Source organism: Diadema antillarum, unplaced genomic scaffold, assembly GCF_040938485.1.
Source record: "Diadema antillarum isolate AM-2024a unplaced genomic scaffold, OU_Dant_1.0 seq00000142_RagTag, whole genome shotgun sequence".
NCBI classification, from domain to species: Eukaryota; Metazoa; Echinodermata; class Echinoidea; order Diadematoida; family Diadematidae; genus Diadema; species Diadema antillarum.
Window position 1 is genome coordinate 425,236 of NW_027271218.1, and position 72,089 is coordinate 497,324.

The window sequence follows — 72,089 nt, forward strand, 5'->3', positions numbered from 1 at the left end:
AGATGCTAGCTTAGGTACTTATATTGTACTTGATTGCAACCAGGATTACTAACTGTGGGGGGGGGGGGGGGGGGGGAGGGCTGTTTTAAAGTTGTTTGGAGGGTATTGTAGAAAATACTACACATTTTGAATGAGGGACTGATTCTGGCAACGGCATTTACTACCAAGACAGCAAGTAATTGTGGATAAGTAGAGCCAAACTTGTAAGGCCAAGCATTAGAATTATAATGCTGTAATAATCATCATGCTATTCTACAAAACAGCAATCAGAGTTACCATGAACTTGGATGAAAGAAAGTTGAATGGTGTTGACAGCCAGTGCCTTAATAAGAATAATCTTGCTCTACTGTTAAGTGCTTAACAAAAACTATTGCAATATGAATGACATTTGGGCTTTTGCAGGAGGTTCATGTCATATTCTGGCATTGCATAAAGCAAGATCAGTTGATATAGATTAGCAAGAGCAAGGGATGTTCAAGGTCCAGTGATTTTTATTCCAAGTAGTAGGAAAAAGAATGCAAAAACTTCAATAGTTCATAAAAGACTTCTCTGTTAATGTTATCCTATAATGACAAAAGCTTGATTATCATGTGAGTTGATCAGGCAGTGGAGAAGAAAAGGGGAATGTCGAATCGGCAACAAAACCAAATATGGGAACATGACATGCAAGTTGAATGATGGACAAAGCAGAGTCATCAAGAGCCCGGATGATCTCTTTGATAATGGCTTTGAAATTACAGATCCACTTCAGTTTTTGCAGGTTTTTGCGAAAGTCTTAGAAATTAATTAACAAGCATTGAATGAATTTTTCGATCGAACAATTCTTTTTTATATAGTCATGTACATACTGTAAGTATTTTGTTAATGTTGTTAATAAATTCACCTCAACTCAAATGCAAAAAAGGAAAGGGTGGTACTGGGGCTGTAAATGATCTCTACACAGAGCAATACTATTTAAAATGTACCTTGGGAAAGGCCATCGGTGTCACCCGTGTGACGAATAAGCAGCATTTGCTACGATGGACATCTTGATTCCCCATACTAGAGTACTTTGTCAGCATACATGGCCATGCTGCAAACATCCTGTCTTCAGCCATGATCTCCTGGCTGAAGTCTTGCTTGATCTGTACAAATTAGCCAACAAGATTGCATTTGTAATCATATTAAGGGTGGCCCTGAAAGAATGCTATAAACCAAATGGAAAAAAAATATAATACTAAAGTTAATAACAAAAACATAAATGATGGAGTGAATTATGCATGATCATTAGCTTCTGCAAAAATGTTCATTCTATAAACATTTTTCTCACCAGTTTGTGTGAATTTGCACAATGTGCTTCGTTTGGCATGGAAATCTGGACAGACTGAGAAGAAAGCTCCTAATCTTTGCATAGAAACTTATTCAAAAGTGACAAAAGTGCCAAAAATTGGTTCCAAACCACCTACCTACACGAAACAAATAGAACTCTACTAAGGTGGTACGTGTGGTGCATAGACTATATTGTGCGTTAAAAACACCACAATCTGTTTTCTGTCTTTATCTTCATTTTCTAGTAGGGGTTCTAGGCCTTTTTTTCTACTGGAAGCTTACGTAGACCTTAATTTCATCGAGCATCATTGATGGCAATGATGCTCAGTACAGAATGAATTGCTCCAGCAAAAGTACCAGAACTTAACTTGCACTTTAGTATTGGATTTTAGGGGGTTCGTTATGTTTACAGTAGATTTTGGTTATACGGTTGGACCTACTACCCATCGACCGCCTAATGTTTATTTGCTTGATAAGAATATTTAACACTGAAATTCATGCAAAAAACCTGACCTACGTGATTGAGAAAATCCAGAGCTAGGCTATCAGTAAATGCCTTTGTTCCCTTTTTGATTCGAAGTTTCAGTGCAAAAATATCGCCGTCGAACTTGCGGGGCCTCGTTTCAGCTCCCCGCGGTAACGCTCCTTATTGAGATCGACCGCTGTTTTTGCATTGACAATGCACGCAAACCGAGTTGTATTGAGCACCGTGTTGTACGAAGCTTTTTAGAAACTTCCATACTATAGACATTACATTACGATTCGGTAAAAATATTCATTCGAAATTTTGTCCTTGATTAAAACCATTATTAGCATTAACTTTGTTAATGAACGGTGAATTTTCGCGTTTTCCCACACCATCCTCATCAACAGTCAAAGCTAATCCATGTTTATGTGCTTTGCGTGCAGTGAAGTGCGTACTACTAAAGCATTCAGTGCGCCAATTAACACACGGTCAGTTTATTACAAAAGGGTGGTCGATGTAGGGCTATCATACAGCCGACCATAAGTTCTAAATTATGAGGTATAGGAAATGATCGAGACAGGTCATTGTGTAATTATGAACTTAGTTAGCACTAACCAGTTAGCAGTCTAAAATATAGGCCCTAGCCCTTGACTAGGCCCTAGCATTGCCTATAGCTAGGCCCTAACCGTCACGTTAGACCCTGGCTATGACTAATACTAACTTGTTAGATTTCTACATCATTGAACTCGGACACTGCGCCTATTATTGTGCATGATGTGATACGGTGCCTGTTACAATACAACTTAGAATACTGTAACAAAGGTTACAACGAATAGGCTACGTACTGTACCGTGTCAACAATGGGAATATTCCGTACGCTGATTTAGATGATTAGTTTTTGTAAAAGAAATTCGTATTTTATGTGAAGTTTTGAAAATGTATGTAAGGATTGAATTATGCAAGTGTTTATACAAGCACCAACTACGAGTTGGTTGAAAACAGTACATAATGTACGTACCGGTACAGACGACCTAACTTAGCAAACGTTAACGTTAACATTAACAGTTTGTTAGATCTAACGTTACATGCATGATGGCGAGGCGTAGCGCAGCCCGGCCAAGAATCCAAACTTTAAGCGTGAGCCGTGACTGGCTTCATACATCATGCAAATTACAGATGGGCATGAAGAGATGTAACTATATCAGTTAAATAAATAAATACCTTGGAATGACTGGCAAAGTTCTTCTCTAGCTAGACCTCATTTGCTGAGAATGTTCGTGACTCCATATAGCTGCATTGCAGTCATCGTCACCGCCGTCCATCATGATGAATAGCCGCGCTACTGTATAGCTAGCTATAATACATACATAAACGTGTGATGTACGTGTGTGTGTGAGGCGCGGTGGCCGCCCGGCGGCGATCGATTGGATTGCGACGAAGGCCAAGGATACATGCAGGCCCGCTGATTGGTTCATGACTATCACATGACTTTTGCCCATCCATTTCTAAACAACGATGTTTAATTGTTTGGACAATCATTCCGAATTGTTTTTAAACAACCGCTGTTTAAGGCAATCAAGCTCCAATTTTCTATATTTAAACAACATTGTTTAGAATTTTAAACAACAATATTTTAAACAACGAAATTTTACACAGCGTTCTAACAGTGTACATGTATTGCCTTTAATTTACGGGTGTATTGCTCACAGCAGGGGATGATGGGATATAAGGGATATTGATATTTTCTGAGATAAAAAAGAAACCCAACCTGTTATTCTCTTGCGTTTTATTCAGTCAGGATTATTGTCTTCTTATTGTCTTCTTACTTCCACGTCATACAGACATGGTGCTATGGCTCTGGTAGTCCTCCTACCAATCATTGATCTAACCTGGATGTTCGGCTTCATGACCTTGCTCCGTCGCTCCACCCTCATCTTTCAGTACATCTTTATCACCCTCAACTTTTTGCAGGGGGTCGCCATTTTTGTCATGTTCTTTTTGAGAAACTCAGAGGTAACGCAATGTCACTATCGATCACCCCCGTATCAGGACGGTGATCTATCACTTGGTCTACTCTCACTTCCTCTAACATGTCTAACAGCCATGTAGTCTCAACCCACATGGTCTAATCCCGTTTCGTCTACAACCAGTTCGTCTAATGACCATTCTGCCAATTGCCACTTAGCTTAAATACCAGTTTGTCTACTCCCAGATTGGCTATGCCAACTTCGTCTACCCACAGTTCATTAGACACAGTGGGAAATATCCCAGGAGATAAAATTGCAATTAGACCATCTGGTCATTAGATGATACCATTATTGGACAAACTGGGCATTAGACCAAAATATAATGGGCATTAGATGAAATAGATAGTAAACCAAGTGAGTTTAGCCAAATTGGTGTTAGACGAACCGGGAAGTAGACCATCTGATAGTAGACCAAGTGGCAATAAACCATCAGCACACCCCTCGAGGGCCCCACTCACCCACCCCCCGCTAAATCCCGATTAGTGATGCGTTTAGAGTAAAGACTAGGAGTAATGGTCATGGCTAGTGTTAGAATTTGGGTTAAGGTCAAGATTAGTTTCAGGATTAAGATTAGAGTTAGGATCAGGGGGGGGGGGGGTTCAGGTGTAATTGTCCAGGGGGCAATTGTCCTACAACCAATTTTCCAATCGTTTGGTCGAAGCGTGGTCTTGAATCATCGACTTTGTCATTTGCAATAGCAGAAAAGGCTTTTCATCCCGAACACTTTCTCTCGTTTGTCAGTTAGAACGACGTTGTGACTGCTTTGATATCTCTTTATGATAATTCGTAAAGCATGACTTGCTCGCACTTTTCCATCGTTGTACCGTATGCTGTACGAGAACAACATCAACACTAAACTAATACCGCTTGAGATACGAACAAAATTTTACATTAATATAGTTTGTAAATGCGTTTCGCAACACAATGTTATTTTTTGAACCCGTGAGTACAGAACGAATATTCAGAAATCATACAGAGTATGACATGATTTATCTGACTTACCCATTATCCACGGTTGTGGGATTTTTTTTTTTTTTTTTTTGTGCCACATAATCTTTTAACCGGAGTATTTGAACGGCATAGACACCGTCTGTATACGTATATCATGTTTTTATTTTTGTTGAAAAAAATGTCAACAGCATAGGCAATTGAAAGAATTAGAAATAAAGTCTAAAATCATTAGGTTACACGAATCCCAGAATATTATGACATTTCAGATATTCTGTACGGAACTGTTACAAAAACAGTCACATCTTAAACTGGAGATTTAAGTCTAGATCGCAAATCAAATTTTGCTTTCCAACGCAGGTGAGATACGGGATGGGATGCCCCGCCATTGGAGACGGGTGGATGACGCGGATCGGCAAGCCGCCGGAGCACCGGGAGGAGATGCAAGAGAAGCCGTCTCAGTCTGGACAGACCCCGGCCAGCAGGGCTCTACTAGAGAGACCAGATCAGACTGTGGCAGAAACAAATCTCTCCAAGCAAACTTCCTAAAAATGGCCGGAAAAGGCTCATAATGTCAGCAGCAGTCAGGACCGCGTATAGAAATTGAATACATTAATTTGCCCTGATGCCTATACGTGAAGACAAAGCACGCTGCAACAAATCAGATTATTTAATTTAATTTTCATTTCATTTATCACTGAATTCTCACTAAGAACATAGAACAAGGTATAAGGAGAATAATATTACATTGAAATGCAGTTTACATGTACAAAAAATACAAGACATTGCGAGAGAAAAAAAAGATAAAAAACCCCGACATTCATTGAGAGAAAATGGCGGAGCCATACTGTAGCAAAGGCCTTTCTACGGCTGACTTCCACTTTAGGTTTTATGTACATTATAAGACACGCTTAAAAAGAGGGAAAAAGTGAAAACAGTATAGAACATGCAAATTAATGCCTGGAAGATGAAAAATACTGCAGATACATGTATTATTTAATGAAATTTCAGTGAAGATTTCAGTTGTAATTATTCAACACAAACTATATATTTACGCATATAGGCAAGGGATGGACATATTTTAAGCACGGAATTCCAGACATGTACTCCTTGGTATGTAACATATTATATGCGTTGTAAAATATCTAAGAAGATGTAAATATAAATGCCATCAGTTTGTCAAGTGTTATATAAAATGTACATCTGTTGTATATTTGAAAATAGTCGTTATCAGCAAAGATAGAGAGGTTCTTTATGACATCTGGTTAGCTGCGTAGAAGCAATGCACATAGTACAGTCATGTAGGCCTACCTGGATATTATAGTATTTACTGGTCTGCCGCAAATTGAATATTCGTTATTGTTGCATTTGGATGGGAAAATGTATCTGTTGCCTGCTTAAAATATGTAAGAAAGAAATAATTATTACTCAACGGATATTGACCGTATACATGTAATTTTCATTTTCATTCATAATTTGAATACTGAGGTGGCATTGAGGGCGCTGTGGCATAGCGGAAAAGCCCAAGACCAGTAGTGAAAATTCGACATGTCAAAATCTCTATACGATTGGCATTAAGACCTTGTCGCACCACTGGAAAGAGACAAGACTTGTGTGACGTCAATTAAGATCTTACGACCGGTATGATCGTAGCATGAAGTCGGGCAGTGTGCGGTGGCCTTAAGGGCCAGTGGCGCTCCGTGGGGAGCGGAGAAAGTGGAAACTTGTATTGAAAAGTGTATTGTCATGTCTTCTTACTTGTAGCTCTTTGCAAACTAGAATATAAAAAAGTGTTCCGTATTTGTTGATAGATAGTGTTTTGCCGCCACATTATGAATCATGTACCATTAACGTCTGCGTGGCTTGTAACTTTCATTTGTATCTATCTGCATGAAGTGCTATTATGACACTTATGACCACTTAATACAGTGAAGGTTTTACTTTAGTTAAGGTCGGTACTATAATTGTACAAAATGATATCATTATCTATAACTGTATAGCAGCTGTACATCCATTAGCGCGAAGATCCTGTTTGCATTTTGTATCCGTATCTGTTCTGTATTTTATTATAGTGCGTATAAGAAAAGGTATCCCAACTTTGGAGGACTACAATTTTGCAATTGTCAGCTACGTAGAGGGCAATGTTGGTTGTGAGGAAAGGGGAACTCCTCCCCCCCCCCTCCCGTTGATATCTAACTATGTTAAAAAATGGCATGCATGACTGAGCACATGAACTTTAAAGACAACGATGACAATTTGCACTTTTTCCCATTAACGGCTTGCGTGGCGTCGTGAAGGAACAATGAATGTCTCACTGCATGGATGAGATATCTGTCCGTGAAAGTGGTCGAATCATCAGGGAACCATCCATGACTGCAGGTTCGTGTTTAGGGTGTCTTCTAACTGTTTATGTTTCATAACCTTCAACATGACCATGTTTTCACTAGTTTGGTCCTTCTCATGAAGTGTAAATCTTTATCCATATTTTTATCTTCATTATTCAAGTCATGGTTTGTCGGTGCGAGTTATGTGTTGAATATGAACAAAGAAAGTGGACTGTGTGTGTTGGCCTCTGTGGGTGCAACCAAGTTATACAGTTGGCCATGAGAAAGGTTATGGACAATAAAATGCTAGGAGAAACCCCAATCACAAACCCCAAACACCGGGCCTCGCATTCGTGCAGGCTGGCCTATTTGGCCACTTTCATTGGCAGATCTCATCCATGCTGCTGCTGCAATGAAACATGCATTGTTCCTTCACAATAACACGTAAACGTAAAAAGCACAATTTGTCATTGTTGTCTTTAGATTTTATGTGCTCAGTCATGCATAACATTTGTCAGCATAATTAGGTTTCAGTGCAAAGAGGAAGAGTTCCCCTTTCCTTACAACCAAAATGTCGTCTATAGCAACAATAATAAAATTGTACCCCTCGAAAGCTGAATTACCTTTTTTTATACGCACTGTATAGGCGACGCCATTAGTTTGTATTGTGATGATAGAAACGGGAACATGTCATCTTTATAGACAAAAAATTAACGGCAACAAATTTCCGATGTGCTTACACAGAAGAAAACGCGACATCGGTCAAGCGAGACAGTACATGAAATTTTCTATATGAGGACAGAAATTAAGTAATGTCAATTACATGAAAGGGGTTAATTTAGTAATGATTGGAAAATCTCTTTTACACCTCCCTGATTAGAGCTAGGGAAGTAGATTCATTGGATGCAATGTCACCTTGCATTTGTTATTTAGTAATCTTTAGAAAAGCGAATACATAGTTAACTTAGCATCAATGATACCCGAGCATCAATGTACCCGCGCAATACAAATGCGCCATTGTTCTTCCATGCTTTGATGGCGGATATGACGTCTTTTTACGTTTTCCAAAGAATTTTTACATTACTAAAATATGCGTACGTATCTTTTTTTCTTAAATATATATAATGCTTTCCTTCATTGTCCAGAAAACTTACAAGGAAATCCAAAACAAGTGCTCATTCAGGATTTTTAGGCTTGTGAATGTCCTTAAACCTATAGATCACATACACAAAAGACAAAAACCACTAAAGAATGAAACCCCGTCTTTACTGAATTAACGAGCTTTGTACTTGAAAAGATCAGACAAGCCGTATACTTCGCCGGTTTACATTTTGCGGTGATTGCAGTTGCGGTGAAAAATATCTTTGTGATGAGTCGGAATGCCTTTCTGCGTGCGCAGCGTTATTATTTTTTTTTTTCCAATACAACTAATACGTTTGTGACGTCAGCGTGACGGAAAAAAGAAAAAATGAGACAAAAGCATAATCAATTTTTTTCGTGGTTTTGCTGCATGGTCGCTTTTCACTGTGAATAATCACTCGCCGCCTTTGTTCTCTTGTTCTCAAAGATTTTTTTTTCAATGACTGAAGACAGACCTTCGAGATTAAAACTATATAAATTCATTTCTGCAACAAAAGAAGCTGTGTTTATAGTTGTCTATCTCTTTTACCTCCATTAACACATTGTGGATGGGTATAGCCCATCCCCATCGTTGATGATAATGCGTTCTTCGGCAAATTCACTGGGGCACAATCAGAGGCGATTTTCTCATAAAAGAAGGCATGATAATAACCACAAGAACGCCTATTTGGAAAGAGTTATTACATAGTTTGTGTGTGTGTGTGTGTGTGTGTATGTGTGTATGTGTGTGTGCGCGCGCGCGCGCGCGTGTGTGTGTAGGTATGATATACTGTTGCAGGACAACCAACAAAGAAATTCCTGAGAATAATGGTCCCACAACTGCAAACAATAGATTTTGGCTTTACTTAGTATACGTTTGTGGGACAAACTTACTGTGGGTGTCCAACAAGCGTATGATGTTACAAGAATGTGTGTGTGTGTGTGTGTGTGTGTGTGTGTGTGCGTTTGTGTGTGGGTGTGTTTGTGTGTACATGAAGTTACATACACTTACGGTACTTCTCACAAGATGCATTCGATGCAATTGCGCATTGCTATGTACAAGTTGTATTCCAGCATCTGTGATAGGAAGATTGCTAGCGCTGGGAAAAGATTCTAAGCTTTTACCATAATAGTCCGGGAGCCAGCGGGGGTCAGCCTAGCTGAAAAGGTTAAGAATTTTTATGTATATAACAATTTAGTACATATGCCCCTGAGTATGGAAATGCACGTCTGGCTTGTCATCGGTGGTGGGTGTGGCCAGGAGGGCCATAAAAAGGACCCCCCCCCCCCCCCCCCCAAAAAAAAAAAAAAAAAAAAAAAAATTAGGCTAGCCTAGCTGAAAAAGTAACCTCTTGAAACCTGCGGGACATTGTCAGGCATAACCCAAGATTCAATAAAACACTATTGCAAGACATTTTGGGTGGTGGGGCGTAGCCGCCAGACGCAAAATATTGGCATGCCTGAATTAGGCTAGCCTAGCTGAAAAAGTAACCCCATGAAAACCACTGGAACTTGTTCGTTACACTTACAGGATAAATGCATGACCATTGCCAGACGTTTTAAGTGGTGGGGGGTAGCCGTAAGACGCCCTCAAAGACCCAATTTTACCAGCTAGACTAGCCTAGCTGGAAAAGTTACCTCCTGAATCCCACTGGAACTTGTTCTTTACACTCAAAGGATAATTGAACGATTGTTGCCAGACATTTTAAGTGGTGGGGGTAGCCGCCAGACGCCCCAAAGACCCAACTCTTACCAGCTAGGCTAGCCTAGCTGAAAAATAAAGTAACCCCATGAAAACCACTGGATCTTGCTCTTTACACTTACAGAATAAATGCATGACCGTTGCCAGACGCTTTAAGTGGTGGGGCGTAGCCCCCAGACGCTCTCAAAGGCCCAATTTTACCACCGAGGCCTAGCTAGAGAAATAACCTCCAGACACCCATTTGAACTTGTTCTTTGCACTAAAAGGATGAATGAATGATTGTTGCCAAACGTTTTACGTGTTGGGGCTCAGCCGCCAGACGCCCTCAAAGACCCAAAGATTTTTCCAGCTAGGGTAGCCTATGAAGAGTATAATAACCCATAGTGAAACCCACATGAACTTGTTTTTTAACTCAACAGTTGCATGAATGACCTTTGTTAGACTTTTCGAGTAGTGGGGTGAATTTAGCTGTCAGACAGCCCGGAGACACCATCTCCATGCGCGTGCACGCAAGCACACACACACACACACACACACACGCACACACACACACGCACACACACGCACACACACACACGCACACACACGCACACACACACACACATACAAAGACACCAATACCACAACCACAACCACAACCACCACAATCACCAATAATGGTATGCAACGACGATGGACCCTTCCATCGCCAAGTAAAGTGGTTATGTCATCTTCCTTAGGGATATTGCCACTCTCTATTATTGAAGGGACATTCCAGACGATTTTCATAATTACACATCATGTACTACATAAATCGACAACTCCCTGTAGGCTCTATAGATTTTTGGAATTTATTGTGGTTCTTGAGCAGAGAAACACTCATTTGAAAAACCTTAAACAAATTACACTGAACAAGGATGATGACATAGAAGGTTCTCATATTTCAGAAATGATAGCAGTGTAATTCCATAACAATACCGCTTGCTTGCGAGTTCACCTGTCTATATAATCTATATACATGCCTTCTTCTTTTGTTCTGCTTCCTTTGAGCTCCAACTCATGCATTCTTATGGTGACTCTGCCATGTCATCATCCTTGTTCATTGCAATTTGTTATATTTTTTGAAAATATTCTTATTCTTCTCCCAATTATCTCAAATTCTGAAACTCTGTCCTCAGTATAACTAATCTATAGTTGCACAAATGTTAAAATCTGAGAATCACCCGGAGGTCTCCTTTAATGGGGGAGTTTCTTGAGCGCACAGGGAAACATGCTTTGAAATATCAATAGGGCAAGTGTTGAGACAAAATACTGTAGAAATATGAGAATATACAGTGCCGTTGTTTTGGTAAAAGAAATAGGGTATCTGTATTTGTCTCCAGTGATAACCAAAAAAAAAAAAACTTATTTGGAAAGAATAATAGACAGCAAAAAAAGAATTGCCCAATCAAACATGTGGAGATTTTTCTCAAACATGTTCTCATCTGATATGCAGTGTAAAACAAACAAACAAACAAACAAACAAAAAAGACAGGGCCGGGTACAGGATCCGGATGGAAATTGGTGCCATGGGATGGGCGTAAACCCGCGGGTATTATAACATACTGGCGTGAAAAAACAACAACAACAAGACAAAAAAACTACTTTCTTTCTGTGCACTGGGGAGAAATATTCATCAATTGCAGTTTGGAAATGTTTGAAAATCACAACTTTGATGAAATCGTGTCCTACAGTATCTCCTTTTATAATAATGAAGGGTTTTTTAAATAATTTAGTTTCTTTCCTCTATATGACCATCATAAAACAAACCCCTGATGATTCAAACAAAAGACAATCAAAACTTGGCAAATGAACTGTTTGGACATAAGCAAAATGGAATGCATTAACAGTTTTTGCAAACACTTGATACATTTGTCTAATACTCCATGAAGATCATAAAAAACAAAATTCTACTGCAACAAGAAATCCATTCAGTAAGTATTCGGTGTACATAGCTTAAAATGCCAACTTTTTAAAGAAAATGCTCCAGCTCTTAAATCTACTTTAAAATGGGAAGTAAAGCTCAACACCTTTGGCCTATAACTTTATAGGTACCGTATTACCTTGCAGTTGAGAAGATGGATAAAGACAAACTATTAACGAAATAAAACTTCTAGGAACATGCTTCGCATGAACTCACCGTTTTCTTCTCTTAAGAAAGAAACGAAATCTGAAAATTGTTCAAGAGTGTTTTTGAACATAATACATTGCCAAAGCAGAAAAATTCAGTGTTTGTAAGAAACATAACTCACAACAACACGACATTCATGTCGTGTCTAGTATTGTACGTTTTTTGTTTGGAGGGTTTTGGATGCTGATATTTCAAGACAAGTTTATGCTCCAGCACTTAAATGAACTTAAATGTAAAGTAATGATCAACCTCTCTTGCCAATAAGCTCATCATTTGCTCTTCTTCACTAAAACATATATGACAGAAACACATGAGAAACATGTCTAAGAATTCGTCACGTTCATATGAATAAGCTCACAGCAACAACACAAATGTTATGTTATCTATAAACTAATATTGCATGTACCTAGTTTCGAGGGATTAAGATGCAAAAATATTATAAGAAAAAAGCCCTACGTGGCAACCAGCAATTAAACATCCTTCAATTTCTTTAGCAAATGAGCTCATGTGTATCACCTTGTTGTTGAGAAGACGAAGATGAGTAATGATAAAATAATCAAACTATCAACTTTCCTTAACATGCTTTACATGAAATCATTATTGCCTCCTCGTAACGAAATTGAAAAAAAAGAACATCTGAAATTGTTCAAAATCGCTTCTGATAACTATGAAAGCAAAGGAAATTTAGTGTTTGCAACCACTATGACACGTGTCTACAGATCTGTCATGCTCATAAGAAACGTAACTCACTGAAATATAATTTTATACCGTAAGTACTTGGTTTGGAGGACATTAAGATGCCAACTTTTCAAGAATAATGCTCCAGCACTGACATTAATTGACGAAAAAAGGAAGGAATGCTCAGCTTCTTTGTCAAATTAGCTCATAGGTAATTCCTTGTAGTTGAAGAAACGAGTACACATAAAAATGTAGACTTCCCGTAACATGTATCACATGATCTCCACATTTGCTCCTCTTGACTTTAAAAAAGAATATTTAAATTTGTTTTAAATGACCTTTGAATAATATGAAAAAAAAAAATAAATTCTGTGTTTGCAAAGGCTTGACACGTGTCTAATACTCGGTTACGCTCATATGAAACGTAGCTCACAGGAACAAGGAATTCACGTGTGTCTAAAATAATACTGCAAGTACTTGGCTGGAGGGATTAAAATGCTGTTTTAAAGCAAATGCTTCAGTAACTAAATGTTCAACTTCTTTAGCCAATAAACTCATATATGGACGTACTATAGGACCTAGTATTACCTTGTAGCTGAAAAGACGGTGACGAGTAAAGATAAAATAGCAAAATAAAAACTCCCAATGGGTTTAATTTCGCACCCTCAAGAAATGGGTGCAAAAGTTGCACCCTGCGCAAGGGTATAATCTTGCACCCTGTGGGTGCACCATTGCACCTCCAGAGAGGGTGCAAAGTTGAATCCTTTATTGAGGGTGCGAAGTTGTTCCTTTGGGTGCATCTTTCCACCCACACTAAGTGGTGCTAAGTTGCACCTTTCTTGAGGGTGCGATCTTGCACCCATTACCTTTCGGCGCAACTTTGCACTCCTTGTAGCCTTTACATTTTGGTGCAAAGAAGCACCCAAAGTTCCAAGATTGTGCCTTGTCTTGAGGGTGCAATCTTGGAACTTTGGGTGCTGCTTTGTACCCGCAAGAAAGGGTGAAAGTTGCACCCTCGGGAGCAACTTTGCCCCCTTGAAAAAGGCGCAACTTCGTACCTTTAGGTGCAACTTTATACCCGAAGGATGCAAGAATGTACCCTCTCTTGAGGGTGCAATCTAGTGCCTTATAGGTATAATGTTGCACCTATGTGGTGCTTATTTGCTCCATAACTGCTGCAAAATTGCTCCTTTAAAGGAGCAAGTCAGTGTCACTGCCTGCTCCTTAAAAGAGGCAATATTGCCCAGTCATCTCAAGGTGCAACTTAGCATCACATAACCGGGTACGATTTAGTTACTTAACTACTTTAAACCTTGAATAGTGCGAACTGATGTAAGCCTATTTGCTCAGTATATCAAACTTATGTTGTTGTTGCACTCTGCAAAGTAAATAGGATTAGTGTAATTTGGATCTTGTGAATCATGAAATGTGTGTGTGTGTGTGTGTGTGTGTGTGGAATTTGTGAGTTTTGAAAATGTTAATGTAAAAGTTAACTTAGTTGTGTTTGAATAATATACTGAAACCAAAAATTTACCCAATTACCTTTCCAATAAGGTGAGCACTATCACTATCTATCAAACAAACCTTCTAGGCAAGAGTATACATCTGCGTGAAGGAAGAGCTAAAAATTATGATAAGCAGTTGTCTGGATACGTTTTATTCACAACGTTCTTGAATGCGTACTTATTCACACAATCTATAAGAATAAGATATACTTCTTACCAGTACTCAAAGCCTCTAAAGCAAGAGCATGCTTCTTACATTTCTAAAGTATACACCATATCTTAAAAACAAAATGTGATAGGATTTAAGAAGTTGTTTGTATGCATTTAAACGAATCCATAGTATGCGTACAATATTCATGTAACAATGACGTCTTTATGAGTCATCAAAAAGATATGTTTCTAGCATAGACATTAATTTATCTAAAATCTAAAGCCTGTCTTATAATATAGGGGAATTTGTTTTACAATGACGATGCCAATTGTCCTAAAGTCCTTATCACGACATGTCTTGGAGATCACACTTATTTAAAAAATGAGATTCTTTGCACGTAGATTACAACTTTGGTTTAAAGAGTTAACTGAGATGCTCATACCGTATACGGGCATTTCGATGAAAACATTTAAATACCACGTTTATAATATGAAAATCGAACTTGATACCAGCCCTTATCGGCAACCAATAGAGACTCTGGAGGATTGCAGTTATGTGTTCAGATATTGTTTTGGGTGATACACGCATTCCGACTGATTTGGGATAAAATCGAGTCCCTCGAGCTGAGATTCCGGAACTGCAATGAGCAAACCATCATTATGACTATTAACAAAGTGACTGAGAATGATGCATGCACCAGTTTCTGTTTCGTTGTTCTAAACACAGAAAGTTGTTTCGTTTTCCAATCCTGTGCAGGCACACAGGGATTTACAGATCATCTTTGGCTATAACGCCATGGTCGCGTGCAAAATTAATGCAGCTTATCTAACTTGTAGTTACTGAATAGGGGACTACTGTATATTCAATTTATACATATCAATCGGATGATAGAACCTGTCAAAGAGTAAATTTCGGATATCATATACCATTGTCAAATCCACTTTCTGTTCTATACATAGTATCAATAGAATGTTACGAACCACTTAAGCATTTACCAAATCATGAAGTATAAGAATATCATATTTCCCTGAAACGGCTGCATTTGTATGAGCGGGAAGAGTTTGGCATCATACATAGCAAGTGTCGTGACTACAAAAATAAACACATGTATTATACAAGGTTTTAGGACACTTTGAATCATGTTCCCCCCCCCCAAAAAAAAAAAAAACCACACACAAAAAAACAACAACAAACAAACAAACAAATAAACAAACTAACTAACAACTAGTGGAATGTTGTATACCCTAGGTCCAGGAATCGTACAGTTTTGGTTGAGACCTAATTTCAGGTTTCTAACATTTCTTGGTGAAATAATGAGAAACCTCTTATGAAATATGAAAGAGCATGTAATTCTATGAGGAATTCAACGTTTATTTGATGAAAATTGGTTTTGAAATGGCTGAGATATCCAAAAAAGAGCAATTTTAATAAAGTGTGGGACCCACACTTCATAACAATTGCTTTGTTTCACTTTGTTTTTGGATATTTCAGTCATTCCAAACCCGATTTTCATCAAATAAACTTTCAATTCCTCTTAAAATGGTATGCTCTGTACTATATCATAAGTGTTTGCTTGGTATCTCGCAAAAAGTTAAAAGCCCAATTCTCATCTCCACCAATACTGTACTATCCCTTTAACCTATGATCTTTGACCTTTGAATACATGGCCCGCATTTTTGCAACAAATAGGCATTTTGATGCAACGTAGGTATATAAAAGAAAAAATGTTTTAGGAAAATACATTTAACCACTTGAGAAATAATTACGGAACAAAAAGCAAATTATTGACACGATCACTTCTTCCTTAATGACATTACAGAAGACTTTCCTCACCGAATCGTTCTGCCGTAATTCATGTGCAAGTCATGGATATATACCTAGTTCGATTAAAAGTATACATTGAGTCATTGCAAAAGTATCTCATGAAAAGTATGCTTCAGAACTACATCATTGTCATTTATTCTATAAAACTAATAATATAGAGTTATTGTTCCGCCATATTGCCTAACAGGTTGTTGTCCTCCTACGACGTTCGTTCAGCAAATAAGGCACAAAATTTAATTTTGCACGTTGTTGCCAAAGTCTCTAATCTTCTTTAAAACTCTTCGCAGACATGTATGCTGATGCTGTATGAATTAGAAACGGAAGCTTCACAAATATTCACCATCTAACAAGGCAAAAGCGAAATGATGTCTCGTCCACATATCGACTTTGTGATTACAGTGATTTTCAAAATCAATGGTATAATTCATTGACTTTTTGACTGTTGACGTAGTCGGACTTCACCAATATTAACACTTGACAGCCATCATTAGATGATCTGAGGAGTGAATTTGGTGGTCGTATAGCTCAAAAGTGTGGAAAGTTATTGAAAGAACACCACAATACTATGTCGACAGTGTTTACCATCAGGTGAGATACAAACATAGAACAAGTTCCAGTGGGTTTCAGGAGGTAACTTTTCCAGCTAGGCTAGTCTAGCTGGTGAAATTGGGTCTTTGAGGGCGTCTGGCGGCTACCCCCCACCACTTAAAACGTCTAGCAACGGTCATGCATATATCCTGTAAGTGTGTAGAGAACAAGTTCCAGTGGGTTTCATTAGGTTACTTTTTCAGCTAGGCTAGCCTAGCTCGAAAAAGTTGGGTCTTTAAGGGCGTCTGGCGGCTACCCCCACCACTTAAAACGTCTGGCAATGGTCATGCATTTATCCCGTAAATGTAACGAACAAGTTCCAGTGGGTTTCATTAGGTTACTTTTTCAGCTAGGCTAGCCTAGCTGGAAAAAAGTTGGGTGTTTGAGGGCGTCTGGCGGCTACACCCCCCCCCCCCCTACCAGTACCTACTCCTTAAAACGTCTGGCAATGGTCATGCATTTAGCCTGTAAATGTAACGAACAAGTTCCAGTGGGTTTCATTAGGTTACTTTTTCAGCTAGGCTAGCCTAGCTGGAAAAAAGTTGGGTCTTTGAGGGCGTCTGGCGGCTCCCCCCCCCCCCACTCCTTAAAACGTCTGGCAATGGTCATGCATTTATCCTGTAAGTGTAACGAACAAGTTCCAGTGGTTTTCATGGGGTTACTTTTTCAGCTAGGCTAGCCTAATTCTGGCATGCCAATATTTTGAGTCTGCGGCTACATTGTACGCCCCACCACCCAAAATGTCTGGCAATGGTGTTTTATTGAATCTTGGGTTATGTCTGACAATGTGCCGCAGGTTTCAAGAGGTTACTTTTTCAGCTATCCTATAGGCTAGCCTAATTTGGGGGGGGGGGGGGGGTCGTTTTTATGGCCCTCCTGGCCACACCCACCACCGATGACCAGCCAGACGTGCATTTCCATACTCAGGGGCATATGTACTAAATTGCTATATACATAAAAATTGGTAACCTTTTCAGCTAGGCTGACCCCCGCTGGCTCCCGGACTAATATTCCTCCCCAAAGACGATATCCCACCTGTCGTATTACTCCGCAAATATGTGATACTTTACCAGCAAGAGGTACTCTTGACACCCTTCACTACGCTCTGTGGAGAATCCAACTGCCATTTCTGCTGTTTTCAGGTATGTGTGCTTATCAATTAGCGCTTTGTAAAGTTTTTGACTGATGAACTGCTTGCATTCATCATTCATCCCACATTTTCGAGCTGAACTCTTAATATAATTATACATTGTCCAATTAGGATAATGTTAGAGCACTGCACTCCCATTTTTAACCTTTCAAGTTGTGTATCATTTTCATTTGATGGTTGATAAAAAACACAAAACAAAGAAAAAGACAAACTTAATGGTGAAAAAATTATAAACACATTTAATATTCCCTCCACATGAGGGGGAAGATGGGGGCGTGAAAGGCAAAAGTTTCGTTACTAAAAGTAAGTACAATTAAATGTTGAAACCTCGTTAAGTTTGTCCATCTCTCTGACATAAATCCTCTGTCTTTGACATCTTAATAATTCAAAGTCTTTTCTGAATATTTTCTTTTTTTATTTTCTATTTGTATACCGTGATTGTAATCCTAAATCCATCGGCACGAAAACAGGAAAATTCTCCTTATTCCTTCGATTTCGATTGTTTGTTTGTCTGTATGTTTGAAGTTTTTTTTGTTAGTTGGTTTGTTTTTTTGAAATAGAAGCTATCAAGGCATGTTGAAATATATCTTGCGCCATTAAATGAGAAAATAACCAGAGACTTGAGATGCTTACAGCGGTGAGGTTTTTATTACCAAGCTGAAGTCGGCTGTATAACCCCTGCCGATAGATGGCGTTAACATCAACCAACATAACAATAAAAAAATATAGTTACACTTACAAATATGCTACAAACAGTATCATGAGCGCTGTATAGGCAGTCTCATTCATACGAATAATTAACTCACCACTGGGCCAAAAACTAACCGTCATGGACCGTGTAGTGACCGTCATATACATGTTATAGTTTGAATTGAATTGAACTGAATTGAATTGAATTGAATTGAATTGAACTGAACTAAATTGAATAGACCATACAATAATATACAAATATACTTGGCCTTGAGAGTTTCTTGTTAAAACTATGGGCAGAGGCGACTAAAAAAAAAAAAAAAAAAATCACTGTTGTATCTGCAATAGAAGCGAGCCCTTGATTGTTGCTTGAGTTAACGAATTTCTCTCCCTGACTCAGGTAGCGATAACAACAGTGAATCAGCAGAGCTATGTTCGAAGCAGTTTGTGTATAGTACATATCGTAACTGTCAGTGACAAAGGGAAGAGGCTTTGAACAAGGCAGTTTCTATATCACCGATGCCATTGTGCAGGAACGTGGAGAGTGCAATAAACGATCTGCGAAAAGATGGCTAACCGTCTTTGGTACCTCACTCTCTGTGCGTGCTTGCTGACGATCATGATCCTGAGCGTCATATCAACAAATAATACGAGAATCACCAACTTTAGAATGGCAGTAAAACAACACTCAAGAACCATCGACTTCAAGAGATTAGCGAAGTATGACTCCAGCCATGGTAAGTCGGTGATCTGAGTGTGAGCTACGCATGTAATTCTTCCTCGAGTAAAATTGATTTTCGTATTTGAAATGGCACGTACGTCTTTCCAAAGGACGACTGCAATGAAGCCTTCTGACATATACTCTGCTTCAAATGCACGTAGCATCTGTTTGGTTTTTGCGTCTTTAACTTAAAAGATTAGGTTCCCCTATTTAAAAACAATATCGCTGTAATTTCTAAATCTGGAACATTTGAGGAAATCTGAAGACAGATGCATGTAGCTGTATTTCTTAGCTACATGTACCTCTTATGTGCATTCCGTAGATATCAGTCAGTCACGCTTCAGTGAGCATACTCTAATGGCAAAATGGTCACTTTTTGAAGTTCACAAGCTCAATTTTGTTTCTTCGATAATGATATCGGAACAAATTTCGAATTTCCAAATTAGGCAGCATACATCATATGTGCTTCCTATTGTACCATAACTTTTTGACAAAATAGCACAATTTAGTGACCACGGGGTGAAAATTACCTAAATGGCAGTTTACACATGTTTCCCGTGATAAATTTTACCCTGTGATTCCAAATCCATGTTTTGGGAAGCTTATTAGGATGTTTGCACACAATATGTGGCAATTCACAGTTGAATGAGCAGATTGTAAAACAAAAGATTACCATATTAAAATTATACAGTATGTATTACTTTAATTCTGTGCACTGAAAAATCAACTGAATGAGATTTTATTGCAGTGTAAATTTATAGCAGATGTGAGTGTATCAGCATTCCAATGGCATAAAAAAAATACTCCTCAGTGAGCATGTGGGCTAGGAAAACCCGTTTAATGGATTAGAATTCAATATTTACCTGTTGTTAAGTTAAGTATTGAACTCTCCTTCAATTCTGATCTTATTCGGGTATAAATCTCACTGTGTTATGCTTCAGTGAGCACAGAGATGATCTTTATTATGCAAATTAAATTCTTAGGACCTTGCTAATGGATATTGATTTGGCATTAACATCTTGATTCTTGGTGACGTCCTCAAGCCTTATATTAGTTCATGGTAAAAACGAACATAATTACCTCCGCCAAGGGAGGAGGTTATGTTTTCGTTACCGTTGGTTTGTTGGTTTGTCCGTGTGCAAAATAACTCAAGAAGTAGTTAACGGATTTGGATGAACCTTACAGGAAAGATTGAGAATGATACAAGTAACAAACGATTAAATCATGGTAGTGATGTGAGATTTTTTTTTTTTTTTTTTTGGGGGGGGGGAATTCGTGAAGGATTTTCGACATTTTGGAAGGTAGGACCAATAAACTTGGGAGTTCAAGTTTCGCATTTGTGAGGTTTTCAAACAAGCACTGAAGTGCGCGCTCTGGTTTCTGCTATAGCGCGAGGCTCGCCGCGCAGATGAGGGTTTATGACGTAAAAAAGCCTTCTATATTGGGAAATCGGGTGGTTTTTCAGCATGTATAGCAGTGGGTGTGGAAATCACTGATCTCTATGGAAAAGCCCAAAGAGCTTTTCCCCAGTGGTGGAGAGGAGAAAATTCTCTTTGGGAAGAGCAAGATCATGGATGGAAAGTAGCTGCTTGGTCTGCGCTCTCAGCTAGATTGCTTTTCTATAGTTTTACCATGAAAAGGAGCCAAAGTTCATTTCTGTAAAATGTTAAGTCTTCCGTTGTTGAAAAAAAAAATGGTCTGACAGTGAGAAGGCAGATGCTTGATATAATGTCAACACTTGAATATATGAGTTACAAAAAGAATACATGCCTGGATCATGGAAAATACGATTACTTTACACATTCAACACACATGACGTGGACATAACCAGGGGCCCGTTACATAAAAGTTACAATTATGGTAACTTTGCCATCCAATGGTAACTTCCACGGAATTCTTGATATTGATTGGCTGTTGAGAATTGTTACCATGATGGTAGTTACCACTGGATGGCAAAGTTACCATAATTGTAACTTTTATGCAACGGGCCCCAGGTCTTTTCTGTATAAGCAGTATGTCTGAAATTTTGCAGACACTCTACGTGATTATAGTGCAGATTGGTCTATTACAGATTAATCTTCTTCATAAGCAAGAGGAATTTGTAAAACTTAAGAATATTAAATTCGTTTAAAATGTCATCAAGAATAATCTGCCTCTCAAGATATAATACACTTGCTTTCAATGATGCACATATAAGACCTTTTCCTTTTTGTTGCATTATATTATTTTGATTTCTGAATGAAAATGGGGTGGTTAACAAGGTAAAGAATAAAAAAAAATCACTGACTGAATTAAGGAAAACAGACAACAAAATAGCAATATGCATACACTGCTTGAAATTCCTTTTAAATTGAAATGTAAATTTAAATGAATTTTTCTGAGGTCATTCAATCATGAAAGTGCCGACGTAATATCAAACATCTGCTTCCCTATATGTACCGTAAGATCATATTCCGAATAATGATGAAAACTGACGTTGAAATTCAGCACTTCTCATTGTATTGACAGCTTGTGTTAATGCCACAGTGAGTTACTGGATAAGCCTTCTTGAAGTGAAGTCACCACGAAGCAAGGACACCTACTAACAGTGCGATTTTTGAAATTGTGATATTCTCTTTCCACCGTTTAGACTTGCGCGAAAACATGCGAAGTTTGAGCTTCACGAAACATCGCGATTTTTTGGTCGGTATTGCGCATGTGTAATTTTCCTCTCTTCAACACGGTAGACGAGTTGAAGCTCACGCTATTCGTATTCACTGCATTGCAGTCTATTTTGCTCACAGCTATCTACCCAGCAAACACATAACTTTTTCAGAACGTTTCCTAAACGTTTTTTTTTTTTTTGAGGTTCCGTACGTCTTCATATAAGGGGACGTTTTTAAAACATACATAGAACGTTAAAGTTGCGACTTAGCATTTACCGCAAAGCAAACATTTTTTTGGAAAACGTTTTTTAAAACGTCAATGGACGCCAATGTCAATGGATATCAAATTTCCGTATGTATTATCGTGCAAACACGCGACTTTGCAATCTAACTCCACACTACCATTAATTCACTTCAGGAGTCTCGCTCTCCACAGCCCCACAATGTCCTACTAATGATGTCTAATCTTACAATCATACATAATTCATATGTATTTGTATACATACATATTCATACTTCTCAGCTCATTCAAATTCATATGCTAGGCCATCTGGGAGCTCCGACTGCTCCACAATAGAATCCTACAATCGTTACTATCATAATTATACGCATTTAAATATTCGTATCAATTACTATCCGTATCATCGTGCAAAAGTATACTCCATCAGAACATGCACTCCACACTATATCCATGTAATTCATTTCAGCAACAACAGCGAAAAAAGTCTAAGTCTAATTCACTATCAAAAGTACTTAATCCCATACGTTACTGTCACGCCCATTCACACGCTAATCATCTCCTGCCATACATTATGTCATAGACACATGTGCATGTGCGCCGTGTACTGATATGAAATACCCTTGCATAATATTATACAACTTTTTTTTCTTCAGGTCACTACAATGCACAGTAACATTGCATACACTTCAGTGCACAGCCTTCCTTCATGTCCTGTTTCGCGGGCATGATGTCTGGCGAGATCTATAGTAGAGCGGTTAAGCCCTCAAAATCATGAGAATTGTGCAAAATTTGACTAAAGCATGAAACTTTCACCAGTGTTAGTACATACCATGAGATTCATTTTAAGATCGGGAGGTAAGTCTGATTTGACCTCTGATGACCTCCAGAGGTCAATGAACTTCAAATATCAGAATATTTATGTTTGAAGGCATTTGTGAAAGATAGGCCTAGACGTTGGTTACGCTGCACTAAATATGCATTTGTACTACAATTCTTCTGATTCCACAGGGCATTGACAGGTTTCTACCTTTGACCTCTGATGACCTTTAGAGGTCAATGACCTCAAAATACCATTATAGTGATCTGTGATGTTATTAGGTAATGATAAACATGATTAAGATGTGCAAAACAAGCTATCTGTTTTACAATGAAACTGTCTTCACATTCCAAAGAGCAAAGACAGGTTTCTACCTCTGACCTCTGGAGACCTTTAGAGGTCAATGACCTCAAAATATCATAATATTGATCTGTGGTGGCATTAATTAATGATAAACATGGTTAAGATGTACAAAACAAGCATATCCGTTTTACAAGAAATTGTCTTCATATTCCAAAGAGCACAGACAGGGCTCTACCTTTGACCTCTGGTGATCTTTAGAGGATGTACAAAACAAACACAATTGTAGCCCAGATGGCTACTAGCACATGTTTATAATAAAGGATAAAATAGAATAAAATAGAATAGAATAGAATAGAATAGGATAGAGAGTAAAAGAAAACAGATCACTGCAGTCGTTTTCCTAGACACCCTGTGACACCAATATGCTAAGTATTTTCCTCTTCTAGGAGTTTTTAAAACCGTTTACTAGTATCTTCCTTCCAGCTGTTCCCTTTTTTTCAAACCCCCCTCTTCCAAGAAAATTCTATGGTGAAAGGAATTTATGAGTTTGACATTGGCTACTTTCCCCGTTAGTGGTCAGCACTCTCCATCCCCAAAGCCCCGCGCCAAATTACGGGAAATAACGTGATGACGTGTTTTTGCCCTCTGATCCCCAAACATAAATGACCCTCTGAGCTGGAAGGTGGCCCTCCTGCCAGAATGTATTCCTCTATTCTAGCATTTATTGTTTAGTGGAGTGGGTCAAACAGGAACTCCAAAGACAAATTCAGGGACAACGACCCAGAACAACGATGACGTTGGTTGTCATAAGGACACTAATATCCATTTGGTTTGTCATTTTAATATACAAGAAACAATAAAGTCTTTACCAGTGGTTACAGAGAAGAAGTGAATGAAGAAACTAACAGACAGTGGGCGAATTAATCAGAAATTGACATGAATCATTACAAAATTGAATTCTCACAGAAACGAATAGGAGGAGCAAATTGAACATTTTGACCAATAAGGAATTAATTTCTAGTGAACACCACGCCCCAATATAAGATTGAGCCAATGACATGCTTTAGAGAAAGGAAGTTTGTTAGTAAATTAGTTATAAAAAAACATGTCTGAGCCGAGAAATCAGTTATAGTGGCAAGCACAATGGGAGCGGCTTCACACTATATAGTGAAGCAAAGGCTGCAGAGCATTTTGGAACTTTGAGGAACTTTGAGAATAGTTGGAGACCACAGAGATAAAGACAGGAGTTCCCCTTCCTTGGTACATCATGCCCTCTCCAAGTCAATCAACTAATCTTTATCGACGCTGTGAATGTGATGAGGATCTGACTGCCGTAACTGAATCCGCGAGCAGCAGCACATGAGGAGAAACTGTGCGTCACGATAAGACAAAACTTTGGTTTACGCCAATTTGGACTGCAATCACAAACTCCAAATAGTCAACTGGTGTCATCGGAGATGTTAAAGCGCCCTGTCAGACTGATACAAAGTGGACAGTGATGGTGACGAAGAGTCTAATGAGAGCGCGACAGCATACCACTCAACGGACGGCCCAGCCACACTGACGAGATCGACAATGACATGCAGACGAGGACCTCATTCGTCGACCGTACCGATGTCGAGATAAGTGACCACACCTATTAGCATCATTTCTCCCTACTAACTAAATCCCTCCATTTCCCATAGAATAAGACGGTATATGAAATGGTCTCAAAAGCCGTAAAGACGTTCCTAAGTGATGAGTGGAATGCTGAACTAAGTTGTGAGGAAAGAAACTTGTTTGTGAAGAAGTTTTTTGTTTCAGACCTACAGGAAGGCAGGTCGTTGGAATAAATATGCCGTTAGTAGCATTGGTGTTATATCCATGTAAATTTATCATTCTAACGCATTTTGCATTTGGTGTTGTGGAACAATATTTAGTTTCTTCTACTTTTGGAATTTTGGTGATGATTGGTGTCTATGTGAGTATTTAACCCCCGACCAGTACAGAGAGAAGGTGACAGACCAATCCAATATCTATCCGCCTCTGTACAATAATTGGTCGCCGGCTTGGAGAAAGTAGTAAGGAGTTTTAGGGAACTTACACAATAATGACGTTGTCTTCATATATTCCAAAGAGCACAGGCAGTTCCACCTTTGACCTCTGATGACCTCGACAGTTAAATGACCTCAAATTATCAGAATATTGATGTTTGACATCATGATTAATGGTAAACATGATGATGTTCTATAGAGAGCATTGGATGGTCCTATTTATTAATCTGGTCTGGTGCATACTGAAAACGGAAAAAGCATAATTAAAAAATCGACCATTGACCCTTGCCAAAAACGCTGCCCCGGAGCCCTAACCCACCCCCACACTTAAAACACACACACACACACACACACACACACACACACACAATTCCGCCGCCCCACTTAAGGTGTACTCTTTAGGAAAATTGAACATGAAATTGTAAAGTGCACATCACCATGTCCCCGGTGAAGAAATATTAATTGCACTGTATAATGCTCTCGCAGATCTGTCAAACCTGTACCGCCCCACCCTGGCAAAAGGCAGCAAGTGACAAATGCGATTTTTTTCTTATAAATGAACAAAATAATATTGCGCTGGCGATTCCAATGACATATCTCACAGGATTGATTTCTAAGCCATATTTTTTTTCCAGGAAAATATCACTAAATCGGATTTGAGCAATTTGTGGAACCCTCCCCCCCCCCACTAAAGTAGGACAGTATGTGTATATATGTATATATATATATATATATATATATATATATATATAGATAGATAGATAGATAAGAGAGTAATCATTTAAGAGGAATTACTTTAATTTACGTTTGAAGACATTTCAAGAGATGTAGTCTGATTTGTTAAGGGGCAAATCATTCTAATGTTTGCAGTCTTGTAAACATACTTGTATCTTTAGCGAAAACTGTTCGAGTACGTGGACGGTGATAAGTAGGCCCCTATGAATCACTCCGTAGAGTAAATTATATATGAACCAAATGGTTTCTTTTGAACATGTGTTGTGTTGGAAAGTTCTTGGTAATTCTTTTCCAGGCAAAATGTGTAAATTACATGAAAATTCCGATTTAAAAGCATGTGATGGGAAATGCAAACAGTATGTGCGAATGCTTCTATGTTTCCTGCTAAACTTATTTGTTAGTGGGGAAAAGAAAACAAAAGAAAAGAGAAGTCTCGCTCCACCACGTCTACATACCACAACGCCTACAGATATCTTTGTTTCACATTGTTAGTGGGGAAAAGAAAAGAAAAGAGAAGTCTCGCTTCATGAGAGATGTTCAGATCCCCCTCTACACCACAACGCCTACGAATGTCTAGGCTGAAGGTGGGTTTGATTGTCTTATAGGGCCTATAGAGCACCAAAAATAAGTGCAGATTAATTGGCACGCTATCTTTTGAATAGAAACAATACTTTGTTTCACACAAGATGATAGTAGAAAGACAACTGATAATCATCCGCTCATGTGAAATCAAGCAGAACTTTTTTTCAAAACATTTCAAGAGGCATCTTGGTGAGTTACAGTCTGTTACACATGCCAGTATAATGTGAAAAACAAATTGAAGGCCACCTACAATACAGCCTCGCATTTTCCGACATCACAAAAACTTTGATCAACACGTTCCATATGTACCCGTGATGGAGAGGGAAAATAATAAACAACAACATCGCAAGATTGGTGCATTTCTGCCAAGACAACAGACAGGAACTGATTCCACGTAAAATACATAAACATGTATTTTGATTTTTCCATGCATTTTTCCCATATCATTACACACAATCATTATACACGCATACTTGATAATATTATGGTGTTCAGCTCACTGTGTGCAGACTGAGCACGACCCGATAATTCAGAACCTCTACCTGAGAAAGGATTGTAGCCTATCCCGCGAATCAAAAAGAAGCTTTCTTATATCATCTCGTGCATCCTGTACTCTATGTGCAATGCACTCATCATAGAGACAAGGTTGCCTTCACCCAAACTGTTTAGATATTGCCACTGGAAGACTCTGATGACTGATCGCATACAGTGGCTGTGCACCTATAAGAACGCTGGGCTGACCTCAGGATGTCTATCCAGTTAAGTCGTGGAGGAGATCCTGGTGTGCCGATCGCGTGCTTCACTGAAGACGCAGATGCTGCCCTGTCTTGAAAGAGATCAAGGGTATGGATCTAGACCAATTTCAGCAGGTTACACTGAATCATCACTTGCTGGCAGAGAGTCTTAACCGGATCATGCAGGTGATATTACCCGCTGTCAGCGTACCCTGATTCACACATTGGATGCAAACCGGATGGCGGCATATTGGAAACAACCAATATTTGGGCATGGGGGCACAACTCGTGGCCAGGCCCAAGTGTTAAGGAGTATCGAGCATAAAGAAGTCAATTAGAGTAAATACTAGTTCCACTCCTATTTTGAATTGAGGGTACCTAAAGAGGTCATTAAAAAATGCCCAAAATTGCCTGACGTAATGACCCAAACTTAATTGGATGACAATAGCCAGTTGCAAGACACAGGGTTGCTTCATGTGGAATGCATGTTATGCCTCACAGTATGTCGCTTTCCAAATGGTCCATGACGTCACTTATATGCTCCAGGACCATGAGTTATTCATCGGAACCATGCAGCCCACGAGCTTGACACTGACCGACACAGGCCCGCCAGCTCGAAACTAGGTAGCATTGCCCATGAGCTTGACACTTATAGCAGGGCTCCACACTAACTTTTATTTTTGGTGGCCCAAAGGCAAACATCCGACATTTTTTGGTGGCCCGATCAGGCCACCAAAGTCTTCATTTCTGAAATTTTGGTGGCCCGATGTGCGTTTTTAGTGGCCCCGGGCCACCGGGCCACCGTTAGTGTCGAGCCCTGCTTATAGTATAGGCAAACCAGGCCCATAAGGGTCCGACACATGGGGGGAGGGGGAGGTCCACAAGACCTACACTGAATAGATTAAGCTTTCTGATGTAATAGTCCAGAGACTCCAACCCCAAGCACCTTCTGATCTGGAGATTCTCCCGCCTGAAACCCCTAGCAAACGGGAGACTCCAAGTTTATGTGTGCGAAGCGCGAAGTTCCTAGGGTTATAGATGCTCTCTGGTGCTATTTAAGGCTTATTTTTACAACATACGATAGCAATAAGTAAGAAATCCTTTCCAACGGGAGACATTGAGCCAGGGCGGGAGAAATTAAATCTCCAACGGGAGAACGGGAGATTTTGCAAAAATGGGTTTTCGGCGGGAGATCTCCCGTCGAAAACGGGAGAGTTGGAGTCTTTGTAATACATATATTGATCTCGTGGGCCTTGTTTTCGTCGAGTGTCGAGTTCGCGGACCGCTCAGCTTTTGGGCCTATTATATTTGATGCCGAGCTCATTGACCTTGTTCATCTAGTGTTTAGGTCACGGGATGTATGACTCGTGGGCTGCGTAACTCATGTGCTGTACGACTCGGGTTGTTTGGCTTGTGACGTACACCTGATGAGGTGGGCCTGTTGTTTTCTAGTTAGCATCTGTCATCCTTTCATCCAGTTCAAGGGACTTAGTTTGCCATATGCCTGTTCACAAACCATTAAGCATCAACCCAAAATATGGTACTCCTCTCCCCACCTTCCATGTTTAAGCGTACAAATTTTGTCCAGTGCAAATTGGATAATGTTGCACATAATTTCATGCAAGCTAGTCTGCATAACTAACCCAAACATAAATATTATATTTGAGGTCACTGCCATCACTGATGAAGACACGTAAGCTTCATTTCTGAAGTAATTGACCGCTCACATTCCTGAGACCTGTTACTACGAACCAATGCTTTGTGGAATATGCATACATATACTTTGATTATAACGTCAAGGCGTGATTTGTACATGATTAAACATTCAGGATTAAACCAATGAAGCCAAACATCAATATTTGCAGTCCTACACAAATTTTGATATTCTAAAAGTCTGACCTCACATTGTCCTTGGAGGTCAAAGTTGGATATACATAGGGTACCGTAATGGCCAATGTTCTGTGGGATGAGAAGACACTTCTTGTAGCATAAATGTTAATAGCATAATGCATAATAGCACACCAGGTATACAGTTAACCATTGAATATACATCAAATATCAATATTTTGATATTTTGAGGTCATTGACCTGTCACAGTCCTCAGCGGTCAAAGGCAGAGACGTGTAAATAATTTCCCTTGATCTGAGGAATAGGAAAACGATTCAGTTGTAACACAAATGAATGTTTAGGACATCGTTATCATGTTTATCATCAACTAATTGCACCAAATATCAAAATTCTGATAATTTGAGGTCATTGACCTCTGGAGGTCATTAGAGGTCAAAGCTAAAAACCTGTCAAGGATCTGCGGAACATTGAGGCAATTCCACTGTTTAAAAAAAAGGTTTTAGTACATCATTGCCGTGTTTATCATTAATCAATGACAAAATATCAATATTCTGATATTTTGAGGTCATTGACCTCTGCAGGTCATCAGAGGTCAAAAGTAAACCTGTCAGGGTTCTATGGAACATGAAGACAATTCCACTGTAAGAAAAATGAGTCTTTAGTACATCATTACCATATTTAACATTAATTAATGACGCAAAATATCAATGTTTATCAAATTTTGAGGTCATTGACCTTTGGGGGTCATCAGAGGTCAATTCAGACTTACCTCCCGATCTTAAAATGAATCTTATAACATGTACTAACACTGGTGAAAGTTTCATGCTTTAGTCAAATTTTGCACAATTTTTCGGCTTATCTGCTCTACTATTAGTTTCAGTTCCTTGTTCCTTGTTCAGATTACAGCCAAGTATCAACTACAGACAATTCAGTTCTTCAAATCACACGGGCTCTCATACTCACTAATAACATACCCAGCTCTACTTCTGTGAACGTTAAGAGGCCGATAGTATCAGGATACTGTACAACAAAAGCAAAACCCAGTAAACATGAGCATGAGTAGCTATCATACTGAACAATATCTAATGTGAGTATCAGTTTTCAGTGAAGATGCCACCCCCACCCTTCCCCCACAAAAAAGCACACTGGATTTCATCAGCTGTTATGTAACATCATTTTACAATGGAGAGTCACGCTTACACATCACACCTGTACTTTAAAAGAATACAATAGAAAATACGACAAAAATGGTTTTGACGCTCGATCTACCTTCCTTTCAGATTGTATATCCATATAATCGACAGATTTTAGCTTTCGAAATAGTCATCTGGGAAAACATTGTGTTGTGCTGATCAACTTAATTGATGATTGCATCTCTTACTTTTGATACTTACTTTAAGTCTTTTAACAGCAAAGTGTAACCTCAGCAGTTCAGCCATTACTTACTCTACTTGATCTGATTCTTTATCAAAGTTAAGGCAGAATAATGAGGGTATTGTACGCAATTTAGATACTTGAGGCAAATCCTATTCTCAATTAACCGTTCCTTCCCAGTTCTTTTCAGTGAATGCGACATTATTGATGTTTTATGGTATATCTTCGTGCAAAATCACACGACTCCACAACATGCACTCCACACCAGCCAAACAATCCGTTGCAATAGTCACTTTCCACAGTCTGTTCCACAGCTCATACATAAATAAAATCAATACGTCCATATTTCATATTCTTACGATCCATAACTAATCATTCAAAATTGTTTTCATATTTTTTCATATTTTTTTCATATTTCATACATTCATATTTCCATACCTTGTAGAACATTTTCATATTTTCATAATTCATAGTTCTTTTGCTCTCATTCTCCATGATTCATATCCGCATAATCCATATTTCTACCATTCATATTTATATTGTTCTATTCATATTTTCATCATTAATAATTCCATTCATATTTCATACAATTCATACTTCTTGATCCCATAAATCATATATTTTCATATATTTTCATATATTTCATATTTCTTTTGTCTATGAAATATATCATATTATTTTGATGTAAACAGAAGAATATTTTTATGACGATAAAAGCACCCCTTTACTACTAATGCCAGTTTCCTATGAATGTATATCATAAAGGTCGTCAGTAGCGTTTGTAACTCTGATGTGATGCTCGATGCTCGAACTTAATTGAAAGGTCTTGAATTTGGCCAATATCGGGTAAAGTAGCTTTCTTTTATATATTTACCAATAAAGAAATGAAATCATCTTCCGCCAAATGACAACACATGATAAAACAATCTTTTCACATCGCTTCAACAATGTGTATATTACTTAAAAATCGGTGCTGTGGGTTGCACTTTTTTCTCTCACACGGTAGACATAGTTCTGCTGATATAATCAAGTCCAAATCAAATCAAGTTTGGTTACTTCCATCAAACGGACGTCTTTAAGACGTCTTTTTTCTGTATCAATATACATTAAAATATTATAAATTGGGGTAACAACATGTTTATGATATGACGTTATTCTGACGTGATATTTCAACTTTCAAGTAGTAATCTAAACGCCACTAAGACGTCTTTGTATGTCCATCTAGACGTTAGACGACGTCACAAATATGACGTCTTTTTGACGTCTTTCATTTGAGCAAAAATACATTTTGATGTCAGTCTAAGACTTCTTAATGACGTCCATTATCTTTGTTTATTTACATTGTTAAGACGACATATTACGAAGCCTCTCAGACGTCTAAATGCGACGTCTTTTTACGTCTTCCATTTGAACAAAATTACGCATTTTGTCGACAGTTTACGACGTCTTTCTGACGACAGTGCTAACGTGACATAGGCGTCATTCTGACGTGTCTCTGCTATCAGGGAACACCCAAACGCCCTTGAAACGTCTCCTGAAAAATCGCCATGTAGCCGGAGTGCGATTCTTTGAAACATCGCGATATTTGAGGTGAAGTTTAGCGAGAGTAAATCCAAGCTGCAGAAATATCGCGATTTCTTATCACGTGACTTTCGGTATCGGATTGCACGCTCCTGATCCCTCTTTGGAACGTGTAGAGAGTACCTCGGCCGCTGCTGGTCAGAGTACACGGTATATGCTGTACAGGTAATCGATCGATCCTCGGCTCGTGGTCTCTCACCTCCCTGATGAAACTAGTATTTATGAAAACTAGTCGTAGTAGCAAACCTGAAGTTCTCCAACCACGACACAGATCATCACCCCGTGACGACTTAACAAAATAATATTATTCCAGAAATGCGCTGATTTTGGGAGTGCCCGTACTGCTCTCGATATACGTTGACTTTGTGGAATACTGGAGTACGTAATTAGTGTCGGTAAAACAATGGTGAGTTCTTGCTGTCGCCTGTAATACGAGTCCTAATACCAGTCCAGTCCTGCTTTTCACTTTCGTCATATCGGCGAAATTTCATGATCCACTGGATGCTGCTTTCATCAACTTTCCCATACTTAAGCTGAAGTTTTGCACACCTACTACGTATATGGTTGTAATATAGCAAACTATATGTTTACACTCTCGAGAAACACAAATTTAAGTGTGCATTGGACTGATAAAAAGCCCTGGCTCGACGTTCCAACCAGCTAGCTGTGAGCAAAATAGACTGCACTGTAGTGAATACGAATAGCGCGCGCTTCCACTCGTCTAGGTCGGGGTTGAAGAGGGGTAATTATTACACATGCGCATTACCGACCAAGATGTTTCGTGAAGCTAAAAATTTTGCGCAAGTGTAATCAAAATATCGCGCTTTTTTAAAAATCGGGCTGTTAGTAGGTGTAAATGCGGCTACTTATAGGGTAAAAAGAGTTTACCCGCCCTGATAGCGTGCTTATTGAAGCTTGACACCTTGAAGGAAATGCCTCAGAATCACTTTGCATGGACGGTCTTTAGCACAGTGAAAAAAGAAGAAGATGTCATTCAGTTGATTCAAGCGCACAAAATCAAAGCATTAGCAGCTTCATAATATCAATATGATTTTTGGTTTGTTTTATTATATGCTCATTCAACTGTGATTGACCGATTTAATGTGTGCAAAAGTCGTTGTTAGCTTTCCAAAACATAAATTATATCTGTTGGAATATACGTACCATGGGAAGCATGTCCAAACTGCGCAGTTTTGGGCAATTTTTACCCCGTGGTCACTCAACCGTGAAATGTTGTCCGCAAGTCGTGTGGTATGGCGGAAGGCACATAAATTGGACGTTGCATGCCTTCTGATGCTGGAAAATTGAAATTCGTCCCGATGTCATCATTGAAACAAAGTTTTGAAATAGGGCTTGTGAACTTCAAATAGTGACCGTTTTGCCTTTTGGGTGTGCTCATTGAAGTGTGATCTGATGATATCCGCTGAATTCCACTTAAAAGGTACCTTAGAAGTACAGCTACTTGCCCCTGTGCTCAAAGATTCCTGAGTCTGAAATTACAGCGATTTGCTGTGTAGGGTGAACTTTTTTTTTGTTAAGTGTTTAATTACTTCAAGAAAAAAAAAATCAAGTTTTCCTGTGACACGCTTCCTCTCCAAGACCCTACAGTAATGCTTGAATATCCAAAGCCCCATATCATATTGGCATATACATGTAACTCGTAATGGAACAGATTTAAAAAAAAAAAATTGCCTGTCAAACCACTAGCAAATCTGTTTTCCTTTTTATTTTGGTCGTTTGAACTCCATTTACAACGTTTCCACTAAAAACCAAGCACATTACCATAGTTACAAAAAGTAACATTTTCAGTGTCTTTTTTCCCACTTCCTAATTGTGCACATTGCAGTATGCCGTAATGAAGGATGTAAATAGGCCATACCTGGTAATAGAACAATGCTAAAATAATCCAGTATACCAAACACCAGTAAGACACATAATTGTTATTTAAGAGAATAAGAAGGGCGTTAAGTTGTCTCGAACTCTAGGGGTTTAGTGGAAACTTAACTCCCTTCTCATTCTCAACAGACGTTTCGTTCTCTGAACTACATTCACCAAGTCTATACTTGTCATGGTGGGAACAAAAAACAAAAACAAAAACAAAAATATCACTTAAGGTGATTAATACCCCCGCCCCGTGACGACAGTCTTACCCAAGGAATGATCTTTCCTTGATCTTCTGCCATTTAAATGCCGTTACCATGGCAACGCAGCTTCCGACACGTCCGAAAAATATGTCTTGCACATCTTCCCACCAAGACTATTGTGTGTGCCACATTTCATAAGCTTTTGTCAAAAACTGAGGAAGTAGTTCAATCCACAAGATCTTTCCTTGATCTTCCACCATTAATATGCCGTTACCATGGCAACGCAGCTTCCGACACGTCCAAAAAATATGTCTTGCACATCTTCCCACCAAGACCAATGTGTGTGCCACATTTCATGAGCTTCAGTCGAATACAGAGGAAGTAGTTCAATCCGCAAGATCTTTCCTTGATCTTCTGCCATTTATATGCCGTTACCATGGCAACGCAGCTTCCGACACGTCTGAAAAATATGTCTTCCACATCTTCCCACCAAGACCAAGGTGTGTGCCACATTTCATAAGCTTTGGTCAAAAAACTGAGGAAGTAGTTAAATCCGCAAGATCTTTCCTTGATCTTCTGCCATTAATATGCCGTTACCATGGCAACGTACTTTCAAGTACTGTCAAAAAATGCGTCTTGCACATCTACAACCAAAGGCACACATCTGTACCAAGTTTCATGGAAATTGGGCAAAAACTAAGGAAGTAGTTTGCAACACAAAATTTTCCATCATTTTGGCTCATAATATGTGAGCTGTTACCATGGCAACATACTTTTTGTCACTGTCAAGAAATGTGTCATGCTGACCTATATCCTAAGACAAACATTCAATATGAATTCCATGAGAATTGGAAGAACACTAATGAAGCAGTTTTGCCATGAAGCATTTTGCCCTATATTTTACCAATAACATGCCGTTACCATGGCAACGCACTTTTTGCCACTGCGGAAATATGTGTCTTGCACATTAACATATTTAGATGAACATCTGTACCTAATTTCATAAAAATTGATCAAAAACTGTGGAAGGAGTTCGCGACGCAAGATTTGTACCCATTTTTGCCCATAATATGCCGTTACCATGGCAACGTACTTTTGGGTACTGTCAAAAAATACGTCTTGCACATCTACAACCCAAGGCACACATCTGTGCCAAGTTTTATGGGAATCGGTTGAAAACTGAGGAAGTAGTTCGCGACGCAAGATTTGCAACGGACCGACCGCCCGACCGACCGCCCGACCGCCCGACCGCCCGACCGCCCGACCGCCCGACCGCCCGACCGACCGCCCGACCGACCGCCCGACCGACCGTCCGCTGATTCCTATATACCCCCTTCAAACTTCGTTTGGCGGGGGTATAAAAAACAAAAGTAAACCACACACATACATACATACATACACTATCAACACATACTTGCAACATACACAAACACATACAAACACGCACATTTTCCAATATCTTTATTTCATTTCAGTTTCATTCATTACTATATTCCACTTAACCCATTCCGTAAGGGAACAAAGTGACCTATTTATTAATTCTATGGGCATTTCAAAATTCATTATGGACGGGTTAAATGTTTAGATTTACAAAACAAAATATGCGATGTACATTTCAAATATCTTTGGTAAAGGAGTACACTCGAACATTCCACTTCAGTGTTCAGACGAACAAACGTCTAAATTTTCAGAAATTGATCTACAAAACAGAGGTATCTCTTGTCAATGAGTAAGCAAATGTGAAGGAAACATCATATTGAACACACACACACACGCACACACACATTAACGCTATAACTGATTTCATCGGCCCTCTGCTGACACTTGGTTGTCATTCTTTTGGAATATTGTGTTTTGTTTTGTTTTGGTCTTTTCTCAACATTATTTCTCTGAAACACAACTTTTACTTGTTAGAAGAGACATGGTGTTTGATTATGGCTATCTATAGTTGTATGGTATCAGGCAACACAGCGAATTTAGATTGTAATCATTTATTTCTAATAGTACTGTATAATACTATCCAAGAAGGGAATAATATTGTGTGCATGAAAACCTGTACATCTTATTGTTATTATAGGCCTATGTATCCGTTTTACGATAATAATAATGATACTACTACTACTACTACTACTGATAATAATAACAATAATAACATTGAAAATAATGATAACAATAATAACTATTTCTTATTGCGCGTTTTAATAGGACCTGATCAAAGCGCTGTACGTATATGACGTTCACAAAATATACTAAACAACATGATTACAATAAACAATTCAGTCTTAAGTTTCCTTCTAAACATTCCTTCTGAAACACATAAAATAGGCGGAGCTTTTGGTAAAGTGTTCCAGACAACAGATCAAGCATATGAAGATATGCGTTCAAAAGCTTTGTTTTTTTGCTTATAGGATAATTTGTAGGATTGCTTTATTATTTTGTGACCGGAGTTGATATCTGGAGAGTGTAGGGATGATTGGAAGGTTGGATAAGGTATTGAGCGGTAGACAATTAAGAAGAGCTAGTTTGAAATCAATGCGCTCTTTAATGGGAAGCCAGTGTAAGTGCTAGTACAGTAAAGAAACACTCGTTGATCTACTCTTTACACCAAGCACCAGGCAATTTTTTGACGTTAATAGCTGGAAATCTCATGATTCTTTGACAGGGTACACACCAAAACTTCTCCAGTAGTACTCCATTCACCTCGGAAACATAAGTTACATTACATTATATTAGGTGTTTCAAAAAACATTTCCCACTTTTGATTCTTAATAATTCAAAAATTATGTATCAGATAACACTGTGATTGATATGAGTGATAGCTAAATAGTGTAAAATTTGGTTGAAGGTGGTTTGAATATGAAAACATAAATAAGTTTCATGAAATCCATGATTAATTTCACAGTCAGGTTCCAGACTTTGCTCTATTTTCAACCCTCTGTACAAAGTTTCACTTTGCACAGGGGTCAATGGGTGTGTATGGGAGTGTGTGGTTAACACCCTGACAATGGTCCTGAACAATGGCCATTGATGGCCAGAGTTTGAATGCTTCATTATTTATTCATGAGAAATTCCACTATCACAACTAGTCTTTATACAGCCTCTGGCAGTATCTGTGTAAAGTCAAACGTCTGTCGATACTGTCGTGAGTCGCGACAGTGCTCTCCTGAAAAACAGAATTACAATGAATACCTTCTGTTCTATCGTAAACGTCGTGACAGGAAGCAAAGAAAAGAAATTACAGTATATAATATTTTGTGTATATGGAGCCTTAAATAAATCTACTGTGAAACAAATCGCCCTTATGGTAAATGCTGCTGAACTCTTTACCAAAGATGATCGCTTTTTATCGAAAAAGCGAAAAATTTTGTCAGACAATTTAATTAGTAGACAGTTATATCAAAATGAGGAACTTTAGATCATTTGGTTTTTTAGCAGTTTATCTCAAACATTTTTGGTAGAATAGTGTGATTAGGACAGTGTCTTTAGAATCCCTTTTTCATCTCTGAAAAACCTTGTCCACACTCTTCACTTTGAATTCTAATAACTTTCGAAAGGATAATGCTACTGCTTTGAAAGATGACATTTATTATGGACAGAATGATTTAATGAGGCATGTGTAATTATAGTTTAATATGATAATCCCTTCATTGTTGTTACTCTGATGGTTTACTTCCTGTTCTTTGTCCCATTCATCGCACAGCCAGCACGGTTCGGTAAAGATTAAGCACTTGAATAGACACTGTACTTCAGAGCCTCTTTTCTCAGTTCACACTTTTCCTAAGTTTGTGCTTTCTTTCCAATATTTAGATAGGTTATGAGTGTCCATTTGATTTGAGTTATACATCATTTTAAAGCTTAACGTCTGCTCTTTCAGAATATGGTCTTAACTAAAAATTCATGTCTGGCGACTTTTTGTTTGTTTTGAGGTGCAGGGTCACATTTATGCTTATCTATATCCCAAATTTAGTAATATGTGAAGCAAAATTTGAAAATGATTGCCAGCTGGAATGAAATGTGGTGTTTGCAAGCACTTTCCACCGTGCATGAATTCAGACTAGCAGTGCCCAGGGCAATCCACTTGAATTATTGATTAAGCATTCATGTGTCAGGGAGCGCGAGACTGACGCCTAGTCAACAGGTGGTTCAGGCATGTCCATTGTTCAGGGCCATTGTCAGCACACACTCACATACACATCATTGGTTCCTGTGCGAAGTTCAGTTTTTGTACAGAGGGTTAACATTTGACCAAAATCTGAAATCTTACTTCAAAATCAATCTTAGATTTAATGAAATTGATTTATGCTTTTACGTGCAAATTACCTCCAACCAAATTGTTCACTATCCAGCTATTACTCATATCAATGACATTTTCATCGGATAAATAGTTTTTGAACTATTAAGGATCAAAAGTGGGAAATATTTTTTGAAATACCTAGTATAAACTGCATTGTTGTTTTCTTATTAACCAGCGTTTCCTGTCGTTTATTGACCCAGATGTTCGTCACAATGCGTCAGATGTTCGTCACAATGCGACAGATGTCGGTCACAATGCGTCAGCGCAAGTCCCGAAGACAAACAAATCATCTAAGCTAAATAAGTTCATAGCAGAAAGGTAAATAATCTTCCACGCAATTTATTGATGTCAACTGTACCTTGCATCACAACTAACCCCTCGCCCCCTCCCCCCCCCCCAAAAAGGAGAGAGATAGAAGAGAGAAAGGAGATTCTTTCAGATTGATGGAGTGACAATTAACCCATTAAGATTCATGATGACAACCCAAAGGAATTATGGAAACATAACCAAATTATGCAGAAATAGTACGTCATCGCAGAGAAAGCAATCTTAAAAATTCAGGAAACCAAGGCCCAAATATAAATGTTGATTGAAGCGGCAATAAGTAGAACACATCACCGACAGTTTGAGGAAAATCAGACAATCCTTTAATTATTAACCAGTGTGTCTATTTATGCCTAAATGCGTCGTATGTCACAACTCCCTCCAATTTTTTTCTTCTCTTCCATCCCGACTTCCTTATTGTTTTCTGCTTTTCATGTCAACCCTTCAGTTTGCCATACATCGTATATAATTTTTTGGGAAATGGTTTTTCGAGGTCCAACACAACATCAACGAGGTTCAATTTGTATATACAAAACAATGCACATGTCCCCGCTAGGGGTTCGTGTTGCATGTTGAATGTTTTGTGATAATAAATTAAAACTGAATTAGAATTGAACTGAATTGAAATATCATTGCCCACAATGACTTCATGAAATGCAGTACTCTCTCTATATGACTTTGGAACCAATTGTCCGATTTTTTTTTTCTTCAAACTTTTGGGGCGCTGTGGCATTGTGGATAAGACTCCCGACTCCCGAACGGAGGACTGCGAGTTCGAATCCCTCCCAGTTGGTGCTTACGTCCTTGGACAAGATGTTTTTACCCACAATGTCCCTCTCGACCCAGGTGTATAAATGGGTACCTAACGGTAATAATAATAGCAGGGCCCTCTGGTAGAGCAGTGGTAACACTTAGGAGGCTATCTTGGGTAAATAAGCCCTTATTTATTATTATTATTATCATTATTATTATTATTATTATTATTATTATTATTATCATTATTATTATTATTATTATCATTATTATTATTATCACTGATGTGTTCTACTAAACACGTATATAACTTATTACATCCCTCATGTAAAGTTTCTTGTGATATGACTGTGCAGAGCACGAACATGGTGTAGTTTTCTTGCTGCGAGCAGCTGGATGCGGTGCAAAGAGTTACTAGCCAGCGTGATATAGTACTTTTGGGAATCCACGATCTGCACGCAATCGTGATCGTGTGATCGACATATAAATTTCTCACAATAGAATGTACGCAGTGCGCGTAGTATATTATACAAATAATAATGAATGTTTAAGAGTGCAATTGACTGAATATTTTTATGAGGTGAAAGGTGAAATGATCAATTCAACGGGGATCAAGTATTTCATCTTTCACCGAATGAAATATTTTGTACGTTGCACGAATGAAAAAGATTGATTGTTTCATATAACGCCTAAAATAGATCCTTGTCATTTGATGTTTTATTAATTTAGAAACAAGAGAGGATATGAGATCGTGAGAGTGCTCGCTTTACGCTATGGGCGCGCTGTCGCATACACACACTGCAAACGCAAGCGCGTTTAACACGCGTAGTGTGCCGGGCTATTGGCGAGCGTGCAATGGAGCAAATCGTATGGATCCAAAATTGCAAAATGGAGCCACGGATGATGACGTCATATGAAATGGGCCAAATGATCAATGTCAACGACCAATCAGATAACAAGGATCCCTTCTGGCGTTATGAAGCACGGTGCCGATGGCATTACAGAAATTATGTGGTGAGATGCCGTGCAGGGCCGGCGCAGTGTTTTCAAAAGTTGAGCTAACAAGCAAAAAAAAAAAAAAAAAAAAAAAAAAAAGGTCCTCAGCTCATCTCTCCCCGTCCACTTCCGGGTTTCTTGAGCTGACAAGCAAAAAACAAAACAAAACACATAACCTTACCGCCGCCATACTTCAAGATCTCTATCTATTTCTTTTTTAGTGCCACTTACGTACTTCCGGGTTGAAAAAAGTGTGGGGGCCCAAAGTGATGACACCTTATGTACTCCTTTGTATGGTGCGCACAAAGTGTGGGGACCCGAGCCCCCACGGCCCCCACGGCTGCGCCGGCCCTGGCGTGTGTCTGTGTTTGTGATCAATGCAGTCCAGCTCGATTGACAAGGTGACTGCTTCAAGTAACGGAGGAATTTCGTAAATTGCAGCAGAATTACAACATAATATTGTATAATATCAGGTACGGTTTAGGAATTATTTTAATAAACAAAAACAGATTTTGAAGGTGATGTTGATGACGAAACCGCTTTAGGCTCACTTTCGGTCTAATTATTTTGATGGTGTAATGTTTGCAAATCACTTATGCCTTAATTAGTCTTTTTTTTTTGGTTCTTTTTTAAAGGGATAGTGTTGCATCAGGCATCACTCGTGAAGAAACCATCCAGATATTTCGACCTGGAATACCGCCAGAGGATTGGAAGATCTTCTCGTCTGCAAATGACGTGGCTAAGAGCAATCAAACTCGATCTATGCCGCTGATGGACTCCTGCTCCATCGTCGGAAATAGCGGCGTTCTGCTAAAAAGCAACTGTGGCGACGTCATCGACCAGGGGGATCTAGTCGTACGGATGAACCTCGCTCCTGCGGGCGGGAAATATTCACGTGACGTTGGATCGAAGACGAATCTAACTACGATCAACTTTGAGCTGAGTAAAACGATGTCGTCGTGCGCCAAGGCAGATTACACCAACAAGTCACTTGAAGACATACCGGACAAATGCCAAAGTTTGATGAAACTCATGCTTCGTCTTAATAACACTGTCATTTGGTATTTCAAGGAACATTCGGTGATAGGCCTCATCAAGAAGGGACTGGATTTTTACAAGAAGTATTATAACCTGCAAATTGTATTTGCTTACAGTCCTGCAGGTCTATTACAAACAACACAAAGGCATGTTTCATTATTTTGCTCATTATATACCGTTAACTTTGTACGTGTATTTGAATATTCATTTCTTGCTTAATTTTGAAATCTATGGCTGTGAGTAAACTCTACAAGGCAATTGTGTAGACGACTTGGAGGGTGGCGTAAAATTTTTAGTGAAATGCTTTATTGTGCCTACGTCAGATACAATGACCCTCATGACAAGGAAAAATTACATTTTGCAAATATTAATGTAACGGTATTCTGTAGCTGTAGTAGTGAAATTATATAATAAGTGAAGTACAATTTTGGAAAGGCACAAAAGTTCCCCATATACAGTTGCGATGAAAGTTTTTTTTTTAATTTTTATTTTGTTGTGTTTGTTAGTTTTTTGGTATATTGATGTACACGGAGATATTCTAAGCTGAAGAACTTGTGTGCAGAGATATAACGAAATAACGGGATATACCGAAAGAACTGGTAAAACTAACTCTTTTTCTTTGGTTCCAATGAACATAGTTAGCGCCTCACTTGTTTTGTTTTCTTTTGTGTTGCTTTGCTTTCCTTTGCTTTGTTTTTGTTTTGTTCTTTTTTTTTGTTGTCGAGAGAATTATGGGTGCACGTCATGAGACCGACACCAACGAGTCATCTACAACCCACAAGTCATACAGCTCACAGGTCATACAGCCCCAGCTCACGAGTCATACAGCCCATTGGTTCGACACTGTTGAAAGCGAACAATGCCCACGAGACCGAAAGTATTGGTGGAGATGAGAATTGGGCTTTTAACTCTTTGCGAGATACAAATAAAACACTTATGAAATAGTCCAGAGCATACCATTTTAAGAGTAATTCAAAGTTTATTTGATGAAAATCGGGTTTGGAATGACTGAAACATCCAAAAACAGAGTAAAAGAAACCGATCGTAATAAAAGATGGGTCCCACACTTTATTAGAATCGCTCTATTTTGGATATCTCAGTCATTTCAAAACCAATTCTCATCAATAATAAACGTTAGATTCCTCATGGAATTACATGCTCTTTCATGTTTCATAAGAGGTTTCACATTTTCTCACCACAAAATCTCAGAAACCTGAAATTAGATCTCAACAAAAATTATACAACCCCTTTAAGCCCCGTGCAATATCTGTCGAGCTCGTGGGCTGTTTTTGCTTTAATAGCGTCGAACTCATTGGCTTTATTTGCCCAGTGTCGAACTCATGGGCTATGTGACTCGTGAGCTAGATGACTCGTGAACCCGTTTTCAATGTCGAACTCGTCGGCTGTACATGACGCGCCCTGGGTGTCGGTCTAGTGGGATGACCCCAAAATATCTTACATGATGTGGTAAGGACATTCGCAATATTACTGCTAATGATGATAACATGACTACTAAAAAGTTATTATTCTTCTATCTCTTCTCTTCGTTCTTAGATGGCTGAGAGTACGAATTGCAACGACTGGTGCGGTAATATATCTCGGAGCTTCCAAATTTTGCAGACACATCACGTTGTTCGGATTCTATCCTCACTACGTCGACCCCACAAACCGAACCCTTCGCTATCACTATTACGACAACACACCCAAGAACTATGCGAAGAGTCCTCACTCATTCAACACGGAGTTCCAATGTGTGGCAGTCGCTAGAAAACGACGGTTACTTGCGGGTCATCAACGACTGTGCGGGAAGGTGGGACAAGCATGACCACTACAGCCAGCTATAGACATATGACTTTACAAAGATACACACTCTTCTCGATTTACGATTGCATTTTTTTTTTGAATTTCATTCGATATCAGGCCCCTGTTAACAATGAAATTGTGCTACACACACACACACACACGCATACACACGCATGATTATCAGGTGTGTCCATTATTACAAGATGAGGAATATATTATGTATGGTTTACCAGAATATTTTCGTACTTCATGTCAGTTCCTTCAATAACCAAAAAAAAAAAAAAAAAAAAAAAAAAAAAAAAATCCGCGTTGAATCGGAATTTACTGTATAACTCGATTGAAATAAAATGAACTGAATATCGCATGCAAGGTTGACATATTATATACGTGGTCATCATTCATTACACATTTTTTCTCATCCTGCCATAATTGTCATATCTGCATTTCATTGCCTATCTTTCACTGGAAAATTATCAGATGAAACTATAGTCATATTCACTAATTCTGCCTAAAATCACATACACAATTACAACATGATTAAGTTTGTCTGGTAACATTTTCCTTGGCAGCAAAATAAATACCACAAGTCTATACATGGAGCTGCTGATTTATGTACTATATGATGTAGAATTATGAAAACCGTCTGGAATGCCGTCTTTAATGTCAGAAAGAAGTAGTAGAAGGTGGTAAGAGTATTTTTCAATGGAATCATTCTGAATGTATTTATGTGTTTAGTTTTTATTTTGTCTCTTTGATAGCATTCGTTATTCTCGCATAAATCTTGGTAAATATAGCGACCTTGATATTTTAAATTTTGATTATAAGTTATCATGAATAGCTGCTTCTGTTATTTCTGAAAGACTTCAAATTATGCATAATAAGAGTTTGACTGATGGAATTATTCCCACTGATTGGAAAAGGGCTTAAACGACGCCTATATTATATCAGAGTAAAGGAAGTAAAAATTATCCTTCAAATTATAAACAAATTTCTGTCGCTTGTAATGTATCATAACTCTAATGTATTAAAGATCAGTTATTGCCATATTTTCGGCAAAATGATTTGATTAACATAGATCAAGCAGCATTCTTGCCCCATCACTCAACAAACAGCAGTATAAATTAATGTTTCATGATAATATTATAATTTTGTATTTATATGATATGTAATCTTCTTCTTTTTCTTTCTTTTTTTATATCTCTTTATAACTGGTCCCCATGGAAGACCAGCGGCACCACAAAAGTGCAGCTGTAATGGGCTATCCAGCCGTTATCTTTCTACAATCCTACATTCTATTCTTCTTGTATATCGATGTGTCACACTGTTCATTTGCTATGTATGTATGTTTCATTTTTTAAAGGCATGATGTATCATTTTCCTTGTACTATTTATGTTGTCTTTTATATTGATATGTATGTTTACGACGGAAAACAAACAAACAAACGAACAAAACACTTGTCTCCATCGAGCTGTTGGTGATTGGTCGGAGTCTTTTATCAAACGAGAAGTAGTTGCTGCATGTTTTCCTGATTTTTCCAGGTGTTTTGATTCAATTGATCATACGTTATTATTGCATAAACTGGCATGCTACGGCATAAAGGGCCATAAATCGAAATGTTTTTTTTTTCCGGTTATTTAACTGGTAGGAGTCAAAATGTGTTTGTTTGGCTTTTCTTTTTGCCATGACCATCTCTCAAATATTCCAAAAGTATCACGACAGGGATATCATAAGGAAGTGTACGTGGGCCTATACACTTTTCCTCACATATTTTGTTAATGATATTTCTGAATCTTTATATTCACGTTCCTGTAATGTAGTCTTTGCAGATATAGTCATTTATTGTTCCCATGAGGATACTGATAAAGTTACATGAATGTTGCAAAATGATTGAACTCAATATAATAGATGGTATAAGATAAACACATTTTGTATTAACTTAAGATAATACCAAGGTAATGTCAGGAATTCCATGGTGCTCCAACAATTTGAACATTTTTACGGGTTTAATACAAGAGCAGCAAATTCTTTGAATGTGGTACCACCTAAATCGAATGCAGAGCGTTTCTAAAGCTGCCATGCTTTAGATATGCAGGAGGAAAGGTATGGATCTCGCTATCAAATGTCTTAAAGACATCAAAGCCGTTATGAGCTTTTAAATCATTATAGATTATAAGAAAATGTATACTTTTAATGATTTTATTCAACGCCCTGTTTTTACATAATATATATTATGTATTTCACCTTCTTTTTGTCACACTGTATAACCAAAACTTGCCTTGTGCGACGTCTGTGCGCGTGAGCGCTTGAATGTGTGATATGGATATACAAACATTTTATATTTGGGTTTAATGGACACGACTGTCAGATTGCATGTAATTTATCTATAGTAGATGTTTACATAGGCATTTTTTCTGCTGTTTATGATTGTGGGCTTGCGAAATAAAGGTCCTACTGGAAGAATTATCAAACTCATTTTGTACACCAATGGCTTGATTGTATATAATCATGTATCATAACTCGCTGTTTTAATATAATTAATTTTGTATAGTATAGTTTTGTTAGGTTGGTAGATTGATCTGGTTATTACCGATTTTAACTAAACGTTATTGCTCCTTCTAACTTTGATTGCTTGTTTGTAGTGGTTTTCATAATTTTATTTATGTAACATGATTTTATATTTATATAGTTTGATTTTACAAGACCTTGATGTAAAACAGCCGAGCATTTACTCGCTAATCTTGTTATCCTGTCAAAATGTTGAAATGAATGATTAAAAAAATAAAAAACAAAAAAACTTGAAGTTACAAAACCACGAGTTGTTCACTCGCACTCTAAACTTAAAGTTAACTCACAGTTCCGAAACCACGACTGAAACTTAAAGTTTAGGGCTATATGTGTGAACCCCATGTATAGGGTTAATTTCAGTACATTTAGGGTCGTTATAATAATATACATTTAGCGTTAAAGAATACATTACATTTAGAGTTGTTATTACATTTAGGGTTAAGAGGTATTACATTCAAGGTGGATATTACATTAAGGGTTAGAGATTATTTCATTTAGGCTCGTTATCACACTTTACGGGTTGACATGCGTATTGCATTTAGGGTTGTTATTACATTTAGGGTCGATGGTATACATTAAGCGCTGTTATTACATTGAGGGCTCACTCCTGTAAATAAAATGGAATGTCCCAGACCCCTTCACAAATTCGTACCAGAGATACCAAAATAAATGAAGAAAAAAATTGATTGAAAATCAGTGATGTAGTTTGGCAAAAAACTGAAAGCTGTAGAAATTGAGTATGAATTCCTCTACAAACTGCACTTTGGTTGGAAGATGAAAACCTTTCTGATGGAATTTGAGGGGACTATATTTCATTGGGTACGTGTACGGAAAATAGGTGAGTTTTTGAGTGACAAGAACTCGCAGTCTGGCTTTGCGGACCCTTGGACAGAATTTGAGCAGAAAGGTTATATCTCACTTATCCAGGTTAGTGAAGATGGAACACCTCATTTCTCTCAGCTATTTTACAGAATTTTGAGAAATTTGAATTTTAACACACGTCTGTATGGGGAATTATTTACCCGTGTGAGCCCTATTTAGAGAATGCACACAATGCATGCAAGTCTATGGGAAGTATTCATCCCATACAAGCTCTGCTGGTTTATGTTGATCTTGTATTGTCTCGGATCTCTAACTCCTAGGTCAAATACCTAAAATTTCACTATTTCCATCATATCAACGCAATGTCTGAAGATATTTTCTTGAAACTTAGTGTATACATATATTACCCAATTAAAATTCTCTGGTAAAAGTTTGGGGTCATGAGGTCAAAGGTCAAAAGGTCAAGTACAAATATTTAAACTTCACTTTTTTCTCCGTACCTTGGAAATTGTTCAAGGTATATTCATGGAACATAGTATACATGTACTGACAGCCAGTGATTATCTAGAGAATTTAGGATTCATGGGTTAAAGGTCAGGGGTCAAAGGTCAAGGGCAACACTTCAGAATTTTACTATTTCCCTCATATTTATGCAATGCCAGCAGGATCATTATTTTTTTTTTTTTACACTTGGTGTATGCATGTGTAACCTGATAGAGATTCTCTGGAAACGTTCTTGTTTTTTTTTTTGCCTCAAAGGTCAAAAGGTCAAAGATCAAGGGAAAGTGCTGAACTAACTTTTTCCTCCATATCTTGGAAGTGGCTCAAGTTATCTTGAAACTTATTACATATTTATGCATGTTCTGCCTGACAGTGATTATCCTATGAATTTTAGGGTCAAAGGCCAGATGGAAATGGTAACAATGTACTTTTCAATACAGAAAATGCACTTTTTCTCCATACCTTGAAAATTACTCAATGCATAAACTTATGAATGGGTCAAAGTCAAGTTAAAGTCCTTAAATCCCCAAATACATGCTCTCCTATATTCATCCAATTAAACCTAGGTCAAGGAAGGTGAACATTCAACACATGCATTCGTGACAAACTTGTCATCTATAATATTTTGCCAATTTTGTGAAAATGTAACCACACATTGTCCACATGTAGATGCCTACTATAGACCTATTTCATAGGAGAATCATGCATTATAGCGGAGGCATAACAGTCGCCTTAGCGACAATTCTAGTTTATAATTGTTGTTCATAATGACATTATGAAGTGTAGGCCTAATAGTCTCCTATGATCCAGCGATGACAGCCAAATTCATAACTTTTGAATTGATTTTCAGATTTTTCTCAAAATTTCACTGATGTAAAGTACATTTACTTCTATCACTCAATCTGTTTTAGCTTCCTTTAAGTTATTGGTATAAACTAATATCTGTAGAGCCTACATGTGGCCTTAATCTTTGAACACTAAAACGTAATTGAAAAATAAAAGAAATATGGATGTCATTTTAACATACTTGGCCATCGATACCATAAGTTTTCTCCCTGACCAAGGAAGGGTGAGAATGTCATACTCGTAAAACATTACACATAGAAATGAATACACATACACCGCTTCTGTTTACATTAGGGGGCCTATAGGAGCTACATAATGTTTATAATGAAATCTTCTTTTCAAAATCTTCTTTCTTCTGTCAAAACATCCCTGTACAAATCAATCACTTTTCTTTACTGTTGATACAAGCCTGTATTTTGATGTGCATTTTATAGTGAAATCTCGATATATAGCAAGTTGAGTTGAGTTTATTGGAATATACATGTGAATATATATAATGATAACATGATAACATGAAATTCCATAGGGAAAAATACAATAACATGAAAATGTTTTATGAGAATACAGTGATTATGTACAAGGTTCTTACAGCTATGCAAGCATATATTTTACATACCTATACAATATCTGTATTTATCTTACATAAGAATACATGTGGTATAATAGATTTAGTTTCGTTGTGATACATTACTGAAAAGGCAAAGAGCATGAATAAGTATGTAATGTAGACATACGCATAGACAAAGGTTCTGAAAAAAATAGGAAGAAAAATAGAAAAAAAGGTAAAAAACAGAAAAACTGAAGATATAATGTTGTTAAAGGGGGAACCAAAAGTTTGCACAAGTGCTAGTCGAGAATGGTTCTAAGCTACATGCTTATTGCAAGGTCTACTCTTTTAAAGTAACTGTACCGGTACTATAAAAGTACATTGAACTAAACACTGAGTAATTGTAATTCTTTTCATTACTAAACGTGGTTGGAATGGATGAACATAGTAAAAATACCTGCCTTAATATCAAGGTACTGTATAATTTTGTAGGCACCATTCCTTGTATCCTTGATGTCAAGAGATATAATGTATGGAAAACGAGGAACTTTCTCTAGTCCCATGCATGCGTGCAGCTCATTGCAAACAATGTCCTCTGCGGCGCTACTATGACAGCTCGGCCTGTGTAGTACTCGGCCTCACCTTCAAAAAACAAAGGGTCTACGTCGGATAACGGATCGACTAGGTACTAGGGCTCACACCCGTAAATACAATGGAATGTCCCAGACCCCTTCACAAATTCGTGAAAGATACCAAAAAAATACCAAAATAAATGAAGAAAAAAATTAATTAAAAATCAATGATGTAGTTTGGCAAAAAACTGAATAGCTGTAGATATATTGAGTATGAATTCCTCTACAAGCTGCATTTTGGTTGGAAGATCAAAGCTTTTCTGATGGAATTTGAGGGAACTATATTTCATTGGGTACGTGTACGGAAAATAGGTGAGTTTTTGAGTGACAAGAACTCGTAGTCTGGCTTTGCGGACCCCTGGACAGAATTTGGACTGAAGAATCCACCCTGAAAATTTGATGGATGAAAGGGTATTTCTCACTTATCCAGATTAGTGAAGCTGAAACACCTCATTTCTCCCAGCTATTTTACAGAATTTTTTTAATTGTTGTTCGCGGCCGTTGCGGAAGCGGCCGTGTTGATAATGGTCTGTGCTACCAGCTCGGTCGTCATGCATGATTTGCTTGGCCGTGCAGACTGCAATTCATAACAATACAACGTGCGTGTGGACTGCACAGTAGAATAGGCCTGTGTCAGTATTGATTCCATCTTTTCTCTTTGGTCCTGAATCATATTGCATCTTTGACACCCAGACTCACTTCCATACGATCATTGCATGTGCGTCGTGTTCGATTCCATACTCCTGTTGCTAATTTTGAACTCCTTCATATAAAAGTGTGCACGACGTTCGAAGACGCTCGTAATCCAACGCTGAGAACGGGCAGCCGCGGTCCGTAGACAGCCGAGCAGCAGCTTTATTTATCGTCGCTACAGTTCAGGTAGCAAACTCCAGACCATCGACCATTGCATTGGCGTTTGTAGCAGTCGGGACACCCCGCTCTCCACCGTCGTAAGTCGGCCACATCTTGTGCTATCAGTTTCAGACTTTCTCTACTTGTGAAAAAAAAAAAAAAAAATGGGGGGGGGGGGGTACGTGCCCCCCTGTATTTAAAGTAAATAAATTTACCGTAGCCTTCTTTACGAAATTCCTTTATCTGCCTCTGACGTGCGTGCTAACTTTACTCGATTGTTAAACTATACACAGCCCAGTCGCTGTATTAAGTAGCGAAGGCCAAGCAATGTTGCTGGTCTGTGTTGATAGTGGTGATCTAGATCTTGAGATGTCTGCAGTGGAATTACACATCTAGGCCTCCATTTGGTGTTGTACAAGGTACCGTAAAACGGGGTGAATAGGGACGGCGAGGTGAATAGGGACAAAACCGGGAAAAGTTTTTTGAATGTGCATGTTTCATATTTGCTTGAACTTTTTTTCTTACTTTTATCACAGGATGGAAGGACCATCCAACAGTGTCCAGAAAGTGGTCCTCCTGATGTGAAAATTTTTTTAAAGGGTACAGGAGGTCCAAATAAAAAGTTTTCAAAAAATCACAAAAAAATCAGGGCGGTCAAAACTTTTCTGCTCCTGTGGCCATTGATTAATGAAATTCGCTGAAAATGTTCATGAATCTAGCCTATTAGGTCCTACAACACACCTTTAAATATGAAATAATTATTCCTACAGGAATTTGTGACAGCACATTTTTTCTTCTCTTGGGCAAAAAATCAGTTAGACTGGGGTGAATAGGAACACCATGGTGTCGTTTGATTGGCCCTTTAAATTTTTTGTGCGATTAACTATTACAATGTCATAAATTGCTCTGAAATGTTTGTTATGTCCAGCTATTTCCAAAAGTGTGAATTTTTATTCTAAATCTCTTGACAAGAGAGCAATAAGATCTTTGGATATGTGGCTTCACTTTCGTATACATAGATGAGAGTGAACTTTGCTGTCTTAATCCTAACTTGGGGAGGAAGGGTCTGGGAACCCCGGCCCCACCCACCCTCTTGGGAATTTTTTTCACTGCCTAAGACAGTCTAGGACTTTTCCACTTGTATTTCATGACCCTTTTCTCTGTCTTCTGCATGTTTTAATGCCAATAACACATCTGTTTTGGTCAGACCCATACTATAGGTGCCAGCTTATAATTACTGTAAGAACTCCCAAAATATCCCCGACATCATAAGAGTCAAGTTACACTGAATTTAGAGTGTATGAATAAGATTATACATCATGATTTGCCACTAGAAGAAGAAGTGGGTTAATATTTGAGTGCAATTCAATGGATTAGTAAAGTTTTGACTTACTTTTCAATCTTAACCTTTGACCTGATGGGTCACATTTTTTTTATATCAGCTCATTTTGTTGGGCTGTTGCAATTTTTGTTAAAGATTGATTTATCAATGGAATAGATTGCTCTTAAATGTTTGTATATCATTTTTAAACTCTGTAGTTGTTCCCTTAATCCAATTCATTGGATGGATTGAAAAAAAAATGCCTCCAAGCAGCTTTTTTTGGATAAAAAATAGTGTTGTCCCTGTTGACCCCAAATTTGGGGTCAATAGGGACAGCGTCATTTTATCAAAAAACATACTTTTCCCCCAAATATTCATTTTTTTTTCACAATACCAAATTAAAGGTATTTTAGGTGGACATAAAATCCCCACATAAGATTGAGTCTCTGGGCTGCATGAAAAAAAATACAATCATAAGAACTTTAAATTTGTCCCTATTCACCCCGTTTTACGGTAGTCAATTTGTTCCTTACTGACAGGGACTGCTTGTTGATAAGACGCAAGCCGCCCATAATTGCACCATTAGCATTAATACGCCATCCAAAGTATGGCCAGCTATCTATGTGTAAACTAAATCTATGCTTTTGCATGTACATGTGAAATTTTGTGTGGGCAGTTGAAACTTGGTTCAGGTTTTGTAGACTTGCCGGTACGTTTTCTTTTTGTTCCAAGTAAAATTGAGTTTTTATTTGTTTATTTATCAAACAATGTGCAGCACTGAATATGATCTTTGCAAGAATCAAAGATGAGAATAAACAGAAATCAGATATCCATTTCAGAAAAAGTCAAATGCTATAATTTGCTGCACAGTGTACACAAGTAAATTTCATCTTTGAAATATACATTATCTGCAGATAAATAGTGGTATTTGTCGATAAGTTTGTAGGATAGATACAATTTTCTTTGCCAGTCTTTATCCAATATAATCTATATTGCAAAATTCACTCTGCCCTTTACCAGCTCCATTTAGAAATTGACTGGATCTAGGCTATCAAGCAAGATGACGATTGAGGATAACAAACCGTCGTCGACTACAGAGGAGGAGTACAAGCCATTCCCAGACCCTCTCATGGGCACGGGTGAAGACGTCACGCCAAACCTCGATGGAGGGGTGCTCAAGGCCGTCCGCAGAGAAGGGGATACCTCGGAGGAGGACCGCCCCATGAAGGGGGACAAGGTCTTCGTCCACTACGTTGGCACCTTGACTGATGGAACGCTCTTTGACTCCAGCCGGTCAAGGAATGAGAGATTCTCGTTCACACTGGGGCAAGGTGGGGTGAAGTTTGTCAAATTTTTTTGGAGAACTTTGCTTTTAAAGTCCATTCCTGATGTGGTTTGCAGTGGCGGATCGGGGGGGGGGGGGGGGGGGGGGAGGGACCAGTGCACGCCCCCTTTACATTTTTATTACAAAACAAAAGTAAAAAAAAATGAAATGAAACCCAGAAGTGGCACCAGAAATATTACAGTTGTAGTTGCATTCCCCCCCCCCCCCCCTTTTACAGAATGAATCCGCCCCTGTGTTTGTGAAAAGTATGCTTCTTTCTTGCTGAATAGGGGAACAAGCACAATGTATCATTTAATATTTTTCTTTCCCTGGCAGCTTATTTGGATTGCAGCCACTTTTAGTCATGACTCTGAATAGTGTTTTGGTATTTTACCTCCAAAAACAAAGGATGATCTTTGATTCTTCACAAATAGTCCTATAAGTTTATAGCAATTGAAGTACACTGTATGACATTTTAGACTCTGTCTTTATGGTCAAGGGATTCCTTATTCCACTCCCAAAATCTGTGGAGTCTCCAGACATTTGCATTTTGTGTACTACATTAACTGTTATTTCTTGCTACATGTATAATGAAACCCATTTGTTGGCATGACTACCCATAGATATGAAAAAAAAAAATACCAGGAATTATAATCAATTGTTTCAGAAATTATTTGTAAAACTTGCACTTACAAATAATGTACATGTACTAGATAATTATGTAAAACTGCGGTCTCACAAATTTTACCAAAATGTTTCGATTTGATTTGTTTTATTTTGCTTGACTTTTTTTTATACATATACTGTAAAAGAAGATGATGTACATAGCAGTAATTCTCGTTCAAATACATTATTACTACAGGACCCATGTGAAAATCAAATCCTAAGCACTTCATTATCCCTCATGTGTAGTGACCACAAATATGTGATGGCCCTCATTAGGCTCACATACAGCTGTACAGTATACGAGAGAGTGGGAAAGGGATACATTTTTGCTCTGATAAGAATATTTAGTTTTAGGCTCCAATGCACATGTACAAGTACCAGGTAATTCAGGTTTTGTCAACATCTGATACTTTGTATCATCTGATCTTTTATTTGTATTCTTCAGTTGATTACTGAACAATTGTGACCCTGCACCTCAAAACAAACAAAATGAAGACATGAATTTTTAGTTCAGACCATATTCTGAAAGAGCAGACTTTAAGCTTTAAAATGATGTATTTTTTAACTCAAATCAAATGGACTCTCCTAACCTATCTAAATGTTGGAAAGAAAGCACAAACTCAGGAAAAGTGTGAACTGAGAAAAGAGGCTCTGAAGTACAGTGTCTATTCAAGCGCTTAATCTTTACCAAACCGTGCTGGCTGTGTGATGAATGGGACAAAAAACAGGAAGTAAACCACCAGAGTAACAACAATGAAGAGATTATCAGATTAAACTGAAATTAAGTGTGCCTCATTAACACATTCTGTCCATAATTAATGCCAACTTTCAAAGCAGTAGCACTATCCTTTCGAAAGTTATTAGAGTTGAAAGTGAAGAGTGTGGACAAGGTTTTTCAGAAATGAAAAAGGGATTCTAAAGACACACCTAATCACACAATTCTACCAAAAATGTTCAAGATTAACTGCTAAAAAAACACACTTTCCTGCCCGTTTAATGATACCAAATTTTAGCATAATGTAAAAGAAGACCCGCTCTTTCAGAAAATATGAAAAAGTCAAGTTTGGCTAGGTTGACCCATTTCACTTATTTTCAGTCCTCACGCAACATCAGAGTGTGCGACTTTATGTTCGTTTTGAGGTGCACGGTCACAATTGTGGTGTTTGTGCAGTAGCAACACCAGTAGAGAGCACTTTTAATTCCTGGTTCATCCATATTTATGTCAAGTTTCCATCTTGTGTGCTCCGCCCCCAAACAGGTCAGGTGATCAAAGCATGGGATTTGGGCGTGGCTACAATGAGAAGAGGAGAGATTGCCGTCTTCACCTGCAAACCGGAGTATGCCTACGGGAAGAAGGGTAAGAATTGCCTTTTAGACCCGTGGTCATTAAACAAGGCTCTTGAATCCCTCGCTTTTTGACCCTGAATGATTTGCTGGTGTTCCAGACTTTTAATTCATCGAAACACAAATGTATCAGTTTACCTCCACCAAGGGAGGAGGTTATGTTTTCATCGGTGTCAATTTGTCTGTTGGTTTCTTTTATCTGTGTTCAAAATAACTCAAAAGTTTGTGAACAGATTTGGATGAAACTTACAGGATACATTGAGAATGACACAAGAAACAGATGATTGAATTTTGGGAGTGATCCAGGAATTTTTATTGATTTTATGAAGGATTTTTGATATTTTGTCAGTTGAGTCAGTGAACTTGGGAGTTCAAGCTGCACTGTGTTTTTAGGTTTGCATACGCGCACTAAAGTGCATGCTCTAGTTTCTGCTAGGGTGAGGCGCTGCGCAGCTGGAAGTTGATGATGTAACAAAAAGCTTCTATATTGGGAAATCTGGCAATTTTCAGCATGCATGCCTATGGGTGGAAATCACTGATCTCATTTGGGGAACAAGATCAGTGGTGGAAATGGGCTGTTTGGTGGAGGTCTGCTCTGTCAGAGTGCTTCTCTAGTTGTGTTTGGCAACATTTGGACTTAATTACTCTTCATAGATATGTATGTTTGTATGCTTGCTTTGTTGGCAAATTGTTGTACATTGCATTTAATGAAATTTACCAGCTGTGTAGTTATGCATATCATTATCATGTAGTGATTAATCAAGTCTTTCATTTATTCTTTTCTTCTTTGCTCGCCAAAGAAAGTTGGTTATTTATTAAAGAAAAGCCTATCAAACCACAAGTCTTCTGATGAAGGGTTAAGAGAGGGTAAGCGCAAAAACAAACAAACAAGCAAACAAACAAAAGAGAAACAAATAGAAGGTAGTCTCCACTCAGCAGTCTAACCGGGCAACCAACCACGTTTCTCTCTCCCTCAGGACAGGGTAAGATTCCCCCAAACTCCACCCTTGTGTTTGAAGTGGAGCTGTTTGACTGGAAGGGTGAGGACTTGACCGATGACCATGATGAGGGCGTCATTCGGCGAATCCTAAATCCAGGCGAGGGCTACGAAAACCCGAATGACGAGGCATCCGTAGAGAGTATGCCACCTCCTACATTTCTCTCATTATTTAGTCTGTGGAATAGATATTTTCAGAAAGTTTGCTGCCCTGCTTTGGCTTTTGTTATTGATCATGCAGGGTTTTTGGAAAGTTATGCTATTAACAGATACTAAAAGGAAAAATTGAAAAAAATTATCCGGTAGATTGGTTTGAAAAGAAATAACGAATATGCTTCAGTTCAACTTTATCATCCTAGTACAAAGTTTTGTGTTTTCAACAGCATTACCAGAAAGCAAAGAAACGTAACACACATAATGCCAAAGCCAAAGCAAATTAATAAGACTTATCGGAGAGTTGACAGAAGTTTGAGTTGAATTTAACTGTTACTTCTCCAAAGTACGTAAGGATCTATGTTCTCTATGTAAAGTTTGTGTCATGGCCATGGATAGAACACATACTGAAATATCAACTAGGCTGCAACTCCTCTGTGCTCTGTGGCCGCCATACGCGGTTTAAATCTGCCGCATGATACACATTTGGTGGACCACTATGCACAGAGGCTTTAACATGGCTTTTGGCATGGGGGATCTCTCAATGGCTATATACAGCAGATGGTCGCTGTCGACTATATAGATTGTTTGATCCAACCACTGAAGTCTTGCAAAGGACAATTTTCAAGAGACATCCATTGGAAAGCACACCAGCTGGTGTATCTGCTGCAGATTGATAGTTTCTGCAAGCTTTCTGCAGGCTTGAACACTTTGCTATTAGTTTGAGTTTATGCGTAAAAGATTTATTGCTTTCCGTTTGTCTTTCTCTTCCCTCTCTTCAGTTCACCTTGTGGGTCAATATCAAGGGAAGGAATTTGAGAACAGGGATGTCAGCTTTGTCATCACAGAAGGTTTGTATGATCGACTTTAATATGTCCCTAGAATATGGACCTGTTCATTTGCATTGCTGAGGAGTTGAATCATGTCACAATTCATTTCTGTAACCTAAAATACATTAATTATTTTGCACATGTATCAGTAAGTGTAATTTTCATGTCAAAACAGTGCGTGGCCCCAAATCCTGGATTGCCGATGGCTTCTCCGCTTAGCACTAGTAGTAGCACTTTAGTTTTCTATTCATTACGAAACAATAGTCGCCATTCAACGAGGGACGCCTCGAGACGCATCGGGACGCATCGGTAGGGTAGAGGGAAGGAGCTTATTTCGCGGACGCAGCGAGACGGCCACCAGGTAAGCTCCTTTTCGTACATGCAACGGTCCACTTGTGAGGGCTCGTCTTTTACAAGTATACTTGGGAGTTAGCCGACGCTTTGCGACGCTCGGCGGCGCCCGCCGACACGCAGTCTAAACTAGTGATTGTACGCCGTCGCTAACCGTCGCTGGGTGTCCTTTGACGTCGGAAATTGAAAGAAATTTGCAGAAGCGTCGCACCGCGTCGCTCGCCGTCCCTAGTTTACCAGGTGCGCCTTAGTAGATATACCAGAATATATTCTCTGTGCTCTCTCATGGTCCAAAGATACACTGTATGTTTCTAGATTTCCACAGTTGTAATGATGCAACATCTGCTCAAGGTCACGAGTGCAGTGGTACGAGATTTCGCAAGAGGTGAAAGATAGAGGCGCTCTATTCAACAAGGTCAAAACCGAGTTGAATAGAGCGCCTCATCTTTCACTTGAGTGTGAAATCTTGTTCCACTGCACTAGTAAAGACCATACACTATTTGTTTTATACAACACCTTGGACATCAAGAGATGTAGTCCACACAGATTCTTGAATTTAACACAGAAATGATGATGATGATGATGATGATGATGATGAAACAGCATTTATATGGCGCCATTTATCTGTAGAAACATTCAAAGGCGCCCAGCTCCCAAAAATGGCAACCATTTTTGTGATGATGACTAATGAGTGTCTGCACAGTCACAGTCAGCCGTCAGTCTGTATGTATTTTCTTTGCTCACACAAAATTGCACGACTAACAGCCACAGCGTGTCATGGTGATTGGTAATCGACCAATCGGATAGCTACATTCTTTTTAGGTGTTGTATAATGACCACTACTGCAAGAAAGGATTTTCATGTCTACTGACATGTTGCTCGTTATTAATTAATGAGAGAGGATGGAATGGACCTTGCCCTAAACTGAGTCAAATCTGTGACAAATTCTTGGTTTGGAAGCTTTTTTTGTGACCGGCTCCAAGTAATCTCTCTCTCTAGAAAAAAAAAAAAGAAAGAAAAGAAAAATAGAACGCATGGAACATATTAGATGTTTATTTGGTCAAATACAATGATAAGGGTATTATAGATCAACAAAAGTCAACATGCTGTTGTCTTGCATAGATCCTTGAAAGTGATATTCATATTTGTGACCTTGAATCACAAAACGAACAAAAAGTCGCACCCCTTGATTTTTACGTGAGGACTCAAAAAAGGTGAAAAGGGTCTACCGAGTCAATCTTCAGTTATTCATATTTTCTGAAAGAGCTATCCTTCTACATTATTCCTGAGTTTGGGATCATTACATGAATGGGAAAGAGTGTTTTCAGCAGTTTTTCTACAATCCCTCTTATGGTAGAGTAGTGTGGTCAGGTTTTTCTTAGATGCTCCTTTTCATTTTTTGAAAATCCTTTGCACACTCTTCACTTTCAACTCTAATAGCTTTTGAAAGGATGGTCCTACTGCTTTGAAAGTTGACATTTATCATGGACAGAATGTGTTAATAGAGCACGCTTAATTTCAGCTTAATCTGATAATCCCTTCATTGATGTTGCTACAGTGGTTAGCATCATGGCTTTTGTCCCATTAATGGCACAGGCAGCGAAGCGCTTGAATAGATCCTGTACTTCAGAGCCTCTTTTCTCAGTTCCAACATTTCCAGAGCGTGCGCTTTCTTTCCAATATTTATATAGGTTAGGAGAATCCATTTGAATTGAGTAATACATCATTTTAAAGCCTAGAACCTGCTCTTTAAGAATCTGCCCTGAACTAAAAATCCATATCTGGCGACTTTTTGTTGGTTTTGTGGTGCAGGGTCAAATTTATTTGAAGAGATTGATTGCAAAATGTGTTAAGTGCGATTTCAAAACATTTTAAAGTAAATATCATCAGATCAAGCACAATAAAACCTCTCCAGTGATACCTCACCTGTAACATAAGAATAAATATTCATAAAGTAATGATTGAAAATATCCCCTTTTTTTCATATTATTTTCTTTGTTTTTTTTTAAAGCAGCCTGAATAGCAAGTAAGAATGGAGTGAAGTCATTTTGTGATCAAAGTCTTCATGCATCCTCACAGGATCAGATCATGGGGTGGTGGACGGTGTGGAGCTGGCACTCAAGAAGATGAAGAAAGGTGAAACGGCAAGGTTAAAGTTGAAACCCAAGTACGCCTATGGGTCGGAGGGCAAGGCAGAGTATAACATTCCAGCGGATGCCGAGGTCAGCTTTGAGGTGACCTTGAAGGATTTTAAGAAGGTGAGACTCAAGGTTATACCTTGTGTATTTTGCAGCCTTTGTCTGGTTTCTCTGTGCTTTCAAAGGCCCAGAGACTCTAACTCTCCTGCTTTTGGTAGGAGATCTCCTGCTTTGATGCCATTTTCTAAAATCTCCTCCCCCCTCCCCCCCACATGTTCAAAAAATTATGGATGAGATAAGACTGGAGAGCAATTACATAAAAACCTGCAGTTACACCCTGAAAAGGACCCTGGGGGGTGTTTCATAAAGCTGTTCGTAAAGTTACGAACAACTTACGAGCGACTGGTGATCAGTTGCGATGTGCTATACTTACTAGAATTTCAATAATTCACCACAAGAACTGATCACCAGTCGCTCGTAAGTAGTTCGTAACTTTGCGAACAACTTTATGAAACAGGGCCCAGGACCAAATCCCTTCTCCCCCCTTGCCTTTAATTGCTTTGCCCTTGTAATTTTTGCCTTATTTTTATTGTGCCCATGTTTATGTGATCAGCGAGTCTCCAGTTTGATAGGGGGTCCAGGCAGGAGAATCTTTGGTTTAAGAGGTGCTTTATGTGCTTGCAGTCTCTGTAGGCCTTATCAGTCCATTGCAGAGTTTCCATCATGTACGTCATTTCAGTTCTCAGTATATTGTAGAAACAATTCACAGTAGAGAAAAATTGTCCATCATATTGACACTGTCCATTCAACCTAGGTTTCTTCCCCAGGTTTTCCTTCAAAAAGGAAAATATGCAGATCTAAGATGTTTGAAAACATCACTGTTTGTGTCTTCCATAGCTACAGTGACATGACCACTCCAGTGACTGCCCTTAAATCTTTGTGTGTTTTGAATGCTGATTGGCTCAGAAACCCCATAGCATTGTACACACTGTCCTAAGTCCCTGGCACAGAAAGGATTAAACAACAATGAGGTGGCCTTCAGTGAATTGCTGGAATACTTCTGTGTGATTTTAAGGGAGTTCTTTGAACTGTCAGTGTAGTCTGTAGAATACCAGCTTGTTATCCTTTCTTCCTTTTCAGGCCAAGGAGGCATGGGAGATGGATGTTGAAGAAAAACTACAGCAGTCTGAAATCATCAAGGCAAAGGGCACAGATTATTTTAAGGTAAGATTCTTTGTCACCTGCACCAAGGGAGGAGGTTATTTTTTCAGTACTGTTTGTTTGTCCGTGTGCAAAATAACTCAAAAAAGTAGTGAACGGATGTGGATGAAACTTATAGGAAAGGTCGAGAATGGCACAAGTGTCAAATGATTAAACTTTGGTTGTGATCCTGGAATTTTTTCTGGATTTTATGAAGGATTTTTGACGTTTTGGCAAGTAGGGTCGGTGAGCTGGGAGGTGAAGCTGCACATTTTTGAGGTTTTCATAGATACGCACTAAAGTGCGTGCTGTAGTTTCTGCTAAATAGGCTAAAGCGCGCCGTGCATCTGGAAGTTGATGAGGTAACAAAAGGCTTCTATATTGGGAAATTGAGCGACTTTCAGCATACATAAGTATGAGTGGAAATCACTGATCTCCGTGGAAGGACAAGATTAGTGGTGGAAATGAGCTGCTTGGCGGAAGTCTGCGCTCTTTAGAGTGCTTCTCTTCTGTGTTTGTGTATTTCATTCATCAGGCATATATCCATTTCATGTTGACCTCCAACAGTGTAGTCAATCACAAAAAAGGTATTATAGTTTTGTAGTGCTATCTTGCAGTTGAATTCAATCCCTTGTATTGATTTGATAGAAACATGATATCTTGGTTGCGAGCGACACCATGCTGTGCAGGATCGTGAATTTCGAAAGATGATGTGTCCCTTCAGAGATTGTGTATTGATGCCAGGTCTTTGTTGTGATGATCTCATTTGTAGCAAGGGAAGTATAAGGACGCCATCAAACACTGGAAGAAAATCATCAACTACCTGGAGACGGAGACCAGTGCTGCTGGGGAGGAGAAGGAGAAGTCTGAAGCGATGCAGCTAGCAGCCAACCTCAACGTTGCCATGGCAGCCATCAAGATGGAGGACTTTGTGGAGGCTAGGAACCATTGCAACAGAGTGAGTGCTGGTCTTCATGTGTAGGGCGGGGCACTATGCCCCATCCATAGAGGTCCTTGAGCAAAAACAGATTTAAAGGATCAATTAAGGACAAACACTAATGGGCACATGCTTAATCTGAGGACAAACTACATGCAAAGAAAAAAAAATGATAATAATGATTATACCAGATGCAAAGCAAATGATTTTGTGTCTAGCAACATTAAAATGATTGATTGTGCATGGAGGTTGTACATTTCTGTGGATAATTATGCTTTTGATTTTGTTGGTTTAATTTGTACCGTCATGTTGTACGTAATGTGGGCCTATATTGCTTTGTGTATGTTATTTACTGGTATGTGCTGCTATTTTTGTAGGGAAATTGATTTCATAATCAGATAAAGGAGATTGTCATTGATAGGCATTTTAACTGTGATCAAAATGGTTGACCAGTATTCAATATGACATGGATGTCTGTAATGTTTATCAGGTCTATTACTGTCAAAAGTCCCCTTTTCTCCTGCCTCTTTCAAATTGCCTTTAATGTCTGCTCTTTGTGATGAATACAGTTGGATGCAGGTTGCCACGGTAAGGGAAATTTCTCGCCACTAGCTGAAAATATAGTGACATGACTTTTGAAGACAGTTGTGCCGTTGGCTCATACTCCGTTTTCGCTGTTTTTTTTTCTATATTATATGTCCTGTGTTTGCTTTTTAGAGTGTTCCTGGTTGATAGTGACAAACTTAGTGAAAAGAATGTGAAAAACATGCAAGACTCATACATAACACACAATTAAACCCTCATCTACACCAGCTTTCTGACAGATTTTGAAACAATTTGAGCTGAGTGCAATGAATTGTAGGGTCTGCATACACTTGTACCTACAAAATGCCAAGTGCTGCCTCACTTGCATGCCTTCTTGTTTCTTGGACAGGCTCTGGAGCTCGATGCGTCAAATGTCAAAGGTCACTTCAGGCGGGGACAGGCCCTCTTCGGAATGAGCGAGTTTGAGCTGGCCAAGCAGGACTTTCAAAAGGTCCTGGACCTGGAACCCAGTAACAAGGCGGCCAAGAACCAACTGACTCTTAGCAACCACAAACTCAAGCAACATCACCAGAAGGAGAAGCGAATCTATGGCAACATGTTTCAGCGCTTTGCAGAGCAGGACCTCAGGGTGAGTTACCATGGCAACTGGTTTGCACCAACAGGTGTTTTGGACCAACTACGGACTTTTTAATCTGTCAGTTACCTGTGGACTACTTTGTGATTATATCAATTGAAGTTCTGCGCATGTTTAATTATGCAGGAATCAGTCAGCATGTTGATATAATGCTCCTTTATCACAACTTATTGACGAGTGGCCCATTCATCAACAAAAATACCTATTATTCAGCGTTTTTGTAGTAGCCATGATTAAGAAGAAAGGTCATGGACAGGGCATACATACTCAGGTTAGATTTGAAGCAATCATCTCTTAATTAGCTGACAGGTGTCATATCCATTCGACTACGAAGCTTCCGGCCGTTATCCAGTGCTGGTTCTAATCCTTATAGCATGCAGCAGATACTTCATTTTTATTCAAGTTAATGAATTAGTAATCAGTCACAATAAAATAGATGGACACAAGAATTCTTGAATTCGAATAATGTCCCTCTGAAAACACAAAAATCAGAGAAGGGAATCTCAGAAAAAAAAAATGGGGAAAAATTAGGTGCACAAACAGAGTTATTAATAGTCAAAGTAGTTGTCAAAGTTCAGAGAGTAAGACAAATTAGCAACAAAGCAGCTTAGTATCAGGATGGAATTTTTATTTAGAAGCTTTTCTATTGTAAATTTACCTGGTCAGCCACTCTTCACTAGGTGACTCTTTAATATTTGTACTCTTAATTAAAGTTTAAATGCAAGAAGAAAGAGAACTTGTCATGCCATAGTTAGTTGAAGCAACATTAGCTTTATATATGATTGTGCTAGTTATCTTAGATTTTGTAATCATTCAAGTGATTGATTTGAAGATACAGGGAAATCGCGTTATAATGAGATTGCTATAGGAACGTTAAATTCACCATGTTATGACCGGTGCTTTGTTGCAAACTTTTGAAATAGACACTAGCTACATAAATATGATAATGGAAGATTGGGAGCACTGAATTCAGGATACCTTGTTGTAAGAGAGCTCAGTACAACAGGGTTTCTCTTGATGAATTTGTGTTTGTGTCACTTGAAAATAAGTTTTTGCAGAACATATTAGTGTTGCAGTGGGTGATGGTTATTTTTGTGTTGTTTCTGTGACAATGCAGGCAAAGTTAGCGAGAGAAAGGGCTTTGGGTGACATCGAAGTCGGTGTGTTTGACGAGAACGGGAAGAAGAGCTCGGCGGAAGGAAGTGGAGGCGACGAGGAGACGAACGAAGGAGAGGAGGCCAAGATGGAGGAAGGGGGTGGGGAGGAGGCGTTGCTAGGCAACACGCAACAGGAGAGTGAAACAATGGAGGCATAGCGAAGCCGCTGGATGAACTTGCAAAGAGCTCCTGAAGCATTTCCAGTCGGGCCAATACTGCTCTTCTGCTTCAAGTAGCCGTTGTTGATCAAGACAGATCTTCGTCTTCATGTTTCACTGCTTATGGAAGAACTTTGACATGAAGTGGTTCCCTCTCGATGTTTATCATTTTCTATCCCCCTTTTTCCCCTTAAATTCAATTTGAATAATTTTGGATATGGTACAAGAGTGTTGTGAGCTTGGAACAAGTCAAGTTTCTGAGTCGGGTACTCAGCTACACATGAAGCTCGGTGAATGTTAATGTCAGTACGTCACCTGTTCTAATGTTTTGTAATCACAGTCTTTCGTCTAGGTCTGATGGATGTGGCTTCTATGAGGTTAATCCTGCTTTCGCCAAAGGCATTATGTAATACATGATGTCGGAGTAAGAATTTGTATTATTGCCACGTTTCCATTCACACACACGTCATTCCCTGAGTGAATTTAGTCTGAGAATACGTCTCACTGCTGTAGTTTGTTATTTTTGTATCAGTGAGTTTCAGCCAAAGTCTGCCTACGTTATCGTAGCTGCATGTATCAGGCATATAAAACATGCAGATCAAACTTTATGCTTGTAAGATACTTTACAACTTGCACACTCATAGACCCACATGTCATAGTCAGAAATGCCAATTGTCCACTGCAGTGAATGAAGTTGTTCTTCAGTAGTAAATTGCAATCATGTTCAAGAGAAATTGTATAATTTTGTAAACCTAGTGTTGTTGACCATGCAGGAAGAAATATTTTGTATATTTAAGCATTAATATGCACAATGGAATTGTGAATTCCATAGGTACCTTTGCTAGGAGGAACCTCTGATGTTAGTTGGACCTTTTTTTTTTGACAATTTCTGACTTGCAAGGTTGCAATAGTAGTTAACAAGTTGGGGTGTCCAACACCCTTTTTCTCTTTGTATTTCTGCATGAAATTAGCATTCTGGCTGGATTTTGTACTCTACCACAACTCAACATACCTACAAGTAGACAAGTAGAGATCCTTCTCCAGTGTTTGCAGATATAAACTTTCTCAGATGCTCTATTTTTTTTTTTTAATTTTGGTTTCTTGTTTAAAATAGTGCCAAAAAGTAGGTATTTTGCCACATGTGTAGGCAAAGAATCAGGGAAAGTCAGTCCATTAGCAGACTGCTATTGATGTCTTGAGATACTGTAAAAGCTTTTGCTTTCACATGCAGCTATTTTCATGAATACATGTAAGGTCACAGAAATTTGTGTGAGATGTTGTTTTTGTGATTTGACACAAGGATATGGTAAGTGCACTAATGCTGTCCATTGTGATGATTTGTGAAATGCTCAGAAATTAAACCCTTGCAAAAATTGCAGTTGAATGATATGTCAAAAAATCAGACTTTGGAATCTCACAGAATCTTTGTACAATGCCCTCCATGTGTTCATTGGCAGTGAGTTAATCTTATGACAGAAACAAGAACCTTATCACCTGCGTAACTATCACTACCATTGCCACCTCCACTAACAACACTATCATCATCACCTTTACCACCACCACCACTACCACTGCCACTACCACTACCACTATCACTATCACTATCACTGTCACTATCACTATCACTATCACTATCACTATCACTATCACTATCACTATCACTACTACTACCACTATCACTATCACAACCACTACTACTACCACTATCACTATCACTATCACTATCACTACTACTACCACTATCACTATCATAACCACTACTACTACCACTATCACTATCACTATCACTATCACTACCACTACTACTACCACTACCACTACCACTATCACTATCACTATCACTATCACTATCACTATCACTATCACTACTACTACCACTATCACTATCACTATCACAACCACTACTATTACCACTATCACTATCACTATCACAACCACTACTACTACCACTATCACTATCACTATCACTATCACTATCACTATCACTACTACTACCACTATCACTATCACTATCACTACTACTACCACTATCACTATCACTATCACTATCACTATCACTACTACTACCACTATCACTATCACTACTACCACTACTACTACCACTACCACTACCACTACCACTACCACTACCACTACCACTATCACTATCACTATCACTATCACTATCATTATCACTATCACTACCACTACCACTACTACTACTACTACTACTACTACTACTATTACCACTACCACTACCACTACCACTACCACTACCACCACCACCCCTATCACCACAAACACCACCTCCACCACCTCTATTATCACCACCTCCGCCACTATCACCACCAGCCCCGCCCTCACCACCTCCACTGTCACCTTTACCCCCACTACCATCACCACCACCTCCACCATCGCCACCAACTCAACCACCATTTACCACCACCCTCTGCTGTACCTCTATTACCACTACCACTATCACCACTACCACGTCTTCTATTACCATTACCACCGTCGTCACTATTACCGCCACTACAATCAAATGTGGTTGTGTAAAGATAACAGCAGTCAACTCTGCCCACTGGCACTGGTCTGACAGTCCAGGACCAGTAAAAATCGCTGTCGGACCAGTAACGTTTTCAGGAATGGACCAGTAAAAAATGGAAAAACTAGGAACCTGCTGGTCCGATAGGCAAGTCAGACCAGTAGAAAAAAAAACGGATTAGTGTGCAGGCCTGCACTAGTGTTGGGGATTGATAATTGTGATACAGTGCACTCCTGTTACAACAAACATGGTTACAACGAAATTTCGTTATAACGAAGTAAAACTTCTGGTCCCTAAGTTATCACCATTAAAGTCTATGGTACAAAATTTGGTTATAGCAAACACGGTTATAGCGAAATTTTCGTTATAACGAAATCTTTTCCGAGCACCACTGACAAAGAAAAACAAAAGAAATGTGCTTCGTTATAACGAAATGCGGATGGCTTCCGAAAATACGTAGCGGGAAAAAGCATTTATAGCGTCTCTGCATGGGCGAACGCGTCCCATCACTTTGTGTTCGCGCCGTGTGTAACGCAGCTTCCGAGTTGAACTTGCGTTATTGTAATACAATAATCTGAAATTGAATAACTGTTTGTTTTATAGTTCACACAGCTTTCCAGTGTATGACGAGTATTCAGCAAACAGAATATAATATATTTGTGGCTTCCTTGTTTTCGTTATATATTGTACTTGTTCAGTTATAACGAAATTTCGTTATACCGAAAGAAAACTGCCGGTCCCGAGCATTTCGTTATAACGGGAGTGCACTGTATAGGTATCGCTTGTGTTAATCTTGAGCGTTGGATTTGGGGTTCTATTTATGGCGGTTTGGGAGATAACACTAGCACCGAACTTGAACTCATCCATTGAAGAAATTTTGGGTAATCCCAAGCAGCTAGTCATAGTGAGATTCCCCTTTGCTGTTTCAGTGTACTCTAGAGGTGCTCTTAATATGTCATTGAAATTCCAAATTCCCTCATGTCATAATACTTTACATCATCACCATAAGGCACCAATGTGTACTATGTACATACAAAGCGGACCTCATTGTTACGTTTACACTGTGTAACAAATTACTGAAGATCGGTGTTATTAAAATGTACTTTGTTGTATTGAAATAGTATGGGAAGTTTTGGAAAGCAATAGAATACATTATGCCCAGTGCTATGTGTGGCCTATTTGGCCTGAAATGCCGGAAAATCTTGTCCAGTGGCACACCAATTATTCTACAGTGTATTCTTGCGGTCGGCTACACGTCACTTCCGGTTGACTGGAGTGAAAACAAACAGCTTGCACGCGCTAAGCCTGCATAATGTGCATACTGCATGCTGTGCATGTGCGACGCGTTTTATGTGCAGCTCTACGCAGACATGGGGACTGTTTTTCATTATTCATTTTGTCATTTGTGCCATCATTCATGAGATACATGCATCATGTCTTGCCAGCAATATTCTAAAAATCTGGATCCCGTGGATCGATATCGGTCGGATCCCGGTATTTTGCCAAGTTGAAGGCAGCCGGACTGGACCTGTGCCCGTATGAAATCGCGGCAGGACTCTGGATCAACGACCCGAAAATGGCCAGATGTGCAGTAGAACCTCATTGAGTAGGCCCTACCCCGATATCTACGTTTACTTAGTAGGCCTACCTCATAGAAACTTCAGGTGGGTCTATAGGCCTAACGTTAGTACTGTAGTAGGCTTAGGGTAGGCCTAGGGCCTAATCCTGCTGCCCACACAGCTACAGTGTAGTACAGCTTGTGCTAGCGCTATGCTCGCGGGGCGCCCCGGCAGAAAACACGTACAGCGTTACCCCTCCAGGCTCACGCGACTATAAGACTATGGTTTGTTTTCACTCCACCGCTATCCATGACCCCGTGACACGCAAAATACCCGGATGTCCGACCATGAGAATACACATTCAAGCTATTTCAGAGTGTGCAACCGTGACATTTTTAGACAAAACCTTTTTATGCCTCCGCCACGAAGTGGTGCCGGAGGCATTATGTTTTCGGGTTATCTGTCCGTACGTGCGTCCGTCCGCTTTCGTTTACGCGATAACTTGAGTAATATTGACTGGAATTTTACCAAACTTGGTCCAAGTATAAAGTATGATGGGGCAATTACTTGATTAGATTTTGGGTGAAATCGGCCAAAGGCCAAAGGTCATAGGTTAAGGTCAAATCATGAAATTGTATCTGTTTACGCGATAACTCAAGACTGGATCGAGCAAATTTCACCAAACTTTGTTGGAGGATGATGTATGATGGGACAATTACTTGTTTAGTTTTTCAGTGAAATCAGACAAGAGGTCAAAGGTCAAAGATCAAGGTCAAATCCTGAAATTTATCTGTTTAGGTGATAACTCAAAACTGGATGAAGCAGCTTTCACCAAACTTGGTCCAAGGATGATGTGTGATGAGGCAATTAGTTGAGTAGATTTTAGTGACATTGGCAAGAGGTCAAAGGTCAAAAGGTCAAGGTCAAATGCTAAAAATGTTGCTATTTCCTCATATCTATGCAATGCCCGAAGGTATTTTCTTGAAACTTAGTGTAGACATGTACTACTGCGTAAAGATTCTCCAGAGAGAGTTTCATGTCATAAGGTCAAGGTCAAAAGGTCAAAGGTTAGGTGAAAATGTTGCAATATCACTTTTCTCGCAAATGGCTCGATGTATCTTCATGGAACTTGGTACATACGCATGTACTGACTGGCAGGGATTATCTAGGGAATTTAGGGGTCATGGGTCAATAGTCAGGGAGTCAAAGGTCAAGGTCAACTCCTCAAAATTTTACTATTTCCCTCATATACTAGTATATGCAATGCTTGCATTATTAGTTTTAAAACATAATATATACATGCATAATACCTAATGGAGATTCTCTGGGAAATTTCCAGCCAGAAGGTCAAAGGTCAAAGGTTAAGGGTCAAAGGCCAGGTTTCAATGCCCCCCAAAAATCTATTTTGTACTGTAATTACACTCTTTCTTCATACCTTGGAAATTACTCAATGCTTAAACTTATAAAAGGGTCGGTCAGAAGTCAAGTAAAAATTTTCAATTCCCCAAATACAGGTATGTTTACCTGCACTCTTAATAGACAATTATAGCAAACCCAGTTCAAGGAAAGTGAACATTCAAGATATTTCTGACAAACCTGTCATTTCAATATTTTGCTAGTTATGTGAAACTGTCATCACACATTGTGAAAACATTGCACTATACACCTATTGGGAGAATCATGCATTATGGCGGAGGCATCAGTCGCCATAGCGACATTTCTAGTTTTTTCTTACAGTATAAGGCCTAGCACAGTTGTGAATAATTAAATTATAATGCACATGTACTGAGTAACCTTTAATGAGGTTGCCAGAATCACCTATTTTTACCTTGTTGGAAACATACCCCCCCCCCAAAAAAAAAAAAAACAAAACAAAACAAAACAAAAAACAAAAAACAAAAAAAACAACTTAACTGTTGAATTGGGTGCATTTATACCTTGTAATAACACAAGCAAGCTTTTACCAACAAGGTTTCCTCGTATAAAAGCCAAAGTAAACTTTGGTATAAATGTATGTATCTGTATTAAAGGGGCACAATTGTGTTTGATGGATAAATTTCAAACAGCATTAAATGCACCTTTTCTTGATGTTGTGTTGTAGTCAGATAGGGCAGCATTTCTCCCAAAGGGGGAAATTAATGTATTTCGTATTCACACCAATTTAGGATTCACAATCACTTTACTCCTGTCCTTGATGTTATGTGTAATATTACAGACTATTATTACTTGTGCATTCAAGTTGTGATATGTGTGTTGTCAATAAATGAATTTTCACTAAACCCTGACTAGTTTGTGAGATTTGTGTGTAGGTATAATGGACTCAATGTTACCTAGGAGGTATCGCCATGATATTTCCTTGACTTAACAAATTTCTGAAGAGCAGTGACATTTCATGGTTATGTCAATTTCGGTGTTGTTGTATCAGGGTGTGAAAAAAGGTAAATTAGTATTAAAGAAACATTAATCTGTGAGCATGAAATCATTTTGTTATGATGAACATTTATCTGTGGTGATAACAAGTCCCATGTACTGTGTGTACAGAAATATGAACATTTCATCCTTTCGTCTCTGCGTACAACTGCAGAATTCAGTATGTTTGAAGGTGTTAACATATAGCAGATGGACCCTGTTAAAATGAACACAGAAAACAAGAATTTGTTATTACATGTATACAAGAGAATATTATCCTGTAGAATTGCCATTATTTCCGGAATTTAGTGTCTGTTCCAACAGATTTCATTGTAACAAGAAAATTCTTGCAGTCCCAACTACTTACATTTCATTGTACCAAGGATCACTAGTACAATTGTACATAATGCTTACATCTATACACACACACTTGATCCCATGTACAAATGTACCTACAAAATGCCCATTTCTAACCCAGCTTTTAATCAGGGTGTATCATGACCACAGCCAAGTGAGCAGAATGGTGCTATCAATTCAATTACTAACCATTTTTAAAAATTTCTCTCAAGATTTCTGTCGATCTACTCTTATCTTCACCACTTTCAAATGAATGTCATATTCCTTCCACCACACACTGACACAGTGAAGACTGAAACAAGTGAGATTTTGAAAGAAATATTTATTCTAAATAGTAATTGACATTTTTTTCACAATGCTTTTTTTATACAGAATGTTTTAATTTGCACATAATTAAGAAAAAACAATATAAAACAATATCTATTGCAAAAATTACATGTGCATGTACAATGTATAATCATATTGATCACTGCCACAAAAGAGGTACCTGGTATGGTCTCATTGGAAATACAGTGTACTTTGTTTTCACACACAGAAAGAACAAATCAATGTACCATTGTATGTAGTCATGAAAGTGTAGTACAATGTACTCTCATTTAAAGATAATCTTTTAAAAAATCATAAATTATGTAGATATCAGTCATATCATAGTCTATTACATCTTTGAATATCCAGAGCCTTTACAATAGCATACCTGCCAACTATTTCCATTTATTAGGAACTCTTGTTTTTCTTCAGAAAGAGGCTTTATTCAATCATGTGTTTGTATTTTTTCCATTAACAGTGATGTATGGGAGCGAGTAAAAATTCCTGTTGAAGTAGCTGAGATGTCCAAAACAAAGTATAACAAAGCGATCATAATAAAATGTGGGTACCACCTTTCATTAGGTTTGCTTTGTTTTGAATATCTCGGCCATTTGAAAACCAATTTTTATAAAATAAACTTTCAATTCCTCTTAGAATTGTATGCTCATTGCTACTGTATAAGCTGTTATTTTTGTGAGGGTTTAATTTTCGCAAATTTCGCGAATCACAGTTGGATCACAACTTTAACAACAAACGAAAATGTCCCCATACGCTCATACGCTTTTGTTCATAGAGCATTGTAAGTTATAGGTCGGCGTTGATTCGCAAAAACATCTCGCGAAAATGTCTATGACTTCGTCATCCGCAAAAATATCTG

The 72,089-nt window shown here is 38.6% G+C and overlaps 1 protein-coding gene and 1 long non-coding RNA gene across 2 annotated transcripts; both read left to right on the forward strand.

Moving 5' to 3' along the window:
* The first annotated feature begins 19,271 nt into the window (after nt 1–19,271).
* Nucleotides 19,272–42,481, forward strand: LOC139727676 (uncharacterized). Its single transcript, XR_011710760.1, has 3 exons — nt 19,272–19,366; nt 38,822–38,939; nt 41,330–42,481. It is a non-coding gene; the product is annotated as an uncharacterized lncRNA (long non-coding RNA).
* Nucleotides 42,482–52,662: 10,181 nt separating this feature from the next.
* LOC139727677 (peptidyl-prolyl cis-trans isomerase FKBP4-like) lies at nt 52,663–64,557 on the forward strand. Its single transcript, XM_071638657.1, has 9 exons — nt 52,663–52,953; nt 54,871–54,969; nt 55,934–56,095; nt 56,889–56,957; nt 59,367–59,545; nt 60,566–60,649; nt 61,398–61,583; nt 62,497–62,736; nt 63,860–64,557. Exons 1-9 carry the CDS (start codon nt 52,683–52,685, stop codon nt 64,055–64,057), a joined length of 1,488 nt encoding a protein of 495 aa, XP_071494758.1. The 5' UTR covers nt 52,663–52,682; the 3' UTR covers nt 64,058–64,557.
* The last annotated feature ends 7,532 nt before the right edge of the window (nt 64,558–72,089 follow it).

What these genes read in the sequence shown, in the direction of transcription:
- LOC139727677 (XM_071638657.1), top strand. Translation starts at nt 52,683, where the DNA reads ATGACGATTGAGGATAACAAACCGTCGTCGACTACAGAGGAGGAGTAC. An exon ending in CTCGTTCACACTGGGGCAAG is followed by an intron (nt 52,954 to 54,870) that starts GTGGGGTGAAGT and finishes GCCCCCAAACAG; the next exon opens with GTCAGGTGATCAAAGCATGG. An exon ending in CAGCTTTGTCATCACAGAAG is followed by an intron (nt 56,958 to 59,366) that starts GTTTGTATGATC and finishes GCATCCTCACAG; the next exon opens with GATCAGATCATGGGGTGGTG.